This window comes from Taurulus bubalis (assembly GCF_910589615.1).
Source record: "Taurulus bubalis genome assembly, chromosome: 15".
NCBI lineage: Eukaryota > Metazoa > Chordata > Actinopteri > Perciformes > Cottidae > Taurulus > Taurulus bubalis.
The window spans coordinates 7,109,537-7,170,484 of record NC_136603.1 but is presented as its reverse complement, the minus strand read 5'-3'; the positions used below and the strand labels follow the sequence as shown (position 1 = coordinate 7,170,484).

Below are 60,948 nucleotides of genomic sequence, written 5' to 3'. Positions count from 1 at the left end.
TTCAACCCTTGCATATGGCACTACACGCAATGGATGAAAAGTTTGGATAAATAAATGAAACCTGCCACTCCATATTTTGCAGACTATGGGCAAAAAATCAGAGTTAAATTGTGACTTCATTCTATTTCTTACACTTGGAAAGTTTTTCTCAAAATGTAGAAGTCGACACTTTTAATTGTCAACCTTCAGCCAGAGCTACAGCCACGGTTACGGTTATACAAAAGCGAATGAGGTCGAGGCCCTTCTGAGAGACAGGGGTACTTGACTGGCTGAGTCAGCTTTGTGTTACACTTGTGATTGATTGCGTCACTGCAGTGGAACGAAGTCGGGTGTCAGGGCTTTTATGGCCGACTACAGTACAGCGGTGTTGGATTTCAATGGATATGCCCTTGGCCAGATAGGTGATAATACTACCCAGTCCACGCACACACACATACACACACACACACACACACATACACACACACACACACACACACACACACACACACACACACACACACACTGGAATGCAGAACATATACAAAACAATTCTTCTTGAGGGCAACTGATTAACTTTGGCACCTTTTGTGTAAAATAAGATTATGTGAAGCAGCAATTTCTCTTTCTGACCCCAGTGGAGTAGAACACAGTGTGATCTTTGCGGTTTTAGCCAAAGAAAAAGGCACCACCCAGATGACTTCAAAACGTGCCAGTCTGTTTGGCACAGATATCAGAAAGGTACCACCACACCTGTGCTGACATCACCTCATTCCATGAGCTCTGATTTCGGGTCCACTGTAAACAAACTGTATGACAGGTATCTCTCTCTCTCTCTCTCTCTCTCTCTCTCTCTCTCTCTCTCTCTCTCTCTCTCTCTCTCTCTCTCTCTCTCTCTGTGTGTGTGTGTCTCTCTGCTCAGCCGGGTCCTCCTGAAACTAATTGCAGTTTCTTTCTTTCTCCCTCTCTGAGTGACAGCGAGGATTTCGCTTCGCCCGGAGCGACGTCACACCGAGGTGGAAGAAGACGAGCGCATTTTTCCCTTCCTTTATCATCCAAAGAAAACACATCGGCAGACTGCGGCACACGGACGCCTCTATACCTGCAGCCGGTGCGCCACCGCAAACCACTTCACCGAGTCCATCAGTGCGCCAGTTCTCAGCGCGCAGAGACGAGGCGAGCAACATCCAGCAGCACCTGAAAATCCAATCTTACATTATGTTTTTTTTAAAGTATCTTAGCAGCGGTGATCCTTCTTCTTAAATTCATTTCATTGATTTAAATATCGCACGAAGAGTGAGGCTCCCGGTGTCCTCACAGCCACCGCGCGCTGTTTCGCAGTCAGAGAGGACTTCTCCGTTGGAGTCACTTCTCGTTCCTCCTTCAGCCCGTTTCGTGAGCGTGTAATGTGCCGCGACAGATAGAGCAGAGCGACAATGAAGAGGTTAACCACACCTTTGAAAGCGGACATCTCTCCAGTAGCCTCTTGACCAACTTTGTTGCGCATTAAGATGCGCCCCGCAGAAGAGGAGTTGGATGAGGAACTTTTTGCGCTCTTGTTGGCAGACAGTTTCCAGTGAGCTTTCGCTACCGTCAGAACACAGGTACCTCCTATGTATTTAAGAAATAACCCAACTCGGTGTTGGCTGAGCTCGTCGGTAATTTAAACTTTGAGGATTTGCTGCGTTCACCATGACGGTTCGTCTATCACGGATCCAGCTGGCCCTGTTCTTTATCTTGCTCTGTCCGGTCAATATCATCGGACTGTGGTGGTAAGTGCTCTGAATTTACCACGTGTTTTATGTTAATGTGTCTTGTGTCAGCCTGGGATTCGAACCATCTCACCTGACTTAGTTGTATTTGATTTCCGCGCACAAACATGGGGCAGATGAATATGTTGAACTATATTTACCCACAGCACCATCACTCAGCATTAGCTACTTTTCACCTAAATACTCTGCATTTCTTATTCTGGTCCAAAGACAAATAGAATCATCAAATTCAAGGCTGCACATAAAATAGAGCTTACCCAATAAATATTATTCATTAATTAAAAAATGCATGTAATAAATCTAACAATAGTGTTTAAAAAAAACAAAACAATAATTCACTTCAGTTATATACATTTAATACTTTTTTTTGTTTTTCTTTAATATCAAACTACTATTAATAATTGGATTTGTGCTAATAACCAAGAGATCATGAAACTCACAAGTCAAAGTACGTTTCAATGAGACTGGTGTATATTGGTCCCCAGCGTGCAGCACAAAGAGACAGAGAAACAGGGTGCTGAGGGGTGTCTGCTGTGCATTGCCTGCAGTAATACATGGAGGAGAGAGGACAGAGAGAGTGGTGGAGGTGGTGTGTGTCTGTGTGTGTCTGTAGTGGGGGTTCAGAGTCAGGAATGTCAGGTGGCCCTCTAGGCGCAGTGGATATGTCATCATAAAACAATCCATATAGGCTCAGCATCGCGAGGTGTGTGACAGTCGGACAGACAGACAGACCCTATAGATCGGCTGATTACATGTGTTCTATTCATGTGGGTCTCTGTCTGTCTGTCTATAGTACTCTTTCTTTTACTCTTTTACACACACACACACACACACACACACACACACACACACACACACACACACACACACACACACACACACTTCTGCAAAGCGGCAGTGTTTGAATGTGAAGCTTTGTTATTTTTTTACCCTGCGAATCCTCCCACTGTTCATTCACAGCCCAGTCAAGGTCAATGTGGGTTGTAGCGTCACAGCGGCTGTGTAAGTCCACTGAATGTCCTCGTGTGACTGGCAGCATCAGAGGAGGTGTCTCCTCACGTGCAGTCATGATGTATGTGAGGTAAACCCAAGTAACTTCCGGGGATTTATTAGAATACAGAGAATTGCCATTGTGAGGACAAATTAGTTTGGTTATGGTATGGGAAAAAAACATGTTACATGTTTAAAAAATGCGCATTGTGTTCTCATTATGTTTTCATAAAGATCTACATCCACACTAAGATGCATGGACACTACAACATCTGATATGTGTCCTCTTTTAGATATCAAACCACAAGAGTCCATCAAAACATCTGTGAAGAAAAAGGACAAACACAGTCTGGTTTTATGAGTCTCAGCTGGGTAAACCTGTTCTGTCCCCCCATGCTCTCCATCGTTAGTGTGTCTTCATAATAACTGGTTCTCCTATACATATTATTCTGTTATATTCAAAGAAAGAAAGAAGGTCAAATGCTACCTGTTGATCAGGCAAACGAGAAGTCCTACAACGCTGAATGACTATTTTATGATCTCAAAGTTGTCTGACAAAATTAATAAACATGATGTGGGTATGTGTACCACTTGATTGTCAATATTAATGCTTAAAAATGCGGCGAGGGTGAGCGCAGTTAAATTGTCGTAAACATGTCCACTGACAGTTTTTTAATCCTTTTTTCAAAAGCTCAGCTTCCCTGTGCAGTGTGCACACTGAAACACGGGACCGGATTTTTCCGAGATGAGGTTTCTGTAGACAGTTTTCGAAGACATCAAATTTTTATGTGTGAAAATGCCGTCTCAGTGTAGATAGAGGGCATAGTATTGACTAAGTCCTGTCATCCACCAGGGCTGAATCCAATTACAAAAGAGAAAGACAAACATAACAATATAACAACAAATTAAACACAAGTTACATCATAATGTATGGACCTGCATTTGTGAGAAACTCAGATTAAGTAGCTGTTGTGTTAAACTATATTCAATCTCTGTAATGTTCATGTCAGCGATCTAGTGGCAGCACATTCTTCAGGACTCAGGAGATTCATTTTAAATAAAACTGGAGTGGATTAAGGGAATCAACACTGAGAAATCTGCTACTTCCTTTTTATCCCCACTGACACACGTTGTCATCTTCTTTCACTCACTCACTTGTTCGCTGGCGGACTTGCACACTCACACAGACACACATGTGAATGCATTCAGGCACAGATTCACACACTCAACACACACACGTCCACACACACACACAGACAGTGGCCGACTGTCGAGCAGCGAGGGTGAAGCCACACCTGTGGGTTGCTCCCCAGTCTGCCAGGACAATGATGCTCTCTGTTGAAAGCTGCAGGACATACCATCATACATCTCTCCTTCTCTGTCTCATGCTCGCTCCTCTTCAACGTCTCTGCATGTCTTTTGCCGTACTTGTCTATTGAAGGAAAATACCTATCATGCAGATAGGTTGTCGCTGAGGGAAAAGAGAGAGAGAGAGAGAGCTGCAGTGATGGACAGAGAGTGAGAGAGATGAAATGCGGGGAGATAGCCGTCCTTTCAGAGCCTCTGCTGATTAGAGCGCTCTAATCATTTGGCCAGAGAGCAGAGAGCACAGCTCAGAGACTCAGAGGAGTGAGGAATGTCTTTGCTCTCTTATACTGGTTTGGACTGCACTGCTTAGCAGGGCCAACTCTGCTCTATGTGTGTGTGTGTGTGTGTGTGTGTGTGTGTGTGTGTGTGTGTGTGTGTGTGTGTGTGTGTGTGTGTGTGTTTGTGTCACGGCCCCCCATTGGCCTGCAGCCCGCCTGCAGCCCGCCTGCAGCGTGCCACAAGCCTACAGGTGGACACACACTGCATGTGTGTGTGTGTGTGTGTGTGTGTGTGTTTCAGATTTCTTCTTTGTGTGTTTATGTGTGTGTCAGTCCAAATACATCACCAACCAGTGTATCTTGGTGAATCTGTTTAACATGCACGCAGAGATGTACGAATGCACTCATTCAGTCAGTTATGGGAGAATGTATGCACATACACACACACGCACACGCCCACACACACGCACACGAACACAGGCTCCATCGTCAAAACCGCTATGATCACCAGAGGAGAGTTTCATTGTAACAGATCTTATCTTGTCCACTCCACTCCTGGTCTGAAAAGCTAGATGTCTAATCAGTGCAGTGAGATGGGTACAGATAAAGATAATGACGATGTGGGTTTGGCACCAGGGAGAGCGCTGAATTACTGTGTGTGTGTGTGTGTGTGTGTGTGTGTGTGTGTGTGTGTGTGTGTGTGTTTGTCTGCGCTTTAGAGGATGCATGCATTTCTGCGGGCATTCATACTTTAAATAGGTTCCAGTGTCAGAAATATATAAGGCAGAGGGTATAAATGGTCCAATAAATGTATGCGTCTACAATCCACCAAGATTGGCAAAAACTGTTTTCACAGTTTTGGGGTTGGGAGAGAGCTTGAAATGGAAATGTAACATTGCAAGCTAATGTTAAGGCTACATCAGCTAGGCACAGGGTTTGATGTTTATCGGATTTCTGCGTGAAATAGGCGTTACTATTGTGTGGAGTTTTGAGTCCTTTCTGGTTCTTTCCATGTTACTGTTATATTTGACTCATTTTATAATCATATTTCCTGATCCGCTCTCTCATGTTATATTGCCTGAAATGGTGAACACGCCAAATTGTCGCTTCAAATTTTACAAATTAGTCACATCTTATAGAAAAAACAGAAGGGTCTGAAAACTTTTTCCCATGGCATAACTTGTAGAACATCACACGTGCGGCCTGACATATACATAAGTGTTGAACATATGTATTGAAGACTGTGATGACCGTGATGCTGCAGTAAATGTTGTATTATTGACATCATTATATTACTCACAGTAAGCAAAGCTACAGGTGAAATCCCTTGCAGCGTTTAGCTTTGGCAGACACCAACTTTTCAAATGTTAGTTTAATTAATACTAAATGTGTCTGAGCCCATTTCCATATTTCATAGTTATTGCTGAGCTACTTTTCATCTGAATACATCCATTCTTAGTGTGTCTTTGCTGTTGGGTGTGTCACTGTCGTAGCAACAGAACGAACTTGTGAATGTTGTTCTTATGTAAAATTGGTTTGGTGTTGTTGGTTTCCCCTCGGTCACACTTTATTGCTGCGATTTAAATTGGGTGCATTTAATATGATGAGTGCTGAAACGCTTCATTGAGACAAACTCCATTATTCTCAACCTTGTTTCACATCAGCAAAAACAACATGATCGGACATGTCCGAGAGTGATCGACGTGTCCCGGACTGCGGGGTCAGAAAAACAAGAGAGCAATTATTGAGGAGCTGAATCTGTTCCCATCCATTTTCAATCTTGTGTTTTTTGGGACGACAGACACATTTTACATGTGTTTTGATTTTCATTGACGTTTTGTTGAACATTTTATCATTGTTTTATCCCTTCTCTTCCCTTCTCTTCACTGCTCCTCTTTAGCTGTCTCTCGTTGACCCTTTTTCTTATTCTCTCTCACACTGGCGTCTCAGACTAGCGCTTGTCGTGACTGTCTTCATCTCCAGCATGCTTGAGGGATTAAGGAGGGATGAAACTCACTCATTTGTGGGCGGAGTGGAAAGAAAAAAGAAAAGAAAAAAGAAGGCCCCCGTACAGTACAGCACTTTATCTATGGTGCCGTGAGATCCTTCATGAAACCTGAGGTTGCTTTGAGCACCAATGTTTAATCTCTTTCTGAGGCACCTCTGGGCTCAGAACACTGAATAAGGCATTTATTTCTATGAAACCTTTAAGGGGGTATTGTTCCCAATTTTCTGCCACAATATGAAAAACAAACAAATGTAAAAATCTCTCACTGATTAGATCTTTTTAGATTTTCGAGCAATACAAGCAAGCACACGGTTACGGTTTGGATTTGATTACTCGTTAACTTGTCAAAGGTGTGAGCAGCATGGATAGACCTGCTATCACTCAACGTTTAATATGGGTATTTATGTCGCTTTGTCTTGTTTTATCTTTTCCTGTATGACCCCTCATCTCTGTCTTGGGACTTTATCTTCATGAAGAGCTATTCATGCGAGACAGTGTTTCCCTAAAGCCTCTGATAATATCAATGGCTACACGTCCTGGATGGTGTTTCGCGCTTATCTTTTCAAGAGACGTTTTCATAAATGACAGTGGCACTTTGCATGAAGAGGATCTGATTGCTGTCTGGCCTTGTAGTTCCTTCAGTGTGCTTTCATCTCTGTGCATGCCTGCCCAGTAGTGAATGTGTGCATCCTCTTGAAGCATCCCATTCGGAGTATTTGAGCGTTAACAGGGTGACTTTCATCTTTATATGATGCAGCAGATAGTATTTGTTATCTCCATTGAGGCTGCAGAAGGCCATGGAGCAGTAGACAAACACATTGTTTCTTGTTGGATTTGAGTCAGGCTCACATTGTATATAGTATTCAGTACAACATGTAAAGGGCACTATTCAGTGCACCATTTTGTCCACTACTGCTCCATGGAAACCAAAAGGAAGAAGATAAAAAAAAAAAAAGCTTTCACTAAAGATTTCTTTAGTGATCACTATGCAGGCATGTACTCCTCCTTAAGCCACCCTAGCTCTGGTTAATTTCTTAAAAAACACTACTTTGCACATGTCACATGCACTTTCTGAAGTCTACAAAGTATTCCCATATCCTATTCAACTTCGCAGGGATGCACACTTTTATGTACCAATCTCCAAACAAGGGCAAGAATGCTTGGCCGCTCACTGTCATCCTATCATCCAATCATTGCACCCCATTTTTGGGTATATCGCCAGCACTGCCCTTTTCCACCTCAGTTCACTTCACTTCCGATTCAAACTTCATTCCCATTTCTCCTCGCATCATGCCCCGTTTCTAAATTTATATTGAAGACAGTCCAACGGGGATTATCAAAATAGCTTTTCACCCAAATGAAAGGATATTTTTACCCGACTGTGTCAAGAGAGTTTCACAATTTTGTTCTGAAGTACCGACTTACTTCCTACCTAATCCATATTCAATCTGTTTTAATTGTTCAAACTCACACAACGCTGTCATTTGACTGAAACAAAGGACCGTTTTATGTCCATGTCTCTACTCTCACCAATGTCCTTCTCCATCTCCAAAAAAATGTTTGCAAATTACCACAGTTCACTTTGCACTAGGTGCTCTTTTTGCAAAAGGAGATCATAAGGAAACGTTTCTCCTTGTCAAGGCGCTCTAACTGTCTCTGTCTTTGGCTTCCAGGACGACATCCAAACGTCATCCAGTACATTCGCTAGTTTTACAACTCTATACCTCCCATTGTAAAAAGCAGGCATGCTATTGTGAGCTGCAGACAGAGCTGGCTTCCCAGCGCTGCCCCTGCCACGTGCACATGCACAAGCGCAGACTCACGCACACACGCAAACTCAAAATATTTTCATCATAAACATTTGCACAGACTGTATCAAAATACACCTGAATGCATCCCTATCTCTGTCTCTCTGTCTCTCTCTCTCTCTCTCTCTCTCTCTCTCTCTCTCTCTCTCTCACACACACACACACACACACACACACACACACACACACAGCCTGAGAGCAGTGTGTATATAATGAGTGGTTGTTGAAAGGGAGTGTGCGTTGCTAAGTATTGTATCTGTATCTGCTAATTAACACACACAGACTGTATGATTGCATTATCTGTGTGACTTCCACATGCACACACTTGTGCACAGCTGAACACACACATACACAGACAAGATGCAAAGTCCCGCACACACATTACCACCTGTATTGAAAATACAGCATTGTCTCCATAGTGACGTTGTTATTACACTTCCAACAGTCATAGAAGGAGCGTGGGTGTCCCTGGAGTGTGCATTCAGATATGTGTGTGTGTGTTTATGTGCCAATACACTTTTAATAACTTTTCCACATTATACACCAGATAGTATGGCTCATACTGTATGATTGACTACATGTACTTCCCCAATCTTAAAACAAATTGAATTATTAGAATGGAAATCATAATTGCAATCCATGCTGCCTGCTGTTATCACATGTTAAGTCATGTTGGATAACATTATTTGGGCAGTTTTCCTCTGGATCTTCCTTTCCATGATGTTATTGGCCAAGATGCTGACACAAGATTCCCTGTGAATGGTGTTCTCATTCAATCATGTGTTGACATGTTAGTCTGTCATATAAATATCTTTATCAAATGAAAAAATAGATCCTTTTTTTAAAATCTTCAAAAACATATCGACTGAGTGGTGTGCAAGGATGAATATGCATGCGTGCATGTGTGTGTGTGCATGTGCGTGTGTGTGTGTGAGTGCGTGAGCGCGTGCACACGTCTTGCTCGGTATCAGACCGCCAGGAGAGAGTGTTTGTTCTGCTTCTTAAAACAAACTCTCGAAGCAGATGAATGATATCAGGCGGTGCGATTAACAGGGACAAGGCTGAATGAAAACCTATGAGGTAGTCTTTTGCTCTCTCTCGCTCTTTTGCCCTCCCTCTCTCTGTCATGCATACCCTTTCGACTCCCATTTCATGGTAAAACTTGAAGTTATGGATCACATCTGCTGACATTCAGTGGCTTAAAGTCAAGAGAGAGAGAGAGATGGAGTAAATGAAAGGGGGTTGTGAAAAAAGGATTTTAATGTACATAAAGTTAACGGCATAGAAGGGGATGAGTGGGGGACAGTTAAGGAAAGGTGAGGAGAAGAAGAAGAATGGAAATAAAGTCGTCTCATAACGCCACTGAAGTGGCCACAGGTGCTGGCAGTGCTTTTAAATGGCAGAGCCAGGCCCCTCTTTCCCATTAAGAGCTAGAATAAACTGTTTCTTTATTATATACACTCATCTGTCAAAGCTATCGAGAAGCTGCAGGTCTGTATTCATCAAAATACAAGATTTATGTATATATATTTTAATGTTTTAAATATTTGCACTACGTGAGGCGTGCTGGATTTATTTTTGCCACACATTTAAACAGTCCCTGTTTGTTCTTTGAAGTAATATAATATGTGTGTTTCTCATTTAGATGGCTTTAATCTGGGAATTGTTTTCAGCAGCGCTGATTCGAGCGCTACATGTGGTTTAAGCGGTGAAGTCCTTAACTGCTACAAAATCTCCCGAGAGGCCGTATCATCGGGAAATCTAGAAAGTCTGCCTTCTGGTTCACCAAAATCAACTTAGCATTACGATCAACTCCAAGCGGCCTGTCGGTTAAGAGACGTCCAGCTGTCTCACTTCCAGCTTTGTGAGGACCACACACTTCTCAAGTGCAGTCCAGTAGCAAAGTACAGACTTGTGAATCTGATGTCAGCGCTGAGACTCCTCTGGGAAACCGAGTGCTCTGTTGTCTCCCATGAGCCTATTCAAGAAGTGGTGGGTAGACTTGGCAGGCTTTGCAGCCGCAGAAAGAACCAAGCTTGCATTTGGTCTGCGGCTGCTGATGAGTGCAGCCACATTGTTTACTGTGCGATTAAGTTAACAGGTGTTGCTCACCCAAAAAAATAAAAAAGTGGGAACTTGCTATTGTTATCATTGTTCCTGACGGATTCTTCTTTTCTTTGACATTGTTCCACCTTTCCAGGGCGGTGGGCAGTCCGCTGGTGATGGACCCCAACAGCATTTGCAGGAAGGCGAAGCGTCTGGCGGGGAAGCAGGCTGAGCTGTGCCAGACTCAGCCTGAGATCGTCAGTGAGGTGGCCAAAGGAGCCAGGCTGGGCGTCAGGGAGTGCCAGTACCAGTTCAGGTATCGCCGGTGGAACTGCACTAGCCACAACAAGTATTTTGGCAAAATACTGCAGCAAGGTGAGTGAGGAAGGAATGTGTTTTGCTTGTTGGTAACTACCTTCATGTCTCTGTTTCCCTGTCTTTTCCCCGTATTATCTCATATGGAGTGCCGTTTATACGTACTTAATAAAGCAATAGTCATTTTTGGGAAATACACTCATTTGCTTTTAGCTGAGCGATAGATGTGAAGATCAATACCACTCTTTTATCTGTCTGTTTTCAATATGAAGCTACTGTACAGCCAGCAGCTTACCTCAGGCTGGGCTGGACAGAAGGGGAAGCAGCTAGCCTTCCTCCATCCAAAGCTAATAAACGTAGCCTATAAGGCAGTGTAAAACAGCACAGGGACTTTCTGGGGTTACAGCACTACATACAAGATATTATATGCGGTTGTCGACATATTTTGTTACTTTTGGACAGAGTGAGGTTTCCTGTTTTCAGTCCTTTAGCGGAGCTAAGCCAACTGTCTCCTGGCTCTGTCGCCTTGTATTGAACGGACACATATGACAGTGGAATTGATCAGAAATTCCCATCATCGTCTTTGTGGCTCTCGCCATCAGACTTTCCAAAAGCCTTTCACGGGGTTTTTAAATAAGAAAATATTGTCATGTCCCATTTCTCAGCCGGGAGTACCGTAGGATCTGAACCCATGACCTCAGGACCGCAGCTGATGGTCCTACGTCAACTTGAGGACAGATCCCTGTCTGATGGCACTTCAATAGACAAGGGCAGCTGTTGTATTTCAGACCAGACGTATTCACACTTGACTGACTCTCCTCTTCATCAGATTGGGCACGCATGAATTGATCAGCTAAAATTGCCCTTTTGCTCCGAACATCTCTCTTAAGATCTCTTAACATCTTCCTCCAGCTCTTTGAAGTCTGTAATATAACTGATGTTGGGTCAGCGCTAGGTCTCCGCCAATTACTGTGTTGGTTTTTCTCTTGTATGATTAGATTCATAGAGAGCTGCCTGTCTCCTCTTTGACTGGTACTACAGAGAGCCTTTATCTCTGTGTTTAGTCAACAAACAGGCAATAACTGATACTAATATACAACAACAAATGTGCCAAGCATGTAATTAGCCATTTTGGGGCTCATTTGTACAAGATGTGCATACTGAAGTTGTGTGCTTGTCTGTCATTATTGTCTCAAGGAAGTGCCACGTGAATTGTTAATTATAGACATTTTCCATGCTGTTATGTAACATCAATACTAAATTGTTATTTTTAATTTAAATTACTATTTAACATTTAAGTTTAGGTGCCAATCTTATTGTACACAATTTAGAAATATAGCACTTAGATGTAAAAACATGTTTTTCTTGGTCCCCGCTATAAAAAAAGAGAATCTCTGAGCAATATTTTTTCACTGCTGCAGTCTTATAGTATGATATAATTTGTAAAGAAAAAGTGTTACAAAAAGGACTAGTGTGTGTGTTTATCCCATTCCAAACACTGCAGATTTTCAAACTTAAATGTATGTTGCAGTCAGGAGGCTGATATTAATATACTTTAGTTTTTATGCTCAGACAGCAAAGGCAGGATACTGACCTTTTCATTCATTTGTATTTTGATTTTTGATTTTTTTTCACCACTATACTAAGCTAATACACACATGAAGCCATTCAGAATACACAGACTCTTTCTCTCTCTAAACCGCAGGAGGTACATATCCATTCATCACATGTCATTTTTTAGGACCAGCTATTTAGCCTCACCATCTGAAAAGTTAACATTATTTATCAGTAACTCGTGAATCTTACTACATGGTTAAAAATCATGTTTTTTCCCCTTTTATCTCATTTGAAACTTTTGGTGTTGCCAGTGTCTCTGAGAGGAAAGAAAAGAACAAATTAATGCAGACACAAAGATAGGGAGGGAAAGAAAAAAGGGGACAAGCATCTACCAGTAGAAGATAGACGAGCAATTCATCATAAATTCCTGGCTGTCTATAAGGGAGGCCAGAGTGCTCCTCTGTTTTGAAGCCTTTGTCCTCAATTACCTGGATCCGCTCTTAATGGCTGTTCATCATGAACTAGTAGCAGTAAATGTCAAAATAAAAGTGCCTTTGTGTTTAATGTTCACTCTTTCTAAGTGGTTTACTTAACCTCATCGGCCTCTATTTAGAATTTAAGTGATATAGACTCTTTCAAAGCATTTTAATGACATGTTTTTTTTCGTAGAGGAATTAGACAATCATAATGTGGCTGTAGAATAGTAGTATTAGATAATTTTTGTAAGACAATCTGGAAGTTAATATCTCAATCTATTGGATTTTAGATTATTACAAAAAATAAGATATGTGGCAAACTTACTATGATACTGAGACGTGTTTTTCGGCAAGATAATCTTCACAAAAAAAACTTTTTAGGATTATTGAAAGTGAAGCTAACGTTAGGCTATAAAAGAACATCACTTTGGCAGACTTGTTTAGCATGATGACATTTAGTCGTCTTCTTTACACTCTTAGCAACTTGTAAGTCACTTGTCAGCAACCACTTTTTTCAAGTATGTTTGCTGTAGTATTTCATGTTGTAGAACAAAATGTTATTTCAGGCATCACACCAAAAATCATTTCAAAAAAGCCATTGACTTTTAAACGAAGGAACCGGATGAAGAAAACCACTCACTCATTCCTGCAGCACTCTATATGTGACGCTCTTAACCACTGCATGTACTGTATGTAGAGGTTAAGCTATAATGACTAGTTTTATATCGATGCTTCAGTCCCTAATGTGTGTTTTGTGTGTATGTGTGTATTAAAGTGTTTTAGTAGTAAAGGAACCGTAGAGCTAATCTGATAAACATACAGTCTAAATGCTGGTCTAAGTATGTTGGTAATGACATCTCCTTGCAACTCTGTTTGCGTTTGGAGAACTTTGAATGGATTCTGGACAAAGAATATTCCATTGTGTGCTATGTTAGGGCTTTAACTGTACAGTGAAAACAAAGCCACAGGGTGTTTGGGAGCATAGCCAAGCCGGCTGGAACATCCTTTTCTGCTTACCGGTCTGGGAAAAATTATCTTCGGCCTATCTTCACCCACTATTCAGAGCTTACAGCACTTGTGTTGTGTGGTGTGTTCATTAGCTACTGTACAGCTAGCATGCATGCATGTATGTGTGTTTGTATTTATTTCACTCTAATGCTTTCAGATGATGAACATGATTGTGCATACGTCACATCTCCAGCTGTATGGCCGTATGGCATAGAAACACACACAAACACACACACACACACACAGACACACACACACACACACACACACACACACACACACACACACACACACACGAACATTCATGTGCCATGGGCCATGAGTCTACTTTTTTGACTTGAAAACACTTTAGCATGAAGCCACTGTGTGTGTCTACATGCATATGTGTGTGTGTGTGTGTGTGTGTGTGTGTGTGTGTGTGTGTGTGTGTGTGTGTGTGTGTGTTGGGGTTGGTTGCGTGTGTGTTCATATAATAAGGGCTTTCATTGATTTCACAACATTACTGAAACTCTGACATCTCACACCTTTACTGCAACAAGTGCGAATGAATGAACATGTCGACACAAACATGACAATTTAATGAAAACTTTTCATCCTCTAGACACGAACCCTCTCGTATATTCAGGTCACATTTCTGGCTTCTCGTCATTAATTGGTAGTTATCATCCTCTTTCCCTTGATCTTCGCCGTGATGGAATAATATACAGACTCCGGAGCGCTCATTACTGGCAGTGGGAGCCAGCCAGCATACTGTAGTCACATAAGGGATGTTGCTGTTACTTTGAAAGTCTTCATTGTGTACAGAGAATGTGTGTTTGGAGTATTGTACTGCTGTAGAAGAAGCAAGGGTTCTTTCTCTGGGCTGTATAGTCATCAGTTGTGTCAAACATTTTCTCATGGATGATTTTCACAGGTAGACACACAGGTATAGAGACAGGTATACCCAAGTTTAGACCGTAGGCCAATATGATGTAGTGATCCTAATAGTTAACTTTTACTGGTCATGGTTTTTAAACAAAACCCAGGCAGCGAGTGTCTGTCTTGAATAAAGTAATTATTGTCAGGCGGTTTTGTTTTCAGGCTCCGCTATTTGGCATCAATGAGTGCTACAGTGTGTTAGCTTCTACACCTGCACATCATTTATTCCGTGGCCCGGTTTGTAATAATCCCACTTGTGAGCAGTAACTCGAACCAGAAATGTGTTCAAAAAATGTGAGCTGTCATGCTGGGATGGCACAGCGGTTATAAGTGGTTAGCAGGTAGCCTCACAGAGAGGAGTTGATGTCTTTAACAAGGTGTAAAAACCCTTCATGTATGTCGTTTAAAATGACACATAGATGTGCTTTAATGTACCTTAATGGTGATCTAGGGTATGATGACCTGAGTCTTATTTTTTGGGGTTTACTCAAGTTGTCTGCTTTTCTATATCTGAAACTTTGTTTAATGTGCGGCTGCTGTCTTGGCCAGAACACTCCTGAAAATGAGGTTTTTAATCCCACTGATGCTTTTCCTGGTTAAATCAATTTAAATAAAATATAAAAAGCAAAAACTGATGACAGAGTCCAAGGACTGTATTTTGTCCAATGACACTTTGACATGCTGCCAGGAAGCCGAGGATCAAACCACCAATCTTCCGATAAGTTGACAACCCACTCGAACTCCTGAGCCACAGCCATCGAGGCCTTTGTCACTTGAGCGTAAACACATTTAGTTTTTGGGCACTTGGTCAAAAGACTGACGCTGTTGTTTTTCTTGGCTTTGATTCCTGATCATTGGCAAAATTACACAACTGTTATTTATTGTTTTTCGTGAACACTTCTTGGATTTATTTCCACTTGTTGTACCTTTTGTCAATTATTATCGTTTACTTAGCTCACGGTTTCTATATATTTACAGATTGGGGATGGCCTATTATCACAGAGTATCTCATTTGAAGGCGCTCACACTTATTTTAAACAGAAAGCCTTCTTCCAAAGACTTTCTGGCACACTAGAGACTGTTGGATGCATTGCAGTCTTCTAGTGTCCTCTCTGCATGCTCCTGTTATGTGCATTTCTAAACTGCAGCTGATGTGACCACTGGTCGCAGTGAGGGTCACCGAAGAGACAATCCTCATAATAAAACCTTTTCAGATTCTCTGAGAAAATGATGATTGTCATTAAACTACGCCCATGGACTGCGAGATGATTTTATATTGAACTGCTGTCAGTTTTTAACATATCATACCCTTAAAGTCAAAGTATAAAATGTGTTAATTCCTGCAAAAGAGCCTTCTTAAATTAGAAGCAGACGTAGACAGGCCCAGACACCCGCCGTGGCAGAGAATTTGTTTGGAATTCATGTCTCCGAGAAAAATATGAAACAAGGGGGGCCTCAAATAATCAGATTTCTGATTTTTTTTATGTATAAAAATATGTTATCCATCTTTCAACCTTTTATTATTTCATCTAACTCTCCTGTTTAGCTCTCTCTATCTTTTTTGAAGACATTTTGCTACTGGTTCCTGATGTTTTTTTAATTAACCAAATTAACAATTTCAGGGATAATTGTGTAAGTACTTATCTTCTTGACTTCAACCTTATATTTTCCTCCATTCCTTCATGTACTACTGTAAATGCAATGTTTCACTAGTGCATCTGGGGACATCTGGACATGCTCTCAGCTTGTTTGGACACAGCTCGTCTATCACCATATTGAACTAATATTGAGTTGTGGGCTGATGATTCACACATGTGTCTCTTAATAAATCCAGGGAGGTTCTGGAGAATGACACATCTTGATTTGAGTATGTTGCTGCTCCTGAACATCTCAGCCCTATTCTGCTGAACAGCGGGAGCAGCAAGGTGTGGTCTTAACTGAGCTACACACACACACACACACACACACACACACACACAGTTGCAGAAGCTTTGTAGAGCTATAGCTGTACATGCAAAAGTCACACGCAAATACAATTAAGTAATTTATTTAATCTGCAATCATCCGCAGCAAATCCCAAACCAAATTGAAAATCCACAGGACTCGGTCATTTAACAAACATCAAAATAAGACCCGCGAAACATTGCTTTGAATTCACTAAATAAAACAATGCTATTCTCACATGGACACACATGCGTACAAACGTATATATATATATATATATATATTTGTCTGCGTTGGAGACATATCTGGGTGTTGGGGTGCACAGCTGGTATTGATATCACGCCGTACTGGGGTGTGCATGTCTCGTCGCACGCCACCCATTCTGTGTGTGTGTGTGTGTGTGTGTGTGTGTGTGTGTGTGTGTGTGTGTGTGTGTGTGTTACCGTTCCTAATGAATCCCATTCACTGAATCATGCGATATGGAGTTGGCAGTGTTGACGGTGGTGACTGCACGCTCACCGCCTTCCAGCTCTTAAAAGTCATTCCCTTAGTCTCCGAATACACATACAAAGGCTCACTAAGTGGCTATTCTCCCTCTCATTCTCTCTAACACACACACACACACACACACACACACACACACACACACACACACACACACTCACTCAGTCCCTAGTTTATCATCAATCTAGGCATTGAAATCATCAATGTCCTATACAATTCCCACTGCTTGCTTGTTTCTAGGCAAAATTGACACAGACTTATTGTCAACAAATGCTGTGAAGAGACCGAAATTCAGCAAAGCACTAATCTGTCTCCCTGAGCCCACCAGGTTCTACTGAAGAAATATAAATCAGAAACAAAAGAGGATAAATGTATATCTCAGTTTTTAAAAAGGATACGTGATTTCCTGAAACAGATGGGCACTGTAGCTTCTACTAAACGTTACTGAAACTGGGAGAAATAGTACATTTGTTCGGGACTATTTTCAGCAGCGGATAGATACCCCTTGTGTCTGTCGGTAGTTAAATGAGTCATCAAGTTAACATAAAACCCATTCTTTTATGAAACCTATCTCAGTGGTTTTGTTGCCTAATCCTATACTTCCTTTCAATTCAATTCAATTCAATTTATTGTGTTTAGCCCAAAATCTGAAATTTGCTTCATAGGGCCGTTGCAGACGGAAGTTTATTTTGAAAAGGCACTATGCATTTAATGAGTGGAAACTGACATGCCGTCCCTAACACATCCAAAACTGACATTAAAGAGTGATTGTATTTGACGAGTTGGTTTAGTTTTTTTCATGGGATTTGCTCATAATGATAAAAATCACTATTTTGTTCCTACGCAATGCTTGATTTAATCCTAGTAACTGAACACAGAGGTTACAATTGATTTGGAAGATCTGGAAGGATAAAGATATTAGAATGGTTCTGGTACAACACGGTTTGTTTTTCATAACCTGTGTTTCACTGGACAAAGAGGACAAAGAATGCATGCGACTGTCAGCCAAGTAGGTCTCTGAGATTCTTTCATAGCTGCAATAACTGTGGATAAAGACTCGTCGGGCCGAGGGTGAGAACGATGCAGATGCCACCGGCGAGGAAAGACAATCAATTTGCAGTTGTGGTTGAACATGCCTTCCGCCGGCAGTGTTAAGCTCTGCACCCAAAATATACCAGCAGCTGTGGTGTGTGAATGACAGAGGGAGAAATAGACATCCTCTCAGCACCACAAATCCAATGGCGCTTGAGATGGTAGTAATGGACGAGGATTGAGAGAAAGGTGCTTTTATCCTGTTCCATGTGGCTGCAATATTAACGGACTTGATGGAGGGACAGATGCATGGCTGACTGGATGGATGGAAGGATGGAAACTAGCTTCTGCCATTTGCAGGGCTCTCTTTTCCCCCAGTTGTTATCCTTTGATTGATTGAGTATGAGTATGATCAACAGATGTCTGAATGTGGTGTGGTGTAATGTGTAAAGGTATTCCTCACAAGTCATAATGAACACCCCTGTGAAAAATAGATATGTATATTTCATCTTAGCATACTTGAGTATACTTGAAGCCCTGCCAATCATCAGTATACTTAAAGAGTGCTATTTTAACAACTTATTAATCAACTTATTATATTAAGTGCAACTAAGTGCAACTTATTTTGCACTTAATATATTTTAGTTGTGATTAAATAGTAGTTAAGCACAACTTGAAGTGTATTAAGTATATGTTTTGTGCTAAATTGGAACAACTTTAGGTATACTTAGTACAATTTAAGTATGTGACTGTGTATGTGCTAATATACATGCCAATAGATCACTTAAATTATACTTTTTATGTGTTTTAAGTATATTCGCAATGTACTATTGAAAATGTAAGTATGTTTTAAACACAAAAAAGTATATATATTTTTCGCCATATTTGGATTGCTCATTCTATTTTCCAAAGGATGGCCCTGTTTTCAACCTCCTGTTTAAAATATGTTTACATCATATGGTCTAACATTTTGGCAATATGCATGTTTGCTTTACCTTTCTAGCAAAGCAGCTGGTTAGCTTAGCTGGCAAGTTTAAGTCCATCGTTCTGACTTTTGATGTTGTGCCTGTTTACATTTGGATTATTAATTATTCTTTTGAACTTTGGTGAAATCATAACAGATTTCTCAATAACATCAGATCTTTTTCCTCGTTCCTCTTGTATCGTAGACATCAGGGAGACGGCGTTTGTTTATGCCATCACGGCGGCCGGTGTGACCCACGCCGTGACCCAGGCCTGCAGTATGGGCGACCTCCTGCTGTGTGGCTGTGAGGCGACCAGGAACAGAGCACCTCCGAGGCCGTCCTCATCCTCCCCCACCGGCGACGGAGTCAAGTGGGAGTGGGGGGGCTGCGGAGATGATGTGGAGTTTGGTTATGACAAGTCGAAGCAGTTTATGGATGCCAAGAGACGAAGGGGCAAGAGTGACATCAGGACGCTCATCGACCTGCACAACAACGAGGCCGGGCGGCTGGTAAGAAATGTTTCAGAATCAGAACCTCAGTATGTCTGAATGGGTCGAGTGAGAAATAGATTGAACACAACTGTTATTTATGATCTCTTTTTTTTGCTACTGTGCTGCACTAAACACCAAGTTTTGATATTTAACTTGACTCTCAGAGAGTTTAGCAGCGAAGGTGTTGCTTGTCCTGTGGAATGTTCCATCATTCCACGAACACGCTAAAGAGAAAGACATCGCCCCCGGCTATATATGTGTAGCGGCGTAAGCTGATAGTCTAACAAGAATCAGGTTTCTGAAACACAAAAACAAGAGCGTGCCACACATTTTGTTTTCAAGCCTCCGAGGCAGGTAGCTTCTAGTGTTTCCACAGCCCTTGTAGAAGTTTAAAGTTCCTCTTTGTTGCCCGTATGAACGCCGAGGGAAGTGTACGGCCTCGACAACTCAACGTGCTACCGAAAAGAGTGGAGACGAACGTTGGAGAGAAGTCAATTACGTCCGTTTAAAATACAGCTCGGTGGATCTTTTAGCTGTCAGTGTTGCGTCTCAGTTCGTTCCACCCTCTTGCAGAAATGTTGACACACACACACACAAGCGAAACACAGAGTCACAAAGTTCACTTTGGTTGGGGTCAAAAGCAGGTAGAGAGCAAAGGGGAGGATTTTGGGACTTAATCCAATTATAGCATTAGGCGAACAAACCATTTGAACAAAAGCAGAAACATTCACACAAATGCCCCGAGGCTGAGAAGTAAGCGTGTTGGGATGCATGCAAATGTCTGTTTATGTGCAAGCACGCGTGCATACTCGTATACACATTTTGCAAGTATGTGTGCGTGTGTGTCTGAACGGGCAGGTGTGTGTGTGTGTGTGTGTGCATTTGTGTGTGTGTGATGGGTTAATTATGTGCAGTATAAGTGAATGATCTGTTGTCAAGGCTTGTTAGATGTAGGAAGGCCAGAGGCAACATGGAGGGAGAGGGGGGTTGGGGAGTTAAATTCCTTCTGAATAGCGTCTGCTTTTATCTTCAGTATCAGTGTGTATTTGTGTGTGTGTGTGTGTGTGTGTGTGTGTGTGTGTGTGTGTGTGTGTGTGTGTGATCCAGTGGCTTTGTCTGTGATATAATATGAAAAAACAATAATAAAGGACTTCTTTAGAGAACTTTTTGTCAAAAAAGCAGTCCTGCTTCAAGTTTAAAAGCTTCCTTTGTCCTTTCATTCTGTTTGATCAACCGTCTCTCTTTCTTCTTCTTTATCGCCCCTTTTACCTCCTTCACCTCTCTTGCTTTTCCCTGCCACCCTTAACCTTATACCCACCCACCCCTCCACACTCTGACCTTCCCAGGCGGTGAAGCTCTACATGCGGACAGAGTGCAAGTGCCACGGCCTGTCGGGGTCGTGCACCTTGCGCACGTGCTGGAAAAAGATGCCTCATTTCCGCGAGGTGGGCGACCGCCTGCTGGAGCGCTTCAATGGCGCTTCCAAGGTGATGGGCGGCAACGACGGCAAGACCCTGATCCCCGTCGGCCAGAACATTAAGCCACCGGACAAGCAGGATCTGATCTACTCTGATGAGTCGCCCGATTTCTGCCTTGCAAATCGGAAAACGGGTTCACTTGGGACACGGGGCCGCATATGCAACGGCACAGCCATGGACATCAGCGGCTGCGACCTGCTGTGCTGCGAGCGCGGCTACCGGGAGGAAACAGTGGTGCTGGAGGAGAACTGTCTGTGTCGTTTCCACTGGTGTTGCGTGGTCCAGTGCAAGAAGTGCTTGGTCCGAAAAGAGCTTAGTCTCTGTCACTGAGGAACTGAGGCTGAGCTTGGTTACTTCTGTTACATTTGGAGGTTTTTGCTTTAGTTTGGCTGGTGCGAAAGAAGGAAAGGATTTTGGATTTTCATAATGATCCTTTTGTTTCCGTTTTTTTGCACCAGTCACATTCAGATAGTGCCCCGAAAATGTTCAATTTCAATCATAGTTCTGGCTTTTTGGTTATCATGAATTACTGACAAAAGGTGTGTTAATGCAACCACATGGAAACAAAGACTAAAGGAAGTCAAATAGGGAATCTATTTGTTTCTGAGCTACCTATTTTTCTTTTTCTTGTTTATGAAAAAGGACCAAAGAATGTCAAAATATGTTTTTTTTATCTAATGAATAAGGAGGTTCCTTGGTGTCAATTCCACCACCAGTTAAACAACACAGCTTGATGTTAGTTGCCAGTTAAAACCAAAGAGTTTCAAACTTCACCTTGTGCTGATGGAATTTCCATACCTGCCCTCCTAGATTAACTCCTGTTGCTACACCTGTCCATCTTCCCATTCTCACATTGTACATTTACAGTTTACAATAACAGCATCAGATATACCACTCATCATTTTTGCAACAATGGGTCCTTGATTTCAGACAGAAGTAGACAAAGTCAGGCTTCAGTTTTGCTGGGTAAAGTTGCAATTGTCGCTGGCAGCTTTTATCAGGTGCAGCTGATGAGCTCTTGAAAGCCTCCGATTGACTCCTTGGCCTTCAACATAATTGCATTAGGTTGCCACTGTAGGTAGAACGCAATTGCACAATTCATTGGGGTAATCCATTCTTTATACTCTTTATATGCAGAGTATAACTCTTACTCCAGCCCCATGCACATCAGCATGTGGAGAAACCCTAAGCTGGACAGACCTGCCGTTCCCGGTGACGGTCAATGGACAATTACTATTATGAAACTTCTGAGTCTCTAACTTCTGAGTCTTTATCCGTTATTTTAGGTCCGACAGATCTACCGGATCATAGGAAGATGAAGCCCCAATATTCCTAATCAGGCATGCGTAATAAACAGAGAATCTTCACATTGTACCACAACTCTTTAAAAATGTTGTTAGAAATATGTCTCTCAGTTACATTAACTGAAGCTTTACATATCAAACATCAAATACAAACAGTGCTGGGGTTTTTTTTTCTGCTCCTGCATCAAAAATAAACAAAAAAGGGAAATGGTATCACATGATCATATTTGAAGAATGCTGTCAACACCATGTTTTTCAGGTGTGGACTTGGCCTGCCAGCAAAGACTGTTATTTATATAAAGATATGATGACAAGACTACTCACTTCCACCCCTCTCAGAAGCACTTTGGATACAATGGCTGCCGTGGACTTTCTCAATAGCTTGGCAATAAAACCTTTTGCTAGTTGTCTGTTTCTATTAAACCAAAAGAGAAACCTTTATTCACATTTCATTGTTTGGTATCGAGAAAATGTATATAATGTATTTTGTTTATCTGCTATGATATACAGGGCTAATGTAATAATGCACTTTGGATGTTAGCTTTTGTTTGATGCTGTGTATGCAGATGTGTGTGTGTGTGTGAGAGAGAGAGAGAGAGAGAGAGAGAGAGAGAGAGAGAGAGAGAGAGAGAGAGAGAGAGAGAAAGTGTTACGTATGTGTTTGTGCAGGTTGGCCAGTTATCACCCTATCCTTCAGTTGACAGTACCTTTTATAGGCCTATATCTTCAATCAAGTTGCTGTCTGAACATTATGTTGGTTATTAAAAGCACATTGCTCTTTGACTCTCTGCCTCTGTGTGAGGCAGACAAGATCTTATATTTGCTCATATTCAGAGGAAGTATGTTTCCCATAAACCTGTCATCTCATTTACGCTCACGTTTTATTACCAGACAATGTAGAGTAAGTATACTGAAGTATGATAATACATTGTCTTCACTCGTTGTGATAAGGATGTTGTCTCTGCTGTTGTCTCTGAGTGCGTCGGTTCAGAATCAGCTTGTTTTGATTTTTGGGGATGTTTATGCTTCTGGAAGCTTATCAGATCTGGCTGTTACATACTTAAACAGCTACTTTCAAAGTATGCAAAAACACACTAGTATACAGTACATGTTAAGTCAAAGTGAATGCACTGTTGGCTTTACATTTAAGAGACTATAGTCTGAGTTAGAATATTCATCAAAAGCATTTTGGGCCGCACCGTCTCATATTTATAGCATGTGCCGTTGCAAGACTGCATTCTTGTCATTTGAATGAACCAATACAACATATGAGTCATTATTACAACCATCACTGTTGCAGCAGTAAAGCAACTGAGAGTATTTTTATGAAGAGCATACATATGTGTAATATTAGAATGAGATCAACAACAACTCTCACACGCAATTGTTATGAAAGGGCCAGTAAATATATACGTGGTAATCATGGTGACATGTTTTTCAGTTAGTTATTGTTTCCCAGTAACTTTGATCGTGTTATTATACTGTGAGGAATGATGAGGTGATGGCAACATGATATGATGTTTGTATAACGTTTTGGGCTGATTTGAAATGTAATTTATAGCTATACCTTCTGTCACTCTCCTTTATTGAGGATACAAGAACGGCTCCAGATAAAGTCACATTAGGAGTGCTGTCTGATTTCGGGAACTTCTCTATAATCTGTCGAGTGACGTGGACCTAAAACCATTCAATATGTTAAATTAATTACATTTAAAGAACTATTGGCAAATGTTTGGTTTGATGGGAAACAATGGACCAGAATGGAAATTATAAAACACCCCAGTGACAATAATGCAACCCATCTTTTGCCAACTAAGTTGTGTCAACAATTTACCATTAATTTGTTGTCTATTCAAAGGCATTTTTGTTTGATTCACATTTTGTTATGCTCTTCATTTTTGTATTCTTCAGAAATCATTTCATATCTAGATGTTATGTTGCATTTTCGTTTAGCGTAAAACTACTGTGTGTGACTCACAGTCAAAACACTATTCAAATAAAAAGTTTGTATTTAATCTCATTCTTTCCATGTGCAGTATCAAGCTCATATGAGAAGTGTGGTGCTGAGACCCTCATTCGGTTGATTTAAATGTGATGCATCTCGCAGTATATTTGGACCAATTCAAACACATTTGGGTAAATACAGGAACAACTAATTTATTGTAAAGCCTATTTTATCTCGGCAAATGTGTTGTGTTACGGTAGAGTTTAAACTTTATATTGGTTTTAAATCCAATCCTGACAAATTTAAATATTCCACATGAATCCTCTCATATAAGGAGAAGACGCACAAATCCGTGATTACAACCTGACAAAGTTAATATAAACATTAAACATTAACAGACTAATTTAATTACATCTTATAGCATTTGTTCCTTTCACATTGTGCGAGTGTATCATTCATTTCATACAAAGACAGTGATGATTATCACCAAACTGCATCATTCTGCACCTCTGCCTTGATTAGATTATGTTTGCCACTCAGCAAAAAGAGCTGTTGTTGTGAGGTATTTATTCTGTAGAAATGAAAAGACAAGGAGGCGGGGAAAGAGTCGGCCTGCATTAGTTGGAGCTCTACAAGTTGACACAAGTTCATATTTTTCAGGAATTTGTTGCACGGAGGTGTGTAGCAGAGTCGGGCCAGCAGTTGTGTTTAAGACATGGAAAGGTAGTCCAAAGAACAGGAAAATGCCAGGGGGCTCTAGTCTGCTTCTATATCCACTACCATAGCTCCTTTGCCCTCTCCTCTCCTCTTATCCTCTCCTCCCTCTCTTCTTTAAGCTGTGCAGGCATCCAGTGTTGCATGGGCAAAGCCAGAGAAAATAGACAAGTGAGCCGATAGATTTATTAGAGCAACGGTATAAATATGGTAGTCTGTCAACATCTGTGTGCATGTGGCTGCATGTGTCTGCCTTCGTCATTGTGTGTGTGTGTGTGTGTGTGTGTGTGTGTGTGTGTGTGTGTGTGTGTGTGTGTGTGTGTGTGTATGTGTGTGTGTGTGTGTGAGAGAGAGTGCGCGGCCAGGTTAGGATTTTTCCATGTGTCCCTCTGAGAAAGAAATAGTGCCTGAGGGGTGCAACATTGTCCCTCTGAGAGTTGAGTTTTGTCTCCACCTACAATGGCGGTTAAGTGCCTACACACACACACACACACACACACACACACACACACACACACACACACACAAATGCAACCTCCCACAAAGCATTAATGAAGGGTTGCCACTGTAAATGGATCTATAGTGTTAAGCTTCAGACAGTCATTTCCGTAAATCAGTCAGATAAGTAGAGTCCTCCTATTTATTACCTCCTACAGTGGAGTCTAGGTGGTCTGCTGTTTTTATTTACTACACATTTCCTGTACATGTGTGTGTTTGTGTTCACTTGCAGAAAAAAAAAAACAAGATGAGAACTATAGAACATGGATAGGATGAATGAGATTATATAAAATGAGAAATGGGTGGGCCATTGCAGGGAAATGAGCGACAAGGGAGGGAAAATTATTAATGAAGGACAAGGGAAAGGAGGGAAAGACTGAGTAGATAACGAGAGAGAGAGAGCGCTAGAACTTAGAGGTAACCCAGCACTATAATGCTCCTCCATTTGTGTGAACTCCTCTAATTCTCCATCAATCTAACAGGGAACTGTTGCTTACACAAAGGGCACATCTCGAGATCAACTCTGTGTGGGGTTTCATCTGATACCAATGAATGTAATTATAGGAGTGGGAGAGTCACACACACACACACACATACACACACACACACACACACACACACACACACACACACACACATGTTCAATTCAGACCGTGAAATGAAGCAAGCTTACTTCTTTTACAAATGAAATGTGCACTAAAAGTATAATTTTTCATGCTTTTAAGACAGAGGCATGCACATTCTCACATTTGCACACATCCGCTTGAACATGCATGACCTCCACTTTGGCTCAGTGTGTTTGGAAGAGACAGTGATCTTTATGAGTTAATGCAGGCCCCGGAGGTGATGGCTCAGCTGCTGCCTAAGTTCCACAGGCCACCCAACTAGGCTGCCAGTGCTACGAGATTCAACAGTCCATTTTGTGGAAAACCTTGCATCTCCGCCTTTTAGGCACAGCTCGCGCCAGGACCCCTGAAATGACATTTACCGTACAGCAACACATGACTTATCATGCAATGGGTTGTTCCCTGAGTCGAATGTTAAGCCAGACAAATTGCCCTGCAGATAAAGCTCAGCTAGTGCAGTTTCATTTTTAAATGTATTTTGGCAAAAATCCCCCTCGTTGAGAAATGCACTTGATGAGAAAATATGAGCGCTTCCATCGAGGAACCTGTCATCATTGCAACATCCTGAAACAACACTTGGTGCCTTGAGAAACCCTCGTTGACCCACACCATTGTCGTGGGCGGATAAACATTGAGATGACCTCGCAATGTATCTTTTTTTACTCATCTCTTTCACACACACCCCAAATCTGCCTGCATCTGCCCCACATCTCTCTCTCTCTCTCTCTCTCTCTCTCTCTCTCTCTCTCTCTCTCTCTCTCTCTCTCTCTCTCTTTCGATCACATCTTGTGTCATTCATCAAACTCCGTAACTGTTTTCTCTCCTCTCTGTTATCTTGGGTTGTGAAAACATGGCCGCCAGAGGCTGGTGGGAGGCAGAGTGGGGGCTGCCGTCTATAGTGGCTGCGTTACCTCAGCGTTCCCATGTGAAGACAAGGCAGGTCTCTTTCTCTTTAGGACTGAGACAATAAACATAGCTGTTTGTGCAACAACAGTTGTGGAAGGCCTTGATAGGAAGCAGACAACTTGCTAAAGTGTGTGCACATGTGCATGGGCAACTTTTGGTCAGCAAAGCATCTTTTCCGTTTGGGGTAATACTCTCTTTGCACAGCACACACAGACATGAAGGCATCCTTAAATAAGACCTTTGACCTTAGAAACATGTGCGCTGCCACAGTGTTTAAATAAAGAATTATATCACTGTAACATAACGTATATATATTTTTATGGCACAAAAACAATAATACAGGGATACGCATTGTATATAGAACAATTTGACTACCTTTTGTTTTGCTGGATATTATATTTGTACACATAGTGGACTGAGACACTCCATTCATTTTGGTTTTTGAACACAAGATGGCGTCCTTGGAGTACGACTATCCCACTCAGAGTAGACTGAGGGGACTGCTGGAAATGATAATCACTAAAGAATATCAACTGAAGTCAAATTAAGTGATATGCACGATAATAAAATATTGACAATTGAGTGTAAATGACTTGCACATGTACATTAAAGTACAGCTGTCCGTCATGTTGATCAGTCTCAATCAGCTAAACCTTTCAGCCTATACAACTACTTACTGTATGCTTGAACTATGTGTGTGTGTGTGTGTGTGTGTGTGTGTGTGTGTGTGTGTGTGTGTGTGTGTGTGTGTGTGTGTGTGTGTGTCTGTGTGTGTGTGATCTTGTTTAGTGTGTAGTTTGTAATCCATATAACTATCCGAATGTTATTTATACAGCTTGCTCTGAAGAAAGGATGCGGGTTTGTAAACACAGTGTTGGGTTGGCTGTGCCTTCTACCTTGCATACCTAGTTGAATTACACACATGCAAAAAGACATATTCCAGAGGCATGCAAGTTTTCATATGTAACTCATTTTATACAATAATGTGTGTAATATCTAAAACAGCCAGAGGGCGTCGCCATCTCACCACTAGGTTGTCTGCGCATTGTATTCACGCTTCTTTGTCAGGTTTCTCAGAAGAAGAACAGTAAAGCAAGAGAAAAGAAGAGTGTGACGCAGTGAACAGGCCCCCTCAGTACAACGTTGTTTAAACTGTATTTAAGGCATTTCCCCAAAAAATACAACCTGAGAAATATTTTCTTTTCCATTCACCGGGAGAGAAAAAAGAAATTACAGTTATTTTGCATCCCTGTTAGGTGCCTGTTTTGTTAGCGAATCCTCAGCAAAGTTGTATCTCCCTTCAGGCAAGCGCTCTCTGTACATTCTGTGAATCATCAGGATCTTCCAAAATAAAGCCAGTTCTCACAACCCCGGGATATTTTCATTTCCCGCAGTGTCGGGCTAATTGATTAGAACCACACTGGGGTCATGGCGTGAGGATTGCAACACAGATACAATAGTACAAAACCGCTCTGTGACGGCTCTAATAGCATGCATGTGTTACTGGCACTGGAAGGTACAACACACATTAGGTGTACAGCGTAGCATCGCAGGAGTGGTTGGATTATTAGATTATTTAAGATTAATAAAAGGGACCACCTCCCAAATTAAGAATTCCAATATTTATTTCCATGCCCTAGGACATTTTATCAATATTTGTGAACATGAGCTATCTCAAACCCAGAAACCAGTGAAGTAAGTCTCACAATTGTGATGCCATCAAGAATAAAGACTGGAGCTGCTCAATAGATGCTGGGAGACAGATTTTGTGCACCCGCTATATATTAGTTATCTTATTTTACACCCAAATTACTTTTATTCTATTGCAGCGCTGTCGGTTCTGACACATACCCAGAACATGTGTGCCCTCAGGTTTTATCTATAACGTCTTTCCTGATGTATTGTCTATGGAGCAGGTCCAGACTTGATGACAACACAAATTTGAGTTTTGGGAGTTTGAAGAGAGTTGTTTTTACAATTGTTTTTGGACTGTTAGGCCACAGCAATGAAAGGCATGACAGTGGCCGTAGTTCGCCTGTAAGATTGAGTAGTGGTTGAGTAAAGTAAAAAATGAGAGAAAACTAAATGTCAATCATAGTGAAGAAATCCATGCAAAGCCTTGCTCAATTACCTGCTGATGTTAAAATGATAACCCTGTTTTGCTGCCAGATGAATCCACACAATGTCATATTGAGTTTTGGGGAAAAGGAGAGTAAAAATGAGTACTTTTTTTTTTTTACTTTCTCTTTTTCAAACACTTCAATGACAGATGCCGTGGATCCGGAATACTGATTGTCTACCTGACAGCCCTGTCATTTGTCTCAGTTCCCTCTGGTGTAATTGCACAGCTGTCCCTTCCTCTGCACTGTTTGTCCTGCCTGCGCTCCACATCTCACCCAGCATCACACAACATGTGTCCCTGCATGCAAAAACACTCAAAACACCAGTGCTTATTGACAGCCTTGTGCACCCATACTATTTTTCTTCCCTCTCTATGTCTCCTATTCACTCACAAAAACACACACACACAGAGCCAAGAATTTGCCTTTTAGAAGTTTGTTACTAGAGTCGAGCCTTGTAATTGACTAACCTCTGCTCCGATGCGCTCTCCTCTGCTTTGCTCATTTACGTCAGCTCGGTCCAAAACTCTCCAAGAAATATGAACTTCACTTGAACTCCCTTCTCAGAGAGACACAGAAAGAGAGGGTGTGACAAACACAACTTCTGTCAGTAAATATATTGAACACTGTACTGCCACAATGTTATTGGCCCATGTAGTGACAGCGAGTTAGGTGAAGAAAAGCCAAGAGACGCAGAGCGAGAAGATGAGGGATTTAGCGAAACAGCCACAAGCTATCGTTATATTAGTACACGTTGTAATTATTTCTGACCTTCGATCATAAATTATCAGAGTGCACTACCTTCTACTTAATTTGGTTTGGGATCCCAGGGTGACAGTAACCATGACACCGGCTCTGCTATGTCTGCAACAATGAAGTTAAGCTTAAAAAGTTCATGGCAGCAAAGAGGGGCGGCTGCAGACTAATGAAAGCTCAATACTGTACTGTGTAAAAATGCACCAACGTCAAGACACAATGGGAACACTCTTCAACGTAAAAGGCCGAAATATAATCCATCATCCTTTATGTTTCACCTTTGAGTTTACGGGAGTGACAGAGCTAATCAGACCACAGTTACCATGGTTTGCAACTCAGTAAAGCAGCAATGCAGTTGAACTCTGTCGTTATAGGAGATCATCTGAATGCTAACCAAGTGCAGATTGCTTTTTTTTTGCCAAGAGTCAGATGAGAAGCATTAGTGCGTTTGCATGTTATGTGTGAAGCTACAGCCAGCAGATTAGCTTAGCACAAAGACGGGAAACAGTTAACCAATTATGAATTATGAACGTATGAATGACAAACACAGGAGACCGGTGTCCCAAATAGTTGTTCATGTTTTGATCATGACGTTTGTGACATAAGTGAAGTTCCTGACATGTGATGTTGTTTCTGTATGTATTTTACTTACTTTTATGTATTTTTTTTTAGCCCAAACATGGTTTTCCTAAACCTAACTAAGTGTTTTTGTTGCTTAGAGTGGTATTGATCTTCTTATCTAAAAATTGGCAAAATATTGCATTGCTTTAAATTGCTATTGCTTTAAATTAGATCAAAACGGGATCATTGTGGAACTCCTCTTCCTTTGCTGATTGAAAACCAGAACTTATATCACACTTGTAAAGTCAATGGTGATGTAATATTCTAATAAGTAGGCATTGTTGTATAGTGGATATCAATCCAAAATGTGTACCCAAGTAAGTAAACAAGTACAAACTATACGTCTTTGGGGAGAAATCATGTCTTAATGTTCAAGCGAATTTACTAGAAAGACACCGTCATCTAAAGATCACTCATTTTGTGAAGCAAGTACTGAAACATTTTGAATGTTACTTTTTCATCATATGAAAAAAGGGTCTTGCTTTGTATAACGTATAATCTAAATCAGCATATTGTACGTGGCACAGGAAAGTATTTACTAAATCTTCCAGTGGAAGATCACTGGAAAAGAAATGACCACTGTCTCGCTGTGAGAGATTTTCTATTGAGCCGGAGGCAACGGCCACATCACAAATCCAGTCTCAACACTTATTGCATTAATTCTTGAACCCACATTTTACAGCTAGATTTATCTGACAGAAACTGCACAAACATAAAGATAAAGTCGTATATATTACCATATGTTTCAGTCGTAAATCACTGCTGTTCCATGACACTGCCACACTAAAAGTAACAGCCTGATTGCACAAGACCAGAAACTATATTTTCATAAATACCGTATGACCTAATGTGTTTACATGGCACTCGCCACCAGACTGTGAAAACCTAGCTCGGCCGTGTCTCTCCCTCCAGGACAATAAAGTTTCAATTGAACCAGACACTGCACCTCCACAGAAACACTGGCGCTGTTGGGAAAACTCTGTTTTCCTTTATTATTGAATTAAATGTTCAGCAGGTTCATATTTCACGTAGCAGAGAGAGTGAGAGTGCAAGATAAAAAATGTTTTCAGGGTCGACAGGAACATCATGTTAAAAAAAGGGAACTATGAACCTGACAAAAAATAAAGACTTTGTGTCTCTAGACACAGGAGTCAAGTTGAACTGGGAATAGCACTGAAATGTTCCCATATCATTTTTAATGAATGTATGCATGGGAAGCAATAAAGGTGTGTATGTGTATGTTTTGTGTGTGTGTGTGTGTTTGTGTGTGTGTGTGTGTGTGTGTGTGTGTGTGTGTGTGTGTGTGTGTGTGTGTAAAAGAACGAGAGAGAGAGAGAGAGAGAGAGTGAGAGAGAGAGAGAGAGAGAGAGAGAGCAGACCCAAGTCTCTGGCAGAGGACTCTGGTCCAGATGTGGAAGCTGTGTGTAGTGTGTGTCTGCATGTTTGCAAGTGTATGCGCACAATATTATTTTCATTATGAATAGTGTGTAATAGGTCCGCAGCATGAATATGTATCGTGTGTGTGTAAAACTGTTGCCTGCTGGGACCTGCACTTGTCATTCAAGTTTAAAAAAAAATTAGGCCCCAAAGTCCCCCCACCCTCCCTCCGACACATTGTGAGAGTAATAAGGCATGAAAACAGTTCTTAATGGTATTTGCTTGAGCCACATTGACTTTGACTGAATACTTGGTGAATAAGTTGAGGTCAGTGACAACTGAGCACAAACATGTCTGACTTATTGGATCGCTTCAAAGTGTCCCAATGGAAGCGCATATCCGCAAGGAAAATGGAAAAAAAAAAAAAGTTGAAAAGTGAATCATGATGAAAATAAAAATGATTGTCATGTAGACATGCTAAATAAATGTAAAGTTAGATGAAAAAACAATTCAAATTTGTCATGATTAAAAAAAGCTAAGTATGTCAGATTTTTATTTTAATTACTTTCTTTCTTATTGTTTTAGACGAGATTATGTGACTGTAAAAAAATGCATTCCTCTTTTGAAATTAAAGTGGAATTTATCGATACTGTATAGTAGCATATAGTTAGTGTTATTTAACTTCTGCTAGATTAACCTATCATGCAGAGTTTATCGTTCTTCTACTTCTGCTCCTGTTAAAGTATGTTTTTAGCATTTAATTGTCACTTGTGGCCACAGTGGCAGCTGTTCAGCAACGCTTACTCCACATTGACTGCTCTCAACAATACATATGAAAGAGGTCTCTTAAAGGGACAGTTCACGTCAAATACAGATGTCTTACCTGTCGTGCTATTTATCAATCAAAATTGTTTTGCTGTGACGGCTTGTCTTCAAAACGATGCAACTCACACCAAAACAATCTCAGGTGACAAATAGCACTGAGAGGAAAAATATTTATTTCAAACCGAGCCTATGAGTGTCGTATTATGGTTTGAGAGAGTCATGAAGTCAGAACAAGTAATGTAAGTTACAAAACAATGTCTAGCCAAGGTTTGTTTGCATTTGCTTAACATTAGTCACAGTAAGAAACCAGTAATGCCAGATTAGGCAAAACCCTATCGGCAAAACCAATGAGTCTATTGACATGAGCAAATTTGCATTTTACTGTGTATGGATTAAATTTTCGATTTTTAAGAGATATTAGAACGTTCTTCCTGAAAAGGTTACATGCCCTTGATTTAAGTGTAAAGGCGGTAATTTGGGGTAATGTTGACATTGTGAAAAAGTGAAGAACAATAAATCACTTTCACACCTTTTCATGATTTGGTTGATGCCTCACTGGGTCGCAGTCGAGCCGCTGTTGTTGACTCTCCAGGGGGAGTAACGGAAATTCAGAGGGTAATCTTGTCATCACTCATGATGAGACCAAGAGACACAGAGATATTGGGACGACAACGCTCAAAACATGCTGCTGCAGAACACAACTCAAAGTCTCAAAAAACACCAAGTCGACTGACAAGTCTGCTTTATTTTCATCCCTTGAAGTAATGAAGCAGAGTTCTGTCCGTGCAACATCTTTCAGATCCGGGTGCTGTGATGAATCCCTCTGGGAGACATTTTTATGTGGGATTGTTTCCCTGATCTCCTAAATGTGTGTATGGCAACTTAATTGCGTCTGAACGCTGCACTGGTGTAGTGTTTTACGACTCTGGTGACTCCATGCTGGCAGAGAGCTTCCTTCCCTTCAATGGTGGGGGGAAACCTTTTTATTTGTGGTTTCTGAATCTTTATTCTAGCCTACTCATAAAGCACTGAGATGAGTGATATCATGTGGTCTTCATCAACAAGGCAGCTTTTTGTTATACTTTTATAGTCATTTAAATTGAAAGATTAAAGGCCATGACACACAGGCACGGTTAGAGAAGAATGGGGACTTGCAGACGTTTTAACAAGCCCTTATGTTTTCATGATCTTCTCTTCGAGCACAAGAGGGTCCTCACATTGAGACGATTCAAAGTTGTCAAACGCTGCTTATACTGTAGATGCTTGTTATTAAAGGATAACTCATGAAAACCAGTTTACTTGGCAGTACTCAGCTTGTGAAAACAGTCATAAGAGGCTCTGATGATGTAAACGGGGGTTACCCGACGGGGAGGTTGTAAAAAAAAATATGCTATTGCATTATAGGAAGTGAAAAATCCAGAGTTTTTGTTATGCTTTTGCATGGATTAAAAGTCAGGATATTCCAGCCTCTGTGCTGTCTTCATCTTTATTTTTTACTAAACATTTTTCTTTAGAGTCCTCAAACTTTACTGAAGGGAAAAATAATTAAACATGAATGAATATAATTCAAGACAGTGGAAAATAAGCCTGTCGGTTGAAGATAATTGGAGTTGTTTCAATTCAAGTAGTAAAGTAAAGAGTAAAATGTATAATTAGCGTGTATAGGGAATTGATTAATTTCCTCATTTGTCTCATAGTTATTTTATCATTGCAGGATGCCATTGCACACAGATACAACAATATAATACACACACACACACACACACACACACACACACACACACACACACACACACACACACACACACACACACACACACAGTAGCTTAAAACAATGGTCAGTGTTCCCTGGGCTTTCTCATAATTATCATCCTCATGCTGTCCTCCTCTTCATCCTTTTTAACCAAATCGCTAAAGTCAAAACAATATTCTTCCCACTGTAGTCCACCACATCTCCTCCTGTGAATATAAATGTTCTCCCTCACAGAGGGCGCAGGCTAAGTGTTTCTGGTTTCCTTATCTAAAAGGATCTCTATCCTGCTTTAACGAGGCACTTGACCTCCCTCGGCGCTCCTCTTCTCCCCGGGTGACGCAAAAAAAAAAAAAAGTGGGCTGGCGGAGCGCTAAGTGCAGTAGTTTAGAGGACTATCGGAGCGCACCGAAACATCACCAGTCACGCAGATCTCGGTCCAGCCGACCCTCTCGGATGTTAACTATACATCAATGCAAAAGCCTCGGCGGAGACACTGGGATGTGTACGGATGTGTATGAGAAAGACCACGCCGACTTTTGTTCCTTTAAAACTCGGTGCAACCTCCTCCATTCAGTAAGTTGAGAGGTGGATGAAACTTTTTTTTTTGTGAATGAGTATCCCGCCGCTGGCTGGCACATCTGGACGTCCTCGGAGCTGTCAAGTCCTGCGCCAACGTCCAGCCGGACCTGACCTGACCCCGCTCCTCTGTGCCGTCCTCCCGAAACTTTAATAAGGCGGAATACTGGACTTTTTTTTTCTTTTATAACTCTTTTTTTTTCCTTTCTTATTTGTTATTTTATAATTACAAGGCACACAATGGAACACTCGATCCTCAGAATAGCATGCTTGGTGGTTATCTGTCTCTTGGATAAAAGGTGAGTTCAATTTAATAAGGAATTCATTCACACAAAACAAAGTTAATCTCTGTGTTGGTTTACTACACCAAAAGACTCTTTTTTTCTTTTTTTAATAAATCAAATGAAAATGTGTTTAACAACTGTATTTATTCAAATATTTTCATCATAGCCTCTTTTATTAGTTTCGGAGAATGAATGATGAACTTAAACAACATTAATGTCAGCTTTCTCTTTCGAAGCGGAATTTCCCTCTTGGCTGACATTCTGAGAACTAACATATAAAAACATGTGTCTACTTTTGACAAGGTTATGGTCTATTGCCATTTGCCTGCCTTCCAGGCACCCGGACAATGTTGCCAATCAATAAACAGTTGCACTTTGGAAAGATAGTTGTTGAAACAGGTCTACTCTCAAAACACAACAGGTAGGAGCACAAACTGGAATTACGAGTCACAAAGTTCAACATGCAAGTCACCTAAATAAGATGGCACCACACATAATATGCAAATGACCAACAATCGATGGCACGGCATGTTGTACTATAGCTTGTAATTATACTCCAAAACTACTGGTTGTTTTTTCAGTCGGAAAGTTTTAACGTTTAAGTCTGTTTCTTTGTTGAAGAGGCTCACAGAAAAGAAACTTGCAGCTACACATGTTGAGGAAAATAAAAGTTTTTCCAGCTGTGTGAGTGCCTCTGTGTGTGTTACTGTAAACTCCTCCCTACACCTGGGTATTTGTGTGTGTGCATGCCGGTCTGTGCAGATGTGGAGTTTTCTGTGTGTGTGCCCACAGCCATACATGATCTTGATTTGTGTGTCTAAATCATACAGACGCTGTGACACACAACCTGTGTTTGACTTGTAGCAATAATGAAAAGAAAAAGCTGGGCACCTTTCAGCTCTTAAGCCATCATCAGCGCAGCCTGTGTTCTCCTTTTTACGGCTCTTGCTGTTTCTATGTGATATAGAAAAGAGCTTTGACCGCTGTCAGCTGAATTACTGTTGTCCACATGATTGATCTGCAACAGAAGCAGCAGACATTTAGAGACACACCTCGCAGCTAAAACACTATTGAATTTGATTGCCTACTGATTTTACAGCACAAGGGGTAAATTGCTTTTTTTCCTGCTGTGTATCTAAAACTCTAAATAGAACTATTGGCTGCATGCCAACGAGTGGATACTGTTCCCTCACTCCGCACTTCAACTCACCTGACCTACTGAAAAGATAATATCATGCACCGCATCAAAGTGAAGACCGGGATACAAAACCTGAATTAAAACTAAATGCAAGTACAGCACATTGCAGGTTTCAGCAAAGGCATTTAAACCACATGGCATAGTCTTACCTCTGTTTATATTGGTGACAACTTTACATGATCATCAAGTGAAACAATCTGAAAAACAACACCCTACAGTATGTGTAATATAGTGAGTACATCAGGTCAGGGTGCCTGTTTGGTACTGTGGGAACTGACTGCTGTGGCACCCAAGAACCAACAGTAACCCTACTTGTCTCAAGTAGACTTTGGTGAGCAACAACAGATGTATTAGTTGTACTTGTGTCTTGTCCATAACCTGCCCTGTATGCTCCATGCAGGGTAGACTCCAATGAAATCTTGGGTCTGAAGCTCCCCAACATCGACCCGATCCTGAATGCCAACACGGTGTGTCTCACACTGCCAGGTTTGACGCGGCGCCAGCTGGAGGTTTGCATGAGGAACCCGGATGTGACGGCTTCAGCAATTCAGGGAATCCAGATTGCCATCCACGAGTGCCAGCACCAGTTCAGAGGACACCGTTGGAACTGCTCCAGTCTGGAGACTAGAAACAAAATACCCTACGACAGCATCGTCTTTAAAAGAGGTCAGTTTTACGGCCACCATACAGTATAATCTAGAAAAAGGCAGACTGCTCAGTTTCATTACAGTTCACAATCTGCTTTTCTTTGAACCATTTTTGCATCTCTTCCATCAAACAATTAAATTGCAGCACTTGGGTTTTAAAAGTAATAAAAGGCACAAATCTCATTTGAGAAAACTCAAGAAACATATTTGCAGCACTGGGGTGGGATGTCAACTCAAGGTACCGGTTGAAAAAAAACAACAATGAAGTTCAGACGTGCAGTTCAAAAGTTTAGTCTTCAAACAGGCTGTGGTTTCATCCTCAAACACACTTTGATAGAATACCTTGAAAGGATGAGCTTAGAAAGATTAGTTTCCACAAAAAGACACGTCTTAAACAAGCATTGCCGTAATATTATTCTCCAAACCCAGATACTTGTGAGATCATTCTTGCATGTTATCTCACAAGTATGATATCCTTTCAAATGGGAAAGTTATTTCTGATGAGCAGATCGACTTACTAACCCTCACTGTATCTGCTCAAAAGCTCGTACAAAAGAACAAGTAACTTCAAAAGCAGTTAGTCACCTCAAGATTACCAAACCTCATGCAGATCAGTTTTCTGTGACGGGCTGTAGAGCTTGGAGCTTTGCGAGTAAGCCACAAAGGATGAAAGAGGATCTTTAGCGTTGGGTAGTCCTTCAGATGGACTCATGCGGGTTAATGACTGGAAAAGGCATCCGTGTCTTAATAGCCAGATCACCTGGATGGATGCACAGTGCACAATGTGGTTGGCAGTTGAGTCTTGAGTTAGTTTTTTTTTTTACAATTGTGCCACATGAGGAACATGATAGTGCTCAAAGCTGAATTATTTACAGATCCAAATCTTTAGAAATGACTGAAAAATAAGGCTCTAAAATGTTAGTAAATTGTGCACCTTGCATTTTATATGAATGGATTGCATTATAGTACATTGGCTTTGGTATGACAAAACATGTATTTGCTAATTAAAATTGAAAGTCTTTAATTTATAAAATTAAGTATGCAAAGTATTAAAAAGTTTCCTTTTAGATCGTGAAACTAGATTGTTGATGGAATTCCCCATCATAAAAAAACCCAGAACTAATTAAATGTGTCAGAAGTTTCCTGGAGGGGTGTTGTTATAATTTATGTTCTCCTTAATCTGTGTGCAAATACAATCATGAAACTTAAGTTTTGTAACCCTCACTGAGGACTGTATTCCTTGTTATCTCCGTAGAAAGAAAACCTAACTACAGTTTGCACACACACCTCTGGTCTTACTTTCACTCCTTACTGACTCATTGAAAGGCTGTTTGTCATTATTAGTGCAGGCAGTTGCTGGTTGTCTGGCATCCCTGGTTGGCCTCGGGTGCAGAAACTCCAAACCACTGACATAAACAACCTTTTTAAATTGGATGATTCATCTGTTACAAGTTGATACATTCACAAAATCTCCACAGAAGCTTTGAGAAATGGATGTAAGTTAGCGTGCTGCAGCCATTGTTGCGTGCGGCGGCACAGAGGCAGCGCTTTCATCGACACAGTTACAGACATCGATAAAATATAATTGTGGAGATTCTCACATATTTTGCATGTAATTACCCACGGGAAAATATATGAAAGGCATATGTACCAAACTGGTATTTTGCTGTCTATAATATAACAAATGTGTCTATCAAGATTCAAGATTCAGGATTCAGGATGTTTTTATTGTCATATGCACAGATAACAGACAGTTACTCCATACAATGAAACACTTATTTAGCTAGGTCCTCCTTACATACATAATTACAATAAACTTATCAATAAAAAAATTGAATTAGAATTAAGAATACAACAAAAAACATTGCTATAAATGCTATCTTTACACTATAAAACAAAACCTTAATAGTAAAACAAGATAGACATTTAAATAAATAAATATTTTGGGGAATTGGAACCTCGCTTGTTCAAATATTCTGATAATCTACAAAGTGTTGCATTTGTCTATCAAGGGCTGTGTATCTCAATGTCTGTTTGCTGTCTAGTTTCACTGCTCTGATCCTCTCGGGCTCTGCCACGTATCTGGCTGCTGATTGATTCTGATAACTTTTATGGGCCCATGTTCATTCCTGTTGAGCTTGCATCAAAAACTAGGCTAAAGAGGACATTGGGCAAATCATGGATAGACAGAAATAGGAGAATCTCTCTCTTTCTTTCTCCCTCTTTTTCTCTGTCGCTGTGTCTGCGTCCTCCCTCACTGGGCTGCTCCTAATGCTTTTACTTCCCTTGCCAGTGCAAGTGCTTGTGAATTTGCTCGCAGCACTTTCCCAACTCTCCGCGGCAAAAGCATAAACCTGTTTAGTCGGTTTCTGTAACACAAAGTGACAGTTTCCTTTGAATCTTTAATTCATTTTGTCACTTCCTCAGCCATCAGTTCAGCCGGGCGTGTCGCAGCCGATAAATTATTTGTTAGATTGATTTGTTCCCAGTCTTCCGGGGGCCCGGGTTGCAGAGCCCGACTCAGAGCGGGGCAAGAGCTAAAACAGGCTTTCTATGGATGGGGATGTGCCTAAGTGCCATCCCTTCCACTTCCCCCACCTTGTGTGAGTATAGGTGTTAGGGTGGAGGAGGGGGGCGAGCGGATTGTGAGTTAGTTAGTCAAATGATTGCGTCTCTTTGCTGTTATAAAACAAAATTCATAATTGCCCTTGAACAAATATTATTATGTTTTTAATAATAACAGATCAAATTCATTCTTGACTAGTGACTAAGCTGTTTTCAGCCAACAAAGCTCCAATAAACCCACTGTGTGTTAGGGTTAGGGTTAGCACACAAGAAAAGGCACACTACAGACACAGTTAGCAATTAGCTTGTGTACATAGTTAGCATATAGCTGCTACAGAGCCAGATATTTCCCTCCAGACTTGGTCGGGACCACAAACTGAGTTAAAAGGAGAGTGACTTCTAATGTAGCTCCATATAAGCTGTATTTGTTAAGACAGAACTTTTTGCCAACATGGTCGTCACATCAACCTAAAAAGTGTTGTATATCTAGCTTGTAAAGTAGTCTGTGTGCAGCTGGAGGCACGGTGGGCAATGCTGCCCGCTTGTTGAAATGAAGATCAGAATCAGCTTCCTTGACAACAAAAAATCAACTGCCGGCTTGTCGGCTCACTGTTTTTTATCAACGTCCAATTCGTTAATCAGGGTTTCAGACTGAAAACAGGCCTGCGTTAAAACAGCCCAGCATTCAATGCCTTGGAGGGTCTGGTTTAAGGCCTGCAGGTTAATGTGACACCTTGTCTAATTGCATTGAGTTGCAGCAAAAGTTGAGCCTTTTCAACTTTGTTCACGAACGACCCTGCGTCGTTTTATCCAGAGCCCACTGTGTTGACCGACTGGCCCCGTTCAAATAAAAGAGCTTTGGCTTCTGCTGTGTGTTTCTTCTTTTCACACTGTGTTGCTACTTCTTGCAAACCAGTAGTTGCAATGGAGAACTGGAGACTGTCACTTGCTCCATGGATGAATTTATTGTTGACTGGCTTCGACTGTCAAGACAGACTAATAAGTCCAGCGTGACAGTGTCAAACTTTACATCATGCCTCGACGTAATATATCGTTTACTTAAATATACAAATAAGGAAACACATCAAACAGTGTTAAAAGAGTTAGTTCCAGTTAATAACCTTTTATTCGTCTCCAACAAGCAGCCTGAATCATTTCCCCTTCAAGCAGTGTGCTATAAACTCCTAAGTGGTTTCTTTTCATGTTTTCTTTACAAGTTTCCATACACAAGTAAGTGACTGCCAGTGGGGCTGCTTTTATAGAACCTGAGGGCAGCATGCTTACAGGCAGTAAGATGAGATCTAGCAACAAACACTGCAGAGGGTACGAGTGCACGCGCTGATGTCACACTTCATTCTTTAATATTCATGAATTCCACAATTGGACAAGGTTTTTTTTTTTTTGTTCCAGAAATATATCAACACGGACAGAATGAATGTGTACTGTATGTGTGTTTATATTGCCAGTGCGTGTGTGTGAGAGAAGAGCACTGTAACATTAGTCCTCTGAATTACAGATCAGTTGTGGTACAGTTGTACTCATTACATGTGCGGCGTGCAAGTTAGACTTGCTGTCCAGGAGAAAGGGATGTGTTAGCTATTAAGGCAAAAGCAGTCGCACGTCGTATGGAGAGATTATGTGCACACAAGCATTTAACCACCTCCTCTTCCAGCAGTAGTCCGTCTGAGCCCATTGGAAGTGATTACAAGGCGAAAGCCGCCGTGCAGCATAATCAGCCTCTCTAACATAAACACACGTCGAGTAGAGTAACACATAGTTTGATCCTAAATCTTCATTTTAAGATGTGAAATTACAACAACAAAAAAGTAAACTATCACACTTGGAGAAAGCTGGACTGAGGGAGCAGAGGACATGTTTAGTACAGTGGTGCAGCACAAATAGGGTCCACCATTCTACTCACTTACAGATGGTACATGTTGGTAGGCAGCAATGAACACAGATCTTGTGCAAAAGAAGGAGACACAGCCTTGTTCAGCGGCTCAGTCCTCTGTGAGTCCTCTGATGGGAGTGGTGGGGGTCTGTTAATGTTCAGATGGCCCACAGAGACAAAGTACGCAAGTGTTTGCAACACGTAATTGCTATTGTTCCAGATGTTTCCCCAGGTTTTATGAGTCTTGGTAGAAGGGTATACAGTATAAACGTGTGAATATACTCATATGCGCATCTATCAAAACAGAGGAAGCTCTTTTACTACGACGTTACTGAATGTGTTTGAAACCAAGTGTGCAAACTCACAAATTGGACACATGTTGTGAACAGAAATAAAACATGTCTTTGTCTCGCTCATTTTGCTGTTAAACTGAGTTTTAGGGCCGGGAAAATCACTTGACATTTTAAAGTTGTATCCAGTAGTTTTTACAGCAGAACTTTACAATTAAATAGTTTTGTTGCGATTCCTGATGATGTTTCAGTTAAAAATAGAAAATGTAACACGACTAAAACGCACTTGCAAACAACGTTTTAGTCATCTAGATTTGGATTGTTATCAAATTTCCTCCTCCATTGATCTGGTAATCCTCTCAGTTTACCTGACAGGAGATGACACATGCACACTGGTATGTTGTGCCTGCAGGTTATTGAAAATGTGTTGACATTTTACATAAACTCCATTTTGTAATATTATACGCCTCAACAGTGTCTTCTCAAAAGAAACATGTCACATAGCTGAATACATTATATCTCCATGTGTGTCTTGTGTCATTCTGGACCAGTGAAGCAAAGTTTAAGTGAGTTTATATTCCATTTGAACTGAAAAGATGTTTTGTGTTACAACATGTTCTCTGAAACAAAACTTCCCAGTCTTTCTTTTCGTATAACCCTCGGCTTCCACATGAGGCATAACACCGCTATCCTGTCCTTGCAGGTTTCAGAGAGAGTGCTTTTGCGTATGCCATCGCAGCAGCAGGCGTCGTGCACGCCGTGGCCAACGCATGCTCCATGGGCAAGCTGAAGGCGTGCAGCTGTGACGAGAAACGGCGTGGGGACGAGGAGGCCTTTCGCATTAAACTGCACCGCTTGCAACTGGAGGCCATCCACCGGGGGAAGGGCATGGTGCACGGCGTCATGGAGCACTTCCCCGCCGACCTTCCGGGACCCCAAGACTCCTGGGAGTGGGGCGGCTGCAGTCCCGATGTGGAATTCGGCGAGAAGTTCTCGAGGGACTTCTTGGATGCCCGAGAAACCTACAAGGACATCCATGCTCGCATGAGGCTGCACAACAACAGAGTTGGGAGACAGGTGAGTGGGGGAGGGGGGACGGCGAGAGAACGTGGCTGCTTGTGTGCACGTGTTTCTCCGAGTTTTATGGAAATTAAAAGACGTGCATTTACCAGACATGGAAGGTTTAATGAAAGATGCAATGCAGCCGCAATATTGCAGCTGTTGGATCAAGTCTTGTTGGAGCTTGGCCCATACCTGGGACTGAAGGAAAAGCTTTTGCTGTTCCAATTGTGAGAATAAAAATACATAAATCTGTCACTCACAACTTTGTGAAACCAAATCACTTAATGGCTTCTTTAAATTGAAAATAATTCAGTGTGAGAGGGTAGTTTCAGCAAAAATAATACTCAGATATTACCATTATATATCACGATCAACTCGTGCAGGCGTTGTCAATACAAATATTACACTATATTTAATAGGACTTTTACAAGAAAACATATGACACAATAAAACAGGTGGAGAATGGCTGGTTTGAGTGCTACTGGGCAGCGATAACGCTAGAGTGCACAACACTATCTCATTTTGTTGGCTAGGTCAACATTGGCCTTTTCGTTATTAGATTGCTGTTTATTTCTCCTGGCAGGTTTATGTGTGTGTGTGTGTGTGTGTGTGTGTGTGTGTGTGTGTGTGTGTGTGTGTGTGTGTGTGTGTGTGTGTGTGTGTGTGTGTGTGTTTATAGGGTTTTTTCCTAAGCTGTGAACCAGTTATTTGAAAGTAACAAATCAAAATGGAACTTTAATTATAACATTGTGTATTTATTGGAGCAATTCTGATTTAAAAAATGTGTTTCAAATGGTAATTAGATCTTATTACAACTACGGTTGTATTCTCACACTTTTTGTGGCACCACAGGGCAGCAGAAATTGTTTTTTCCGAATGAAAAAAAAACACTTTTTAAAGGAACAGTCTTAAGCATTTAGAGGGCTCTATTGGCAGAAATGGAATATAATATTAATAAGTGCGTTTTAGTGTATAATCACCTAAATATAGTAACCGTTGTGTTTTAGGTACTGTAGAATGAGCCGTTTATATCTATTTACAGAGTGGGTCCACTTCTACATGTGTATAGCCCCGAGCGGACAAACCAATCTCTTGCCCTCAGTAGGGCCCATCGCCTTGTTTTTTTTGGGGAGTCGGCGACTGATAGTTCTCCTACACACACACTGGCACAAAGGAAAAGTTTCAGTTGGTTGCAATCTGCAACCCCACCACTAGATGCCATTAATTCTGACACACTGCACCTTTAATGAAGTAGAGAGAGTTTCTCAAGAATACATACATCTGCAGCGGAGAAGCAGACTTGTCCTGTTTCACATGTAGATGCACTGACATTCTATTCAATTTGTTCCATTGTTGTATTGATTATTTTAAAATCAATACGCCCTTTGACATGATCAGAAATCATCATCACCATCATTATTTGTTGTAGGCATACTGTGTAAAAGTAAAAAGGTAACACTGAGTATATCAGTATATTCAATTGAATCAAATCTATGTGTTACATTAGTAATTAACAATTATTATTATTTTAGGTTAAATATCAATATAATAACACACTTCTAATGAGGTTTCTGCCTTTGACAATGGGAGAAAAGAGATGTAAATGATGATACAGCAGCTCTGTGGTGGAACAGAGACAAGAAGCGACCGTAAATTGCTCATTGTTCCCGTTTCCTCCTGAGTAATTTGGGCCTGTATCTCTCCATCAGTTTACTTCTGGTTTCCTTGATTATGCAGACAAAACACAAACGTGGAGCGCGTCAGCCGGACTACACTGGCCTCCCTGCAGTAGCTGTAGTGGTAGAAATAGTTACAGATGTAGAACTGGTGACTGTTTCCAGTCAGGGCTGTGGACTTGGAAGTATAAACTTTGGGTGGGGGCTGAAATGGTATCAGCAGTAATGAGTTCATGAGCCAAGGAAGGAGAGTCATTTGTCTTGTGTTTTTGTGTAGTACGGTTAGGAAACGTGGTAACAGGCAGGGTCACATGTGGCCTCATGTATGTTGTCTTTACTCTACTTTGTTTTACCTATTGAGGCCACATTTTTGTCAATAATTAATGGATTAAGGCACACTTACGATTTGCTCCACATCTAAAACAGGTTTGTCTTTCTTTGTTAGCTTGTACTTTTGAGGCAGTGTATCCTGTGAGATGCCCTTGAGCGTTTGAAACCTCTCTTTTTGTGCATAGGTGTAGAATTGAGTCTCTAGCACGTAAACAAATGCAAAATAATAGGTATACACATAAGCTGCACAGTAGTTTTACGATAGCATGCGGAGATGGCCATATATCATCGCAACTGACTGCTGACTTTACATAACACTCTGTTACTGAGACACGATGACATATACTCCAATTAGCCTATTAGACAATTAATCTCATATGGGCATAACCTCAATAACCTCAATTATATGTGATACGTGACTATTACATTGTCATTTTAACAAAACACTGGAATAAGACATCACTGTTCATTTAGTTTTTTATAGAGACAGCTTGAAAAATCAAACTGACGTTTCTCTTCTGTTGTGGCTGAGACTGCAAGGCAGTATAAAGGCGTGATGTCTGCAATACGAAATACAATAGACAGAGGGATGTGTTATACAGCTGAAGAAAAGCCCACTTTACACGTAGATGTCACATGATGCCACAACTGTCAGAATAAGCTCATTTGGGTGCTATATTTGATATATGAGAGCCTGAATTTCAAAGAATCTATGACAATTAAAGGCAATACTAAATAAATGTATAAATGTATGTCACATTACAAACAAGTTTATCAAAGCTATCCAGTTTGACCAGGAAGGTGGAGTGCCCTGAGGAAAGTCTTTAAATTCTGAATATGTAATCACACCCTTTTACACTTTGAATAGGCAAACAGTAGCTCAAAGAAAATTAATTCAAACTGGCCCTACCCTGCCTTGTTTTTATTTACTGTTTGATTTTCCCAGAAGGTCCTTTAGAAAAACAAAATATTGGTTCTCAGGATCCTCACAATAAATGTAGCTGGCTGTGAATTTCCGGGCCAAGAGAGCATCAATCAAACTTTGAGTCAAAGTCATCAACATCAAAGAGACGGTATCTGGTTTTTTGGAAAAGATTCTGGTTATGACCAGCGAGGACGAACTGACACCCACTTCGCCTGAGTTTAGCTTCTTGTACTTTGTACAAGCTCAACGACCCCTGATGACCTTGGCAGGGTTTAAAGCTAAAGTCTTTCGACTGCTCACTCCTCTGATCGATCTGGTTATCCTTCCGTGTTTTGCACAGAAACAAAGAAAGCAATCCCCACTGTGTTGAATGGATGTACTCCATGGACAATAGAGACTTACAATGAGCAGACGATGTGAGCTTTCAGTACAATATCAAATCAGAACCAAATCATTGTTTGCATGGACATGCTTAGAGGGCTGGCTTGTTCAACAGCTCAGGCTGGATATCAGTGCTTGAATAAGTGTCATGTGCAGAGACACTTCCTGGCTATGGAGAAAGAGGGAAGAGAGGAGAAAGGGAAACATAAAGGAAGAAGGCCGAAGACGATGAGGGAGAGACCCAGAACAAACTGAGAATGAGTCATGGCAGAGCTTTTAAACTTCAAAATACCGTGCACCTTGATGACTTCAAATGCTATAGAAAGCCTCAACAAAAACCCTAAGAGCTTGACACACACACACACACACACACACACACACACACACACACACACACACACAAACGACCCCTAGAATCAAACAAAAAACACTGACAGGTGGGACTTCAAAATAATGCCTACCCTTCCCGTATCTCTTTCCTCCCACCGACCCGACGCCACCGCCGCCTCACCTCCCTCCCTCCGCCCCGCTCCTCCCCTCCATCCCCGGGCCCCACTCCCCCTTTTCAGAGAAGTAGTCTTTAGGCAGAGGAATGCGGCGGTTTTTTAGTGGGGTGTGCATGTCGCCTCATGCCCACCCCAGGGTTCTCACGACGTTCCGTCTTGTTTTTAGCCCTAATTAGTGGCTGCTGGCAGTTTGGAAACAGATGTTTAAAACCCTGCAAAAGATTTTAGACTTCAAACACCAGGGCGGAAAGTAGAAAGAGATTCGCCCTTCCTTCCCTCGTCTCTTCCCCCACTGCTGCTCTGCCTCCTCCAACTTCTCACCAGCAGGGCTGATTACAGAAGTAATAGTGAGCACTAAAGGGGGAGGTTTATTCACATATGATGTCAGCATATCACTAACGCCATGAATATGTGACGTTCAAAGTGGAAGCAGGACAAATAGGGAAATAGTTCAATCACAAATACATTTCATGCATCTACATTGTTAGTTAAATCCCCTCCCAACAACTTTGCGAACCTAGTATTTATGACATCTTCAGATTAATATGAATGGTTTTCCCTTCACCGTGAAGATGCGCAGTTCAGCCCTTCATGGTGTTTGCAGTGAACCAAAACAAACTACTGTTCAGTAGTTAATAAGAGCGGTTTTAAAAGCCTGACTACGTGTTTGAAGTGGCTGCTCGTAACATGGAAACACTTAACCGGGGCAGTAAATTTCATGGCCAAGTTTTTCTTCTTTTTTTTTTCAGCCTGAGCGTTCCTCTCCATCGTTTAGCGAGCACACCTCAAAACAAATGCTTGGCAAGCTCTCCCGTGTTCATGTTGCACAGCTTAGAGCCACGCAGAGGTTCTGTTGAATCCTGTCGGTTCATTAGGTAGGTGGTGACAGTGCTGGCTCCGCAGCAGTCTGCCATGTTACTGGCAAGCGTGGTCTAGTAATTACAATTTACCATCAGTGCCTGACCTCAGGGGAGTAAGGAAAGATGGTATCCCATTTTCAGGAAACACAATATACATTTCAACTTCTTTTGACATCCTATCCGCATTTGTAACGAAGCCAATCTGCTGTTCAATACTTGGAACTCATTTTGAACATTTGAGGCCCTGCCTCTCTCCAAATTATTTTGTAATCATCATTCATTTTTGACTCTTTGTGATGTTGACAGTATCAGTAAGTGGGACTGGAGGCGCATTTGGACAACTTATAGTTGCAGGAGGGATTTCAATGAAATCCTTCTGATTGGATCAGTCAAAAGTGACTGTCGGCAAAGTTTTTGGTGACACACAAACACACATCTCAGTCATGTGTGCTGCTCGGCTAGCTACTACTACCCTCTAGCTATCGGTCAAGTGTGGTTCTATACGATGGAAGGCTAGCCACAAATTGCATTTGATTCGATTAAGATGTGTCATCAAAATATTATGGGAAGAGAAAAGAGAAGGATTTTAATTGAAATGAATGATTGCTATATTTGCCAGTTACACAGGGACACAGGCCTAGGATTTGATATTTTGTATTTCTATTTTACATTGTCTTCAAGAATGACTCAGATTAGCAATTTCTTTGCAGGTCTGCTTAGACCATGTCCAAAGTATTCAACATAGTTGTATCTAAGCAAGTGATTCAAAGGCTCATGTAAATGAGCAGCGATATAACTGGAGAAAACGCTGTGAAACAAAATCCAAATTGTGGAGGTGGCCGAACTCCCTATTCCCAGTCCCTCGATTTAGTGATAGACTGGCGTTTGAACGCTCAATAGCCAGAGCCAACCCTGCAGGGAAAAGAGCAATCTGAGGCTAATTGAATCAATATATTGATATTCTCTTATTGTAGCCGTTGTAAAAGAACCTCAGCTTCCTCTTGGCAAAATTATGATTTACTCTTGTCTGATGCCAGCCCTTGCTGCATCCGCTGATAATAATGTACTGTATGTTTCATTTCAAAACTAAAATAACTTCAGCCACCTGCCCCACCTTAGAAGATTGTGGTGAGAACTGAGATGCCACCAACTATTATCAATGAGAAGCTGATGTTTCAGGCAATTGTCAAGGCACGCCATTGCTTCAAAGCACTGCACAAACTGTAAAAGTGATTTAAACCATAATGCACCGAGAGCAGCATCCCCCTCTCGATCCAAACCAGCAATAGTAGAACCTTTTATGCCTAATATAACCCTCGAGCGATGATAAACTGCTCTGCAGAGCACATTCACGTTAATTCATTGACTCAGAACCCACATGAAAAGCAGAATGTGTTTGATCAAAAATAGCAACATTAGTGCTGTTCAGAGGCCGTTTCATATCATCAGTGGTGTGCAGGGCATTCCAGAGCATTTGATCTGACCCACCCTGCACGGTGCACACACCAACACATGTACACACACACACACACACACACAATCATGAGCATGTGTCCTTTACTCACATACACACACACACGTAAATATACACAGAGGTAAATGCTTTAAAAAGCTCAGCAGGTGGAAGTGCTTATGCTGGTTATAACATTTTACAAGAGTCTCTAAGTAAGAGCTGTGGACATTGTGTGCAATTAACAGTGAGTAAATACTACAGACACACACACACACACACACAAACACAGACACGTTCTAATGTAGTTTCACTGTATACTGTGGAAATGCTTTTGCTCAGTAATTGCATGTCATTGTGTTTGACCGTGTGCGTGTGTATTTGTCTGCGCACGTTGAACTGTTCTTTTGAAGCGAGGCGTTTGATTTGTTTAAAGTGATGTCTGGGCTTAATGTGCTGCTGTGGGATTTGTTTGTGTGCTTTGATAGCGCCTTGGCTCTCTGCTTGGCTTTAAAGGCCATTTAGTAGATTGTCTTTGAACTGACAAACACAAGGCAGCATGCAGACTTATCTGCTGTTTATCAGCAGGAAGGGTCGACTGTGGGACACAAAGACATTAGATTAGGATTTTCCCAAGAAGCGGTTAGTGGTGATGACACGGGGATTGGCCAACGATTAAATTCAATGCGCCCAACAAAACAGGGAATAAGGCGTAAATGATGCATGTACTGCAATATTTACTTAAGAAATCTTATAATGCAGTATGTTTGGATACTTAATTTGGTTTAAAATTGAGATAAAAATGTAAGCATTTTACACTATACAACGCATGTTTATAGACTTCTCATGTTGCTTATAAAACACAGATTGAAAGATTATAAGGGGATGGGATCCCATATTTGACAACAAGGAATATTTCTGGCATAGGATTTCTCCTTATTGTTGGTACACGCACAGAGAAAGAACAAATTGCTCAATTCTTCACTGGCTGGTTCCTCACTCCATCAAAGATTGGTGGTGTTATGCCACAGGACTTTCCCTCTGCAAAGAAAAAAGGCATTGCTGTAAGTCACCCTTCATTACTACTAAATCAGTATTGACAGAACAAAATCTTGATATTTGGTCAGGATGACTAAATCAGGTGTAACATCAGGCTAAAAGGAGTGTGGTAACAATCCTGCCCCTTCGGCATAGGGGAGGTTTATACTAAGACAGGGCTGCAACAGGCACTCACCTTGTATGTGACTGAATATGTGCTAAATAGTTGATTGACACATACTGCACCTTTTTATTTATTTAAAACAAAAAATGGCGACAAAATCCAAAACAGGACAAAGTGTGAGAGTACAGTTGTCCGCGTTGTCAAATACTCCACATGGCTGAAACCTTGTGGTTCAATTCTGGCTGGGGAACTCGGGCACATGTCTTCACCCTTTCTTTCTTTCCTTTCTTTGTGTTCTGCCTTTTGATTCTGCCTCTCTAGTAAAGCCAAAGCATCAGATTGTGGTCCCAAGGCCTGACACCAGCTCTGATCTTTGGCTTACTTCATCCGCTCCTCTTCTCTGCACGGCAGCCGGCTCCAGTGCGCTGCACATTTCCCCGGTCTACTGTATTATGTAGCCTGCTGTCCTAATCTGCCACCAACATGTTGTATTTGATCTCTGTCTGGGGTTGTTTTATAGAAGCCTCTGTCTTACTCTCTAAGCCAATTAAAACTTGCCAGATGTTTGTTTCTAACTGTGGTCTGACCGCCATTGACTTTGAAGCAATTACATCGCTCAGTGTACGTGCAAAGTAAGCCAAAGGACTGCAGTGGGACGTATACTGTCTCATTGTCACTTGTTTTATCTTTTAAACATTTGCTCTTTTCCTAACACGGTAACCTATTTATTCTTCTCAAATCTAGACTTTACATGAACCTGCATCACCGTAGCTGATAGGAAGTGTGTTGGTTTCGACGTGTGAGCAGACGATCTTTGTATATATTTCTGTGTTACAATCACAGCTGATGACAAGTTAGATTGGATTGCTGATTACAATGTAATATCTCGATGGCAGCAGAGCATGAGGACCGATCAATGGAGCGTCAGCTAGACGGACAGGCGATTTGTTAGAACGCTCACGCACACCCTCACACGCACACACAGCATTTGTGTATCAGGCGATGTCGGGACAGCGAAGACACAATCTAAAAATCATCTCCTCCTCCTGTCATACTCTTTTCCTCTCTCCTCCCTTTACCGCCACATTTACTGTTCCAGCTCCCTCGAGCCCCTCCTCCGCCAGCCCTCGCACCTCAGGGGTAATTCTAAAGATCTACAACCAGGCAACAATAAATCACTGCGTCACTTTTCGTCCCCTTTTTCCGCCGTAAACACAGACCAAGAGTTGGTCAGACGTAGCCCCCAGGCGCAGGTGGGAAGGAACAGGAAGGAACCAGAAATCCCAAACCCTTTCACCTGATCTTCAATAACCCATCTGGATCCTGACAAATACACTCAAAATGAGTGATAGAGTGATTGGTATTTAATTATTTTCAAATCAGTAAAGACTAAAAACGTATGTTCTTTCTGACTCTCATCTTCTAACCCTGACTTCACACGGCATTGGACAAATCAATTCAATTCAGTTTGTTTTGAATAGCCCAAAATCACAAATCTATACACATACATCAACAAGTGAATGATCTAATGAGCTCACTGATTCCAAGTTGTTAGATAGAAAACAGTTTCATGCATTGAGGTGGTAAATATAAGCTTCAATTATTTAACCCACTGTGTAAACACGTTTAAAATGTAATGTATAATTTCTATTAGATTAAGTTTAATCAGGTGCTCATTTGTTAATGTTTTTCTTTTTCTCCTCTTGTACAAAATGTTCTCAACTCGTGTTTTGCAGCTCTTTTGTCAGATGGATCAACACTTCACATGTCATACTGACATACTACTTTTAATATGGCAAGAGCAGACAGCGTGCCTATTTCCTTTTTATAACCTTTCAGGACTTGGATTGTACCTGTACACGTGAAAAGAATATTTGACGTGCTTGTCACCCAGAGTTATTTTCTTTTGATGAGGTTTTTGGAGCCTGCAAACTTTTATTAAGCTCTGCCCAGTCAGAGCGCAGGGTGTGTGTGTGTGTGTGTGTGTGTGTGTGTGTGTGTGTGTGTGTGTGTGTGTGTGTGTGTGTGTGTGTGTGTGTGTGTGTGTGTGTTAACGGATAAATCCACCCTAAAACAGAACAAAACAATTTTGAATGCTCTGGTATTCTCTTTACGTCCATAAAGTTGTTGCAGGCTTCGCCAATCGGTAACACACTGTGTCTTATAGAAAAAAGCCAACTTTTAGGATGCAGCATTACCCATTTATATGTGTACATGACACATGAGGCCTTTTTTTTCTGAAAACTGCACCCTTTAGGCCTAGTTATCTGCCACTGGCTAGTTTGTATTTGTGGTTGCAAACTTCCCCATAGCCAATAAAGAACTCAATATGTGTATTGTACACTACTTGTAGCCCCACACAATTTATTTTGTGAATGATATGCTGCTTTGTTTTGGAAATAACGCTCTGTTGCTACAGTAGGTAGGCTAAGCTAGGTAGCCTGACACACTAACAATTTCATTTCACGTTAGATAAGCAAGCTGTTGAATCCATTCCATATTTTGGAGAGGCTAAAACAACCACACTAACCTCTAAATTATTGTAATCTTACTTCAGCCCCGCACGCACCGCTTCGGCATGTGGAGAAATCCAAAGGGCTACCGTGCCGGGTTATGGTTGCTAGCCTATGGTTGGACAATCACTGTTAAGGGGAGGGTCGATTGCATTTTGCTGTAATTCATTGTAAATATTAGGTATAGAAGCCAGACATGATGTGGCCTACTACTGGAATCATCACAGTTTTAGTGAGAACATGTTGCTTCCAGGAAACAGTTTTGTTCTCTACTCTAATACACATGAGAATAAAATACAAAAGTCATGCTGCTGTGAGAGTAATCAGTCTTTTTATTTTTTCCTCTACCAAAATATGACAAAATGTCAATAGAAATAACACTTTACTTGTCTACTGTTTTTGTTGTTTTACTGTGCTTTGAAACCCCTATCCTGCTGTGTGAATGTACCTTCAAACAGAAGCAATGTGGATGCAATTATGACTTAGGTCAGTTGGTCCCTTTAAGGTTTAAGTGGGTTGGAGAGTTTTATGATTACAGACTTTGCTGTGTGTTTAAGGCCAGCGCGTTTGTGATTCTGGGGTTGCCTCTGCCCTAAAAACTGAACCGAACGCTGCAATCTGAACTCAGTGCAAGTGCTGTTTGAGCTGTTATAATGTTGTTTACTATAAAGTCTTACAGCCTCTCCTCACCACGGAGCGCAGCTTCTTTAAATGTTGTTTTCAACACTCCCAACAGTAGACCCATTTTTATCCAAAATGCATGCTTCTTTAAAGATTTTGTAATTGGTATATTACACCACTGACATGATTGTAAGCTCTCAGCTGCAATGTCCCAATCAATACATTTTCTTAAATGTTCCATATTACTGGCAGATTTGATGAGTATGTCTTAGTAGAAGCATGTATTTACATATTGTATGAATTTCATCAAAAAAGAAGAAACCACTTTTTTTTTTATCTAACCCAAACTATATGAATACTTTAATTTGGAGAAAATCACTATGTATTTTAATTGTTGCAGCAGATGGATGCATCGTAAACCAGTCACCTAGTTTCTTTTATTTTGCATTTTTATTTTATTTTAGAACTTTTCTTTTGAACTGCGACTGATCTCTATTAACTTTGTGGCAAAGAAGTGTTCTTTTGCTTCTTCTTTTTCATTCTTCATTCCAAACAGAGCAGTCAAGCAATTATATTCATCACTATTTCATTATCTCATCCACCTCTCAGAACAAGGAGATTTATTTTTCCTTTTTTAACTCTGCACGGTTTGCTCAATTGGGAACCCACAGCACAGCATGCAATGGAGCCTTCAAGCACACAAGCCCTCAACAACGTGTTCTAGCTCCCTCCCATATATATATATATATATATATATATATATATATATATATATATATATATATATATATATATATATATATATATATATATATATATATATATTAGATCCCTCCCATCACTATGTTTCCCTCTATCCATCCGTTCCTACTTCTTCTCTAATGGATGATATCCTATTGTTAAATAACGGACAGGGTTGGACTATCTAATGTCTTAATCAGTTTGATCATCATTCAGGAGTTTCATGTTCTGAAGGCTAAGCAAGAAGAGACTACATCTTCATTCCTGCACACACATATGCTCAACCATAGGCACATGCAGGCATGAACATATGGTATAGTTTTCTAGCTTTCACAGACACAGAACAAAGAATACACTCCTCTACTCACCTCTTTAAATTGGTCACAACTGTGGATCGCCATCTCTCTCTCTCTCTCTCTCATACTCCGCGGATGCAAGAGAGCGTGTGGGTGACAGTGTGTGGAGATTAGCATTATTGCTAGCACATGTGTGGAATGTGTTGAACTGTGCAAGTGTCCAGCATGTGTGCATGTGTATGTGTGTATGTGTGTATGTATGTGTGTGTTTATAGGGGTGGCAACAGCAGCAGCATCTGTCAGTACTCTGGGTGGCCTCAGTGTTCCTGTTGGTAATTGGATCTTAAAGTTTAGAACAGGTGATGACTGACAAGCACACGCAGACACACACACACACACACACACACATATACACACACACACACACACACACACACACACACACACACATAAATACAGACCCTTGAGGAAATATCATTATGAAGGACAGGATTCATACCATGTGGGATGTACCTGTGTGTGTGTGTGTGTGCGTGTGTGTGTGTGTGTGTGTGTGTGTGTGTGTGTGTGTGTGTGTGTGTGTGTGTGTGTGTGTACAGAATAGGACAGGTATTGCAGTGATCATGCTCTGATTGAACATTTTGTGTTTATGCTTTTTTATGCATTCATGTATACTATAGACGTCTGCAACATATTTTTAGTCCTTTGTACTACTTTGCTAGAACAGGGTCTATATAGTAAAAGCAGTTTGATGAACCCCTCCATTGTGTGTATAATAAGGCTTTTTCCTGTAATATAATACAATGAAAACAGTGCCCGCTGGCTGTTATCATTGTAGTTTTACTGGCCAGCATTAAAACATCAAAGTGAAAATATATTAATATGAATTCTGTAATGCTTCAATGTGCCGATACATGTGTGTCATGCATGGAGTCATTACTTGATGCCAAAATGAATAATGACACTACTGTCTGTTTGGGGAATGCCTGCATCCATCTGCGTTATTTGATATCAGTATGTTTGACAACAGGCTCAGAGTCAGACCACCTGGCTTGGTAAATGCGGGACCAATATTCCTTCAGGGAACTATGTGTCATTCACGATACGGTGGCGTGCTTAAAAGAACAAACATCCCCCCCCCCCCCCCCCCTTAAAAAAAAAATCACGTTTGAATTATGACATGCAGTCTGCAACAGCCTGGTCGTGTATATATTAAACTTCAAAGGTAGCTAGTAATCAAGGAAGCCATTAATCCTTCTTCTTTTCTTTCTCCTTACCTCCTCCAACCCCCTCCTCTACGTCCTCGCCTCTGCTCACTTCCTCACTCCATCCCACTCTCTCTTTCTTGTCTGTCTCCCTCTGTGTTTTTTTCACAGGTGGTGCTCGACCACATGAGACGGAAATGCAAGTGCCACGGGACGTCAGGGAGCTGCCAACTAAAAACCTGCTGGCAGGTCACCCCCGAGTTCCGGGTGGTGGGCTCAATCCTCAAAGAGCGCTTCCACATCGCCACGCTCATCAAGGCTCACAACCGAAACACCGGGCAGCTCGACCACTCCAACCACAACAACAACCACCACAACCACCATAACCACCACAACCACCACAACCACCACCACCACCACCATCATCAGAACAACCACCACAATCACCACCACCATTCACATCGGCGGCGGCCAAGCATCAACGAACTGGTCTACTTTGAAAAGTCGCCCGATTTCTGCGAGCGGGACCTGGGCTCGGACTCGACAGGAACGCAGGGCCGGATCTGCAACAAGACCAGCCCCGGCATGGACAACTGCGAGAGTCTGTGCTGCGGGAGAGGCCACAACATCCTGCAGCAGACGCGCAGCGAGCGCTGCAACTGCAAGTTTCATTGGTGCTGCTACGTGGTGTGCGAAGAATGCAGGATAACAGAGTGGGTCAGTGTCTGTAAATGAAGAAACACACGAAAAGACTGTACACACGAAAGAAAACAAAGAAAAAGAGACCTTTTTTTAAAATCAAGACTATTAATTTGAATGGGGAATATGACTGTAATATATGTGCCCCATACCTTTTCACGGTGGACTGCTGTTTTCCAGAAGAGCGAGGACAGAGTGTGAAGAGGTTGAGCGAGCAGAAAGATAGATGTGCATGTTGGTTAAGAGTGTGCACATGCAGGATTCGTCTAAAGCTGCCACAACTCAGAGAGATTGGATGTTTACTATCTTCCTCGTGAGATAAAGGAACATAGTTGCATCAGTTAACTATCTGAAAGCTCTGAATCTGAAATCGGGGCTCAAAAAACAACAAAATATTGTTGTTTCATCAGCATATGTTGACTGACATACAGCTGCATGATATCCAGGTGAGCAAAGAGGAAGTTGAGAGTAAGCAGATTGCATGCAGAAAGAAAATAATAATGCTTCATAGCACCAGCAGTATATAAAGTGGAAAGGCTGAGACAACTATAGACTTTTTCACACATCAGGATTCACAATGCACAGGATTTGACAGCACAACTCACCTGGAGCACTTAAGGATTTAGTGCCTTGTTCAAGGGCAGTTCAGAAGTCTAAATGTTTATAGCAACTATCATGTTACACCAAAAAAGAAAAAATGCAGCAGTGGATTGTCTGACTCAACTGACACTCTAGACGTATCAGTCAATAGTACTATGTAGTATGCATAATGTGTATCCCTGCGTACAGTGATGACACCCTTAAAACAATAAATTCACACAAGTCCAATGACAGACTGGGTTCAATTAGAAGGTTCCACTAAAGGAGCTTTTGTATGAGAACATTACAGCAACGGTGAATCACAGTGGCTAAAGCTGAAGTCAAACAAAATACAGACCTGAAAGTCCGATTTTCGGTGCGATTCCTGATAAAAAAAACCTTCAAACTGAAACCATTTCCTTTCCTCTAATAGAGGGCGTTGAAATAAAATCCACACAAATCAGCTTCCAGCAGAGAAAGTACAAGCACTGACTCTATGCACAATAAGGTTAGCCTCCTAGCACAGATATATTGTCCTTCATTGAGAAGTTCCATGTGTTGTGTGTGTTGTGTGTGGTGTGTAACGTAAGAGGACTGTCAGAGTACAGTGCACAATAGACCTTTATCTAACAAGTACCGTTTTCATCTTCAGCATGATCTGAACAGCATTGTAAATAGAACTGAATGATGCTGCACAAATAAAATCAATAAAGTTAAAGTGCCTCAGGAAACTGAGCACACATGAACAGGCTTCGGTTCCTCACACTATAAACATCCTAAGCTGCAATCAATCAAAGTGTTTCCTGTTTTGTGATGTAATGTACTGTGTGTGACACTGTATGCTTCTTGTGATATAGCTACACTCACCTTCTACACACTTCTTCCATGTTTGACAATAGGGATTTTCTGACGTCAAAGTATATAAGTAACAAAGTTGATTCCTGTCTGTGCACATTTCCAAGATCATATTTGGTCTCAAGAAAAAGTGTATGAGTGAGGCTCCTTATCAGACAGTGTAATTTATTTCAAGCAAATATGTTTCTGTGTTGAAAGCAGAGAAAAAAAAAATCTGGAATTGTGTTTCCAGTGCAACAGATTATTTCAATTCTGATAAGTAGTTTGCACATACAGAACTGTATTGTCCAGGAAATATCTGGGAGATATCAGCAATATGCATTTTTTTCATGTCATAAATGTAATGTATGTATGTATTTTTATGTTTTAATATGCTTATTATCTAAGTTATTTTATTTTTGTGGATAACTTAATATTTGTAAGACAATAAAGAAAGACCATAATATTGAAAGGGGCTTTAATGTGATGAATAATAAAATACATGAAAGCAGTGTATTTGGTAAGAGAACAGTTTTATGTTTATTTGATCACTCGTTAGCATAATAATGATGCATCTGTATGCTAGTATATGTTCTAGTAAGGTTACTTCAGAGTCGTTAGTTCCCTTCCTATGGGATCACATATATTCCAGTGATTATCATTAAGTTATTTTGAACAGGTTATAAAAATAACAGCTTCCTCGTCGAAGATTAAACTATTCTCCATCTTTCAGTCACAAAGAAATAAGGAAAAATGATCATTAAATCCAACATGCTGCATTAGGTACAGATATAGAATGGTAAAATATTTGATATTTTGGAAAATTGACTGTCTTGCTGTGCTATGCCTTTTTAGGGCAGATATTTCGTTCTCTGCTTCCATAAAGTTGGCAGAATCATAAGACAAGACTTTAAGAGATTAAGAAAAATACTTTTATAGAGTCCAGGCTTCAGCTTCTCCTCCACCAGCTTCTGTTTCTCAATGCACCTCTTAATCAACATTCCCTTCATCTGACTGTTCAGTTCTTCTGTAGTTCACTGTAGTTTCCATACTGTAGGACAAATTGCCATCAACTACAGCAGTTGCTATTAGGAATGGGGAAAAGGAAGTCCACACAACAAAAAGGCTCTGTTCTAATAGTTATTAGTGTGTTGTAGTTACAAATGTGAATGGGATTTTGAATAAGGTTTTCTTACTTCTGGAAAAGGACCCAGAACTTCCACAAACAAAGTCCGTTTGGTTGGCTCAAATGGTGTATCCGCAAATCCCTTCACCCTCAGTCTCTCTCAAATAACTATATAATAAAGGTCACTATTTTTGTGGACTTTAGTACGTTCTCTTCGGTCCAGATGTCGAGCAAACATAGGACTTCTGCAGAAATTGGAGTTTTGGAAACGGAGACCGCAAGCTGTCTCGGACCAGTTGCTTTGGACCGTATCAGAGGACTGCTTTCACAACTGCCCAAACAAACCGTAGGAGGGGTTGAACCACAACTTTGGCTCAGTGGTACAGCAGGGTCGTCCTTCAATCAGAGGATCGGCGGTTCAATCTCCGGCTCGGCGAGTCCATGTCGATGTGTCCTTGGGCAGGACACTTAACCCCAAATTGCTCCCGCAAGCTGTGCCTGCGGTGTATGAATGAGTATGAATGTTAGTTTGAGTCCTGATGGGCAGGTGGCACCTCCCATGGTAGCCCCTGTCGTCAGTGATTGAATGGGTGTGAATGGGTGAATGATGACAAGTAGTGTTAAAGCACTTTAAGTGGTCAGAAGACTAGAAAAACGCAATACAAGTACAGTCCATTTGCCATTTACAACAGAGTTTGATTAAAACAGATGTTGGCTTGTGAAAGCGCCCTATGGCTCAATCCCATCATCACTGAGTCCTATATTGTCCTTAACCCAGTTGTTTATCTTTACTGCCTATAGTAAATACTCATATATCTCAAACTCCACCCCTTCAGTTTGTACCGCAGCCTTTCTGTATAAATTGTAGTCATTTTATTTGTAGGGTTTTTAAGACGACGACAAAATGCCAAACTCAAGGCTTCAATCCAGCAGGCCAGAAACCAACACCACAGTGACTATGTCCACTCCTTATATACCGTCTATGATAATATAAGTAAACTTAACTTGTGTCCCTTACTGGCCATACTGCATACAGTATGTGCTACTGTTTGCTTTATGTTTTATTTTCATATTTCCAAACAATTAGATGCTAGGATGTGAAGAATATATAACAGAAGAAAATAAATAGTTTATTTTAAAGAGCTTTATTACTGGTTGTTGCCCTTTTATTGGGGGGATATACTGCTATAAAGGAGGATATAGTCTGGGAACAATTGTTTCTCATGCTATAAAGATGGTCTTTGAGAAAAAGTGCAGCTATTAAATGTCAAATCTGATGTGGAGAAAGTGTGCAGACGCTTTTATTCTTTCCACATGGACTGAAAAAACAACAAAAGAGACTCATCATCGGAATAGTTGGGCTGCATATTCAAATTACATCTATTACAGTGATCGCTTCTGACTACACATAGCTTGAATGTTTTGTTAGATATACCTAGACCAGATAAGACTGTGGTCAAGTGTAGACCCTCCCTTACCAGTTGCTGCTTGCGTGCAGAGAAAAATCCTGTTGAGCGTCCTGACTCACTTATATATTCCCTGCCCTGAGGGAAGTGATGAAGTCACCAAGTCAAGTGTAAGAATGCAAGAGATACACTTTCAAAGTAAACAGATGTGCAGGAAAAAGGTGCTATTTCAGAGTCATGCGGTTCTATTCTTATCCAAACATACTGCTCACTTTCAGGTGGGGTGGAAAGAAAGCTTCCTTTGAAGGCTCCCACCTCTCCTCTCTACTCGTTGGGTGTAGCATGCGTAGAGCACCTTTTAGTGCATTGATTTTAAGTGAACATGCTCTTCGTCTCCCTTTCTACGTGTATGAATAGTTTATACGAGTGAGTGGATCTGTTCTCGTGGTGACAACACATCGTGTGAATTGCATGTGCATGTTTGTTAATGTGTGTTTCTTTTTGCGGGCACATGCATGTACTGTAAGCGACAGGGTGTGTGAATGCATGTTCCTATTAAGTGTTGACAAGGACCTGATGCCAAGGTTGAGAAACCTGCTAAATCCCTGCGGGGTTCTTCCATCAGTAGGCTTTAATGGCTGTCAAACCAAAGTTCAGCTGATCCTCTCTATTGTGTCGAATAAGAAATTGTGGAGGAATCAAAATGATTTCATCTTGCATGGAAAGAAACAAATGACCATGTGGATTCTGAGAACCTGAACAGACCTCACAATCCTTGATAAATACGTTTTTGATATCAGATT

The 60,948-nt window shown here is 41.1% G+C and overlaps 2 protein-coding genes across 2 annotated transcripts; both read left to right on the top strand.

Moving 5' to 3' along the window:
* Positions 1 to 1,671: 1,671 nt before the first annotated feature.
* On the top strand, positions 1,672 to 21,207 carry wnt6b (wingless-type MMTV integration site family, member 6b; the record flags this gene model as incomplete). The annotated part of the gene is made up of 4 exons (XM_079230353.1): positions 1,672 to 1,751; positions 10,344 to 10,564; positions 19,113 to 19,417; positions 20,746 to 21,207. 4 exons carry the CDS (start codon positions 1,672 to 1,674, stop codon positions 21,205 to 21,207), a joined length of 1,068 nt encoding a protein of 355 aa, XP_079086479.1.
* A 13,931-nt stretch (positions 21,208 to 35,138) lies between these two features.
* On the top strand, positions 35,139 to 58,083 carry wnt10a (wingless-type MMTV integration site family, member 10a; the record flags this gene model as incomplete). Its single annotated transcript, XM_079230339.1, has 4 exons — positions 35,139 to 35,197; positions 36,781 to 37,046; positions 42,477 to 42,850; positions 55,673 to 58,083. The coding sequence occupies 4 exons, from the start codon at positions 35,139 to 35,141 to the stop codon at positions 56,234 to 56,236; spliced, it is 1,263 nt and encodes a 420-aa protein (XP_079086465.1). The 3' UTR covers positions 56,237 to 58,083.
* Between the last annotated feature and the right edge of the window lie 2,865 nt (positions 58,084 to 60,948).